This window comes from Gavia stellata, chromosome 16, assembly GCF_030936135.1.
Source record: "Gavia stellata isolate bGavSte3 chromosome 16, bGavSte3.hap2, whole genome shotgun sequence".
In the NCBI taxonomy this organism is placed as follows: domain Eukaryota; kingdom Metazoa; phylum Chordata; class Aves; order Gaviiformes; family Gaviidae; genus Gavia; species Gavia stellata.
The window spans coordinates 273833-334873 of record NC_082609.1 but is presented as its reverse complement, the minus strand read 5'-3'; the positions used below and the strand labels follow the sequence as shown (position 1 = coordinate 334873).

At 41.6% G+C, this 61041-nt stretch overlaps 1 protein-coding gene across 2 annotated transcripts; it reads right to left on the bottom strand.

Moving 5' to 3' along the window:
• Nucleotides 1-300: 300 nt before the first annotated feature.
• Nucleotides 301-30412, bottom strand: JAKMIP2 (janus kinase and microtubule interacting protein 2). Of its 2 annotated transcripts, XM_059825639.1 has the most exons (20): nt 30284-30412; nt 25124-25621; nt 22977-23186; nt 21985-22083; nt 19913-20059; nt 17982-18122; nt 17005-17061; nt 15029-15148; nt 14437-14565; nt 13924-14007; nt 13559-13621; nt 11848-11946; nt 9183-9281; nt 8794-8847; nt 7868-7933; nt 6941-7009; nt 5801-5878; nt 4714-4917; nt 1956-2021; nt 301-351 (listed from the first exon to the last, which is right to left on the bottom strand). In XM_059825639.1, exons 1-20 carry the CDS (start codon nt 30410-30412, stop codon nt 301-303), a joined length of 2463 nt encoding a protein of 820 aa, XP_059681622.1. The 2 variants fall into 2 exon arrangements, with proteins under 2 accessions (XP_059681622.1, XP_059681623.1); XM_059825640.1 differs by lacking the exon at nt 13559-13621.
• Between the last annotated feature and the right edge of the window lie 30629 nt (nt 30413-61041).

Sequence of the window (61041 nt, the reverse complement as noted above, 5' to 3'; positions counted from 1 at the left end):
TTTTTACAATTTTTACAATTATTTTTACAATTCTGAACAGCATAGTATTACCAGCAAGCTTTGGCAATTCACTTACAAGTATGTTGGATGGTGTTGGTCTGCCTGCAACTCCCTGTGGCAACTCAGCAGTGTGACGACCCTCCATTGTGAACTATTAGAAATTGACAACGACCTGCTGAATTCTCTGACTCCAGACATACACAAGAACACACAAGGATGCGATCCTCAGCTCTGTGCAAGAAGTGCTAGCTTTGAGGAAATAAATAAAATAGTCTTACCTTTCCAAGAGGCACATTGACATCAAGGCCAAAGGATAAAGGCAAGAGAGAAGAACAAGAATAGAAAAAGAAACTGTAGAAGAAAAAGAAGATTGCGTAAAAACTAAAGGTCACGGCATTGTAAGCATAAGGATTATTTTTGCACTCTGTAGGACAATTAGAATAACTATGCATTCAGAAAACACTGTATTTCCCTAGTTACTTCTGTACCACTTCCCAGGCTTAGAAAACAGATCCCATTAATTTTGGTGATGAATTCCAACTGGTGCTGTATTGAAAGCCTGAGGTATAACTGTCACTATGAACCACCATGGGTTGACTGAAGTCACAAAGCTGGATATAAAAAATAGCGTGGGTAATATTTTTAACAGCATTAAAAAACAGTGCCTGCAATCCATGCTGGAAATAGTCTGGGAAAAAAAAAAAAAATGTGTATATATACAGATACACACACACACACATAATATCAAACCCTAACCATTAAATGTTTAATAATCAATTTTTGGATGTCTCATTTTAATCATGAATCCGTTGTCTTCTGAGATGTCAATTTTTGTGAGTCGAAAGCTCTTTTGAAAATTTACACTAAAAAGTCTCCTATTCAAGGTCTCCATTTGACCATGGCATAAGTTTTGCTTTGTTTTTTTATTTTCATCACAGATTATCATCTGTTATTTTTCCAAGTTATATATATTAGAAAGAAAGACACTGAGTCCTTGTATCACAAGAGTATTGGCAGAAAAGCAGAAGGAATTATGGAAAGACAAAACAAGAATCAAGTTTTGCATTATGCCCACTTGTTTCACTTTAGGAACACACATATAAACTGAAAGGGCTCATTAGCACTACTGTCATTGTACTAATATAGCCATTATTTCATATTATAGTTCACACATGGACATTGATATTTACTAATATAAGTACATTGGCAAGGCTACTACTGGAGATGCATCTTACATCAGTCTGGCATTTCTAGAAAAGACATTATTGGTAGCAGTACGCTGTGCCCATGCTATGATCTTTTTTCAACAATCCTATCTAACCTACCTACAAGTAGCAAAACAGAATGTGACAGAGTTGGGCTTATTCACCAAAAAAATGCAGTGCATATTTTTAGAGAGACACAGAGAGAGAGAGAGAGAGTGTGTGTGTCTATATATAGAGACAGTATATATAAAGAATGTGCATATATAGTTCTTTGACAGTTCAGCTTAAGGGCAAGATTCTGGTACCATATTTATACTGGATAGTCAATTACAAGCTTCAATAAAGAGGGCAGCATCGGAACCTGAGTTCCCTAGTCCCATGAGATAAGGATAATCTTCAAATCTTCACTCAGTTTCATTCAGTCCTTCCTGCTTGCTAGCCTCACCTTGCCTTTAATGGAAGTATTGCCTGTCTACCAACACAGCATTTAACAGCCAAGTAAAGGCTTCATTATTTGGTATGGCATCATTCACTGTAATTAAAAGTGTTCATTATTTCCTAAAATTAAATGTTGCAGAGGAGATTGAAGTCTGTATATACTGAAATACAAATTGAAAACAAAACATAGTAGAACACCACCAACAGGTCCAGCTGATTCAGCTAAACAAAAAGGTCATGTAGTTCAAGAGAACTAGGTCATTACTTTCAAAAAAGTTGATCAGTGTGCTTCAGAAACATAACAGAACCAACCTTTTCCTCCAGATCCTTAATTTGTCTCTTTTGGATGTCAGTTTTATCTTCTAAATCTCGTATCCTCTGTAAATCAGAAAATAAAGCATCTAGACTAAATTTTCAGTAAATTTGCTCCACTGAACAAGTAACTTAATGTTCCAAGTTCCAAAAGCCTAGAAATTAACAAATCTCTTTCTTTGGCAGGGATAATCTTGTGTAGTACCATGACTCCATCCACTAACCCTGCCTAACCACAACTTTATCATGTCTACAACTGCTCAAAATACGCTACTGCATATATGTGACTGTATCCTCAAATGCTGTAAATTAATATCAATAGCGGATCTGTTTCATATTATCTATTTTATGTTAATCCTGTGTTAAATAGATGGAAAGTGTAAGATCATGGTTATACTCTTTAGAATTATATCATGATTCATTACGATTTCTCACAGTTTGATGTACTGAAAGAGGATTAAAGTGTTACTATTAGATCTGAAATGATACATGTATACAATACTATAAAAAGATTGATTCTGTGGTGAGCAGGATACACGTAACTTGTAGACAAGGTGTATTTTTTTAGCAGAGCCTAGGTACTTTTAGAAAAATTATGTAACATGAGTTAAACTTTTGGCCCCTTGGGAAGAGAGATCCCACAGAACAGTTAACAGAACTGCTAAGTATGAAAAATGAGGCCTTGAATCTCAGTAGCTTTTCTATATTTAGTCAGGGCATAAGACAGCTGGCCAGCAAACAGCAGAGATCCAAAGAGGCAAACCAGGAGACACCTGGAGGCCCTCGCACCTGGAGAGCAGATGGCACCCCTGTGATCATCTTCCTAATTGGAGATGAGACAACTAGCTTATGGCAGCTTTCAACACCGCACTCATGGCTTACACAGGTGCCCTCTTCACTGGGTAAAAAACTGGCTGGATGGCTGAGCCCAGGGAGTTGTGGTGAACGGAGTTAAATCCAGATGGCGGCCGGTCACAAGTGGAGTCCCCCAGGGCTCAGTTTTGGGGCCGGTCTTGTTTAATATATTTATCAATGATCTGGATTGAGTGCACCTTCAGCAAGTTTGCAGACAACACCAAGTTGGGCGGGAGTGTTGATCTGCTGGAGGGCAGGAAGGCTCCTCACAGGGATCTGGACAGGCTGGATCGATGGGCCGAGGCCAATTGGATGAGGTTCAACAAGGCCAAGTGCCGAATCCTACACTTGGGTCACAACAACCCCATGCAATGCTACGGGCTTGGGGACGAGTGGCTGGAAAGCTGTTGGTGGAAAAGGACCTGGGGGTGTTGGTCGACAGCGGCTGAATATGAGCCAGCAGTGTGCCCAGGTGGCCAAGAAGGCCAATGGCATCCTGGCCTGTATCAGAAATGGTGTGGCCAGCAGGAGTAGGGAAGTGCCCCTGTACTCAGCGCTGGTGAGACTGCACCTCGAATCCTGTATTCAGTTTTGGGCCCCTCACGACAAGAAGGACACTGAGGTGCTGGAGCGTGTCCAGAGAAGGGCGATGAAGCTGGTGAGGGGTCTGGAGCACAAGTCTGATGAGGAGTGGCTGAGGGAGCTGGAGTTATTCAGTCTGGAGAAGAGGAGGCTGAGGGGAGACCTCATCACTCTCTACAACTACCTGAAAGGGGGTTGCGGTGAGGTGGATGTTGGTCTTTTCTCCCAAGTGACAAGTGGTAGGACAAGAAGAAATGGCCTCAAATTGTGCCAGGGGAGGTTCAGGCTGGATATTGGGAAAAATGTCTTTCCTGAGAGAGTGGTGAAGCACTGGAAGAGGCTGCCCAGGGAGGCGGTGGAGTCACCATCCCTGGAGGTGTTCGAGGAACGTGTGGACGTGGCCCTGCAGGACATGGTTTAGTGGGCATGGTGGTGTTGGGTTGGTGGTTGGACTTCATGATCTTACAGGTCTTTTCCAACCTTAGTGATTCTGTGAACGCTCCCTTTCCCTTTCCTTGGCCTCTCAGCCTTTCCTAACCCCATCTGCAACTCAGGCTGGCTAAGAGTTGTTCAAAGAAGCCAGAACTGCTGTGACAGTGTTAATCAGGGCAGCGGTCACGGCTGAAATCAAGAAGCTCCTCACACTGCAAAGGTCTGGTGGACCCAGTCTCAAGTCTCCCACTCAGGATCAGGCAGGACTGTGAAAACTAAGTCTTCCTGTGAGCCAGAAACCCTAACCACTGGGCATATGCTTTCTCTCTTATTCCCATAAACATTTCAGTAAGTTTTGTTTCATTGTGCAGCTGTCACATTAATCAGCATGCTGTGACTCTTTGCCATTTTACTCTAGGACCTCACAGCTTGCAGAGCTTTGAATGTTCTTTGAACATGAAATGTAGTACTGTATCTCAGCAGTGAAACGTAACACCTGCCCACTTTGCGAGGGACAAAGCATAAGTGTCTGGAAAAACAGACAGCTCTCCTGTGTAACACGAGCCAGAAGCATCCATACTGCTCCTCTTGTGCCCAATCCAATAACTAGGGATGAACATTTTTATTACAAAGCTAGACTCATGCAGACAGAATTCTGCAGGAAAACTTTGGTTTGGAATTTTAAGACTCAAAATATGTCAAAACAATCTTCCACAAGCTAGTATCACATGTGTTTGTGTACCCAGTAAAGACACAAAGTATGAAACAACCCAAAAAACTAGATGCCAGGCTTCCTCATGGCCTGGAGCTTGCCTAAATTTGACCTCAGCTTATGTTCTTATACAGCAAAGCTGAGTAGATATGCATATGCGTGGTTCCTTTTTCTTACCTGATGAGCCTGCTGGAGCAGCTCCATCCTCTCCTGAAGAATCTGGCAATCATATTCTCTGCTTTTCCTCAGCATCTGACGTCTTAGCTTTTCTACTGCTGTCCTCAGCTCTTCCTGCTGTTTTTCAGTGAGTAGTTCCCCAAACTTTATCACCGTTTCTTGCTGCAAAGCATTGTACAAGGTGGCTTCAAGCTCCTGGATCCTCTGGTTGATGCAATACCAAAAGCCAATTAGAGATGAAACATTGTTTAAAACACAGTGGGAACTGGGGAGTTGGTGGCAGATTCAGGCGCCTGCATGAGAAGTAGTCCCTGTGCTCAAGTGTGCCAAAATGTGAAAACCAGAACTCATAAAATGGTTCAGTGTTTTGACTAAAGGATACGAACTTTTATTTTTAAAATATTTTAATATTAATTTTCACTGAAATCCCTCACTTTGACTTTTTTTAAGCTGTAACAGAGATGATTAGGAGTTGGGTAGAATTTTCACACCTATTTTATAAGTGTAAAGATGAATATTTGACCCATTCTAAAATTTTGACCCATTGTGCTAAAAAACAAAAGAGGAAGGATTGAAGGTCACTGTCAGACTACTTTGCTCTTAATCCTGCTAATCAATGAGCATTCTCATTAATTTGACAAACCAAGCATGATGAACTTGCACAGCCAGTTATCAGACCTATGTATCAGAATTTGATATAGCAGTGTTTATAGCAGGAACTCTTGCTTTTTGTGGCATATCGTCTTCTTGGTATGACATGTGCAAAACAGCCAAGATTCCAGATCTGAGTTCCAGCTGGTTGCACTGACTCCAGTTGGACAAGCCAACATTAATGAGCAATATCTGCCTCCAACTGACAAAGAGTTTCAGACTTCAGGATATCTGCCTTTTTGTGACATGAAAAAGCTCGGTGTTGTGTTGAAGCTGTGCAGATTGCATGGTAGTGCATCAGAAGAATGGGAAAAATCAAATAAATAAAAAAAAGATACTAAGAAAGAAGCAAAAATCTCTCTTCCTGATCCAACAGGAGTCTGTGTCCTGTCACAGTGCTGGCCATTATGTGCTGTAGAATTTCCTTTGTACATACCATGTATGCTTGGTCGAGAGCTTGCTTCCTGTAGTCTAATTCTTCTTCCAAATAACCTTTTATTTTGCAAAATTGCTCCTAAATGAAGGATCATTTGGACAGAAAAATGAATTAGTTACTCAAAATACTTTAGTAAGTTTTATTAAATAAACTACAGATATCTGACTCAGGCAGGACTAGGAGACTGGTCTTCAACTGACACTCTGCAGAGTTATTCATTTGTGACTCAGCTAGAAAAGAAGGAAGGGAAAGTAGCTGTGGATTGCTTTTGGATGATATTACATATGATCTACATGGAACTAAATCCATCATCTCTTTGTTGACTTCAGTGATATTGCTTGGCATTTCAGTAGTGTAATTTAGGGGTTTCTGTGTGATACCTCCCCTGGCATCATGGACAACTCCCTTTGTGCTTTCTCTTATTTTGGAAGAAGTGTGAAAGTGCAATAAACTAAACAGGAACTAAACAGGCATATTCATGTTCACATTATTTGGGGGAAGCTGCTGTGCTTTAAATTCTCAGCCTACCTTAAGCTGAATTGACTCAAGTACAGACATACCATAGGAACAGAATGTGAACCAGTACAGCTATCCTGTTGTAATTATGCTTGGTCATCTTGTAGGCTACTTCCATTAACTAGAATAAGAATAGGGTAAGATACTAACTTCACTGGTGCTATAGCAACTTCAGTTCAGCTGTGAAAGTTTTGCCTTTAGGATGGTATGGGCTTAAAATGTAATGAAAGAAAACACCGTGATAATTCATTAGTTTCCCACATACTAAAATATGATATAACAGCTGATGTTTAGACTGTGAATCTTACGAGACAAAGAGTGCGGTCATTTACATCTCTGAAAAATCACTAAGCAACCTTTGAGCCCTCTGTACTTATTAATAAATAGTCATCCTCACTGAAAAAGAGAGGAAGTTTTCAGACCTTCACTATTTCTGTTTCTATGTTATTTTGCTGTTGCATGTGAACCAGACTAGTTACAATTTTATGGATTCACCAATAATCAGAGAAAGCCTGCATACTTAATTTGCCAGAAGACCTTTTTAGTTATCTTTTGGCATACTAAGTAAATGTGACACACTCAATGTCTTGCCCCTAAAATGTGTATTAAGGAAAGTTTGCTTACCATATCACTTTCCAGTTCCATCATCTTCTGATGCAGAGCAGCTTCAGCTCCCTCAATCTGCTGGATCCACTGGACGGAAGACAATGAGAGCTGTAACCTGCTGTGTTTTCTAGGCACATGGGCAGTGGCAAGCTGGACATCTACAACATCTTTTTAGTCTATTTTTAGTAAGCTATTGCTAATTCTGGGCCCATCTTGAGGCTGTTTTCCTGTGACAGGGGCAGCCACAATGTCTGTAGGTAGCACTTGACAGAAGAAGCAAGAGGATCACCATTACCAGATCACTGGAAGATGGAAAAGCACACTTTCTTGGATGGACAGGGAACCCATTTCATCCCATGGATAAGGGCCCATGATGGAGCTCTAGCATCTCAGAAATAGCTTAGCTGGGTAGATGGCAATTATTTTTGCAGAGGAGGAATTGTTGAGTAGAATCCCTGGAAGCTGTCATGTTGACAAAATTGTGTGCTGCATTTGTGTCTGCATGCCACAGAAAGGAATTTTAACCAACCCTCACTTTCTTTTTGATTTCCGAAACAAGGAACTTAAGACACATATTTTCAGTGCAAATTTTGCACACAGATCCCTTCAGAAGCTTTGGAAATCTCAGAACTAGAAATCCCACGCTATAACTAATTATGGCTTGAATGTCTGATGGTTTCTCATTCAGTTTACAGATGCAAGTTTCATTTGACATTCTTTTTGTATCTGCAGTTGTTTTAACTTCACAGCTTGGGCCAGCTGAGTTTGATATTTTTGCTGCTTTAGCAAGGTGTTTGGGACTGTGCTGGCACAGTTCACTTTATAAGGGGAATCACTTCCTACACTAGAAAGTTTGACAATATTGACAACAACAACAGAGCAGAAAATTTCCAGCATTAGATGAGGCCTTAGATAACACATGAGAAAAGCAAGCACACAATTTACCTTTTCTGCCAAGGACAATACAGTGGAAGCCTGAATTATGGCCACTTGTTCTTCATTTCTTAAATTCTGTGAAGAGAAAGAGAGGTAAGAAGAAAATTTGCAGCTGTTTCCTGCATGAATAAAGATAATCCAGGCTATAGACTAGGTCTACAGCTTTCAGGGGATCCCTGTAGTACTGGGTATCCTATTCCCATCAAAACATTCAGACTCTGTTAACATATTAAAAAGAACACTGCTTTTGCTTTTCTGCATGATATGGACTAACTATATGTTTTTATTCCATTGCATCTTATGAGAAATGTAAACTAAATTTACAGCCATTTGTCTGTCTTCATGCTAGTTTTACAAAGCTGAATTTCCATTAAAGCTTTTGTAAAAATAATGCTGATTTATACTAGCACATGAATAGACAATCATTGTCCTTCGTTTTTAGTTCTTATACACTTTCTGAAAATGTTGGCCAGAGATACAGAATGATCTCTTTTACATGGATGAGTAAAGTGGGCAGCAATGCCCACTTACAAAGCCACAGGGGATTTGATAATTCTTGCCTATTTATGAAACTATTTTCAGAGGAATCCTAGTCACGATGAAGATGTGGTTGGCTCGGACTGCCAAACTAATTCATGTGCTTTCCTGAATGACTGGAGTGCAGTCAGGCCCAGTTCTAAATATCAGTGGCCTTTGACATTCTTCCCTAGTCTGCTAAACTAGATGTTAAAGCTGCTACTTCGGTACTAGTTCTCTGACTACTGGAATCTCACAAATCCTTAACTTATGGAAATAAACATTCCTTAAATTAATTGTTCTCATACTACATAATTTAACAAGTATCTTAGAAAATAGTAATGATGATTATAGATTTCACTTACTCTACTGCACAGAATGCAGCTTGTAAAGGGAAAATACCTCCCACTTTAACTTACCCCATTATCACCTAGGATGTCTAACTGCTTTATGAGGTCTGGGATGCTGACATCCTGCAAAGAGAGAATAAAGTAAAGACATGGCATGCACATTTTATCACAGCTGCAATATCCATCCCTCCTACGAACCATGTTGAAATCAACCATTTTGTTTTATCCCACGGAATGCATCACACACTGATTTCAGTTGCCTTTGAGCCAGTTTTTATCATTATGGTGAAAATTATGAGTCCAATTCAATTGTGTCAGTCATCACACACTTTTACATTAGACTGAGTTTAAATGCTTAAAATTTAGTGGAGTTATTAGCAGAGATGAATTTAATGGGTTATATGGGCAGTATCCACCACACCTGTAGTTACAAGTGCTGCCTTATAAAACTGACCTACCTTAACCCCTTCCTTCATGCAGTAGATCTGTAGAGCACTCACACCATCTGCGAATGGGTGAATCTGGAGATTAAATGGTGGGGACCGTCTCTCTCTTTCCTGAAAATAAATTGAAAAGACACCAAAGCACATATTAGAATGAAGGAGATGCACACAGAACTCATTAAATGCCATAGCTACTGTTTATATCATGCTTCGCAAAGCCAAGCTCTTCATTTTACAAGTCAAAGAAAGAAATATTTAGACCTAGTCTGAAAAACAGTGTGCCAAGTGTGATAGGATCCTAAAACCCAAGCTAATTATTTTACAGGAGATTATTTATTTGATGTATTATGTCAATTTGCAAATTGTCTGTGGAAAGGTTGTCACCTGGCTAAGACTCAAGTGATTTGCTTAGTGAAAAGTTGAACAACTATATATTGTTGTAAATACTCCCTTTAGAAACAGGTATTTGATTTAAGACATTTGCTCATCCTGGTATGTTGTATGTTCTAATATCTGTGGAAAATAGTAAGTTCAAAAAAGTTGAACAACTTAGCTATTTATACATCTTCATTGCATAAAATCTACAAATATTTGTCCAGTTTTAAAGGACCAAAGACAAAAATAAAAATTTGAAGATGTTATTTCTCATCTCTTTCAGGTATTCAGGCAAGCACAGAAGCGAAGATCAAATTTCACTTTCAAATACACTTTTTGTTTATGAACATGTAATTCACTTGATCAGTCCAGTTCCATGTCATATGGAAACACAGCTGTCAGGTAAAACTGTGGGAAAGTTTTATAAATAAGGGACAAATCTGTCACAGCACTGATTCATGAGAGCCAGGAAAGGCTCTGTTACGTACAAGCTCTGAATGGCTAGTATATAAGGCCTTGGACAGCAACTGAAATGAACAACTGAGAAATAAATCAGCTTATACTGGAGAAAAGACCAGGTGGAAGTTTTTGTCGGTTGGCGCTCATAGCAAGAATCTGTAACTAGGGGCAGTCTGGGAAGCGGGAGATCAAGGTCTGACCCAGTCCTCTGGCCACCTGCAGAGGCTTCTGGAGCTCCTCCATCAATCTCCAGTGTCACCTGAGGGACCTTTCTTACCTAACGCAGGTAATGAGGAGAGCTGCTCAACGGGGAATGTGTCCAGTGCCTGCAAAAATGACAGTGCTTGCAAGTGGGCAGAGAGGCTGTTGCTATTCATTGTGCTAGGGCCTGCAGCCTCCAGACACAAATTAGGACAACTCCAGGCCAAGCACTATACGCACATAGGCAGGCACTGTTGGCTTTTCATACATGTCAGCATCGGCAAGAATGAGGATAAAGGCTGTAGGAGCAATATAAAATGTCTCTTATCCCCACCACAGTGGCAGGACACTGAGGTACAGAGAGATTAAATCTAAATGTGCCTCAGGAATCAATAGCATGGAAGCCATTGCAAACCCTGTGCTCCTTGGGCACCCTGGCTCTGTACCCCAGCTGTCCTCAGGTGCTCACAGCAGGGTGGCAGCACTGGCACTGCCAGCCCCGAGCACAGCACAGCCCACACCAGCACTCCCGGGGATCCGCAGACGTCCCCCAGCAGAGCTGGAGTGCCCTGAGGGATGTCGCGGGCCTGGCTGCAGCTCCCCCCACCGCAGGAGCCGATGTGCACGTTTCTCCTCTGCAATGAAGAGTGCTCTAATTGCCCAGTACAGATTGGTTTGGGTAGGACAGCCCCCCACTCCTCTCACAGCCAAGTCCCCACAGAAAAAAGAATTCAAGATTCTCTGGGTCAGAGGGGACAAGGTACAACCCTTTTACCCCCATAGGTATGGTACTGGAAGACAACAGCCCTGGGTCTGATACTTTCTCTTACAACTAACTGCTTACGCAATTTCATCAATCATGCTGAATTAAACTTCAGACAGTTCCAGTCCTTCAAGCACAGGGCTAGAGAGGTGCACTTCTCCTCACAGCAGCACTCTCACTGAAACTTGAACTCTTGTCTCATCACCCTTGCTTAAAGAGGGGAAAAGAACAAAGCCAGTATAATTTATAGATCAGCAGTAAGATTTTCATAGGGGGAAATAGGGCTTTGAAGACCCTGAAGAGAGAACTGTACCTGTGTCTCTGACTTCTTAGAGGAACACTTGACTCTTCAGCTATTAGAGATAAAAGTACCCTCAACTTTTCTTTCTCCTCCAAGACCTGCTCAGGTTCATGATGTCTACTCTCAGGATAGATCTTAGCTGTAAACCAGGATGCAGCCCTGAGCAAGGTACATGAAGATGGGATTTAAGCCTTGCTTATTTGGTTAATTTAAATGTAATTAATTTCTGTTGATTTTAGTAGACTTCAGGCCAGCAATAAGAACACAGCATGTTGACAACAGGCTGCTCCATATTTGCAGGTGTGGTAACTAAGAGCCAGGCTGACATTACTCGGCTAAGCTTATCTATGCACACTGGGAACCTAGCTCAGAGAGAGGTGAACCAGTCAAGTATGGAGCATACTATTTCCAGGTTATTACAGCTGACATACTTCAGCTCACAATTAAAAATACTGGACCTGATTTGTTACTCTGTTATATCACTACAGTGCTTGTGTAAACATTTGATTAAAGTTGGTGTCCAGTGCAAGTGCGCTAGTTTAATTTGCTACCAGCTCTACTGTAATGAGCTCATCCATCACCTCCAGCTCAAGGTTGCGGAACTCCAGCAGCTCATTCTGGTCTCGAGCATCTTGCAGCTCCTGTTGCAGACGGTTGTTTTCTGCTTCCAGTTTCTCTATCTAACAGAAATATGTAAATTCAGGATCTGTGTGACTGTTACAAGAAACATTGAATATCTGGTGGGTAGTAGTTGAGGTAGCACAGGCAATGCAAAATCCAAACTCGAGAGATGATTCAGTACTTGCTGTTTTAACTCAGTGAGTCTTTAGTTTACTGGTGAACTTCTGCTCATCAACTTCCTAAACATCATAAAATGCTTAGGTTGGACGTTTTCCCAAGAGAATCCAATCCTAGTGAAGATCAGCAGGGAAGTTAACTCTGCAGAGGTGTCAGGTTAGCTTTTTAATTAGTCTGCATTAGCTATTAAACACACTGCTCTCATGGTAAAGCACTGGAATAGATTGTCTGGGGGAGGGACGTGGAGACATTATTGTTGGAGGATTCTAGGAACAGGTTGGATAAACATCTATCAGGAATGACACAGAAACAGCTGCACATGCCTTGGAGAAGAGCTTGGGCTAGATCAGAGATTCCCAGTGGGTAGTACATGAAGGACAGATGGCATGCAGGGAGAGCTGTCTTTGTGGAGGCAGTTACCTGAGCAGCCATCCCACCCCATGCAAGCACTTGTGTGAACTGCATAGCCAGCATCTCCACACAAGTAGTTCTGTCAATTAGCAGACAGACTGACATACCACCCATTGGCCAGTTGTCTATAGATTGCTTGTTGTGGACAACTCCACCACTAGCTCCTCAGCCTGCTCTCTTCTGCAAGTCTCCAGCCAGTGCCAGGACATGTATTTTGCAGTCAGGTTGTCTGAGTAGACCCCAGACAAGGACAGCTAGGGAGCATGGTAAGACTGAGGTCAAATGAGCCCCCATGGGTTGGTTTGTCTGGATGGGGAAGGATGGCACAGGGCTGGAGACTTACTAGGTGTGTTTATGGAAGGGGAGAAACACAGGCTAAGAAACCTCATCTGGGAGGTGAAAGATGGCAGGAGACCCGGTACTGGGAGTTATGGCCTCTTGCTGATGGCAGTTATATGTATGGCCACTGCTGTTACAGTTGGTGATATGCAAGCAATGTTGAGGTTCCCTCGTACCCTTATATTCCATGATTAAAAATATATACATACTTATAAATATATATACACACACAAACAGGTGATATTCCTAAATGTACCAAGGGATTGAGCAGTACAAGTTCCACTGGACCTAGGGATGACTTTAAGCCCTTAAAAATATACAGAATGCACAGGGACTAGGAGTATGAAAGGATCCTGGTGTTAGAGGGTGACTGCATTTCTACTGTGCTTTCACACCCAGAAGCTAAGCTCAAAACATCCTGCCAGTGCAGCAGCAGCAGCAGCCTCTTCAGTGCAATGCTACTGGAACACAAAGGTCGTTCTGGCTCGGAGGCACTGATGAGTAGAGCTTCCAGCTCTCAGGCTGGAGCTTACCAGCAGAGCTGGTGCATCAGCAACTGCCAGCAACAACAGTACCTAAGCAGAGCTAGAGAGGGCTTCTCTTTCCATACGTTATCCTGCCCATATCAATCTATGGTGTTCTATCCTTATACTACACCTATAAGCACCAGACTGCATGTCCAAAAAGTGTATTGCAAGATCCAGATCACCCTTCAGAGTGAGCATGCAAAACTTGGGAACATACCTTGTCTAAAAGCTCTTGGTTCCTCTTAATGAAAAGCTGTTTGTCTTCCACCCAGTGCGAGTCCTGTTGGATGAAGCAGTACTATTACAGAATAATCAAACTCCATGAGGTTGGGCACGTTTATTGAAAATCGGAGCCACAATATTCAGGCTTTAAAATCCTACAGAAACAAACTGTCGTTTACAGAGTAACAACATATTGGTCTACCAAGCTATAGCAAGGCTTCTGAACTCGCTAGACCTGCCTGTTTACTGAACAGCGACATTAAATCTCATGGAAGTCTATACTGAAATTGTGCTAGGTAATTTGTAAGCAGAGCAGGTACGATCCAAAACAGGAAAAGAAAATACACAAGAAGTGCCTACCTGCCCTTTCTGTGCCAAAGTTTTCTCCAGATCTTCTATTTTGGCTTTGTATCTCTGGACTTCAGCTTGGAGCTGCTCCTGAGCCTGTTGAAATCAGGCACAGCATTAAACAGTAACAGAAACATTTAGGTGAATATTTCTAAAGTTGGTGCAATGCGTGCCTTTGTGAAAACCCACAGGCCTCCTTTTACCTTTAAAACCCAACCCCTTCACACCTGGGCAAAAGATGAGAAAACCCTTGTGATTCCGTGCCAAACTGCAGAATTACCTGCTTTGGCATGCCTGCCTAACTGCAGGGTTTTCAGGTTCAGGTGGAGGACAGCCCCTTGTAAACTGAGTGATTGTGTCCATTCTTAATTGTCACTCTCTTTAAATGTACTCAGCAAATGAATGAAACAGACATCTCTCAGTTATATGGACATTGTACATAACTCCATTCCCTTGTATGTCACTTTGAGGGGTTTGTATGTCCTGATAGCAATGAAATGCTTTTACCCTCAAACAAATACTGACCTTGGCTTCTCTTTCAGCATCTATGATGCCTCCTGTTTGCTCCTGCAGTAGTGCATACGCTCTCTGCAGAGCCTGGTACTCCTTTGTCAGCTGTCGAAACCGCAGCTCTGATTCTTCTGCTGCTAAACCCTGAAGGATGAGAAAGGACCTGTCTAAGCACCAGACAGTAGAGCACTGCCAAAGCAAAGAATGCAAGTGTGATTTGTTAAGCACAATAGTTGGTTTACAGGTCTTGATTCAAATAGCTTTTTTGGTGAGCTTGCTGTGATATGAAGAATGTGAAATTTATACAGCGTTTATATGTCTTTAAGCTAAAAGAAATGTGATAGGTTTATTTTCTTGAAGGGGAGAGGAAAAAAATCATCTCAGATTGCAATGAAGTCACAGCTGTAGACTCTATGAACCAGATTTGGAAAGAACCTCTCAGCATTTCAGTGTATCAGTAAGCAAAATTGAAACCAAACTTAATGAAGAACTTAGCACTCAATATGCACTGTAAAAACCTAAGTGTTTTTGAGACCCTGGCCACTTGTTTTGGAAGTTAAAGTCTCTTGAAAACCTGTCCTTGCCTATGGAAAGAGTCAGATCTTACCTCATCCAGATCATCATCTGGGGTTGCTGGTGTTCTGTCTGTTCTGTATGAGGCCACGGAGGATGTTTCAGAGTCCATGGAATCATCATCATATCCAAAAACCGTATCCACCACATGTCTCTAAAGAAGGGAAAACATGATTTCTGAATCTCCTTGGAAACAGGTAGCATGAGTTTCTGATGGGGGGAAAGGTTAGTTCAAAATCACATTGCTAGTTACTTAAAAAAGGCAAGACATGAAAAAAGAGCAATGGGCTACCCCTGCAATTACCATCTCCAAACAAACACAAAGGGAACCATATTGAAGATTAGGTCTTGTGCTGGTGGAGAATGAGTTTGCCTATTAAATTTTCTGAGCTGAGGATCTGGCTCAGTCTAAAACTTGGAAAACATAATGGGAGCAGCAACATGCTAAAGGAAAAGTCTCTGCCCTTGCAGGGAGGCAGGAGAATTGTTTGTTAACTCCAAAGCTGTTCAGAAGACATCTATCAACATGCAGACTGGTATGCAAAGATAACACCATAAAGAGCTGGAAATGTGTGCAGAATAGAGAACCCTCCTTCTATCACAGACACTGCTGATATTTTTATTATCTCAGTGCTTCTCTCACTGATATTGCTGTTGGAGTAAGTGAGTGAAAACTATGCTAATACAAAACTAGCACGAAGGAACTTTTATCTTGCACATCTTTCCAGTACTACAGTAACTGCCACATGTTGTAAGAGATTGCTCACACTACACAGTTTGGTTGTATGTCTGACACCTCACTATCTCCAATCTCAGTAACTGAATTAAATAAAATGAAAGCTGTGAGTCATGTCCTATGAAAGTATAGATGCTTTATCCTGCAGGCTTGGTTTCGGGGTACAGATCTGAGCATTTAAATACTTGGCTTATGAATAATTCTGCAGACAAACTGATTAACAAGCACTTAAGATGCACTTCTGCTTTGCAACATTTTTCAGTTTTGCTGACAGGTTACAACGTTCTAAACCTGGAATTTGAATCACACAAAAAACGTGTACCAAAGATGCAAATAAACTTTTGCATATATTATCTTTTTTTGTTCATGATTTTTCCAAGCGAAGACAATAGCCATATTCTCCCATGCTACAATCTCTGGCTTAGAAATAAAGTTGACTGATGAAAATACTTCTTAGTCCTTGTCTCCCAGGTATGTCTGCTGTGTGTTGCTTCAAAACCCATACAGAAACAATGTGATGACACATCTAGGATTTACTGGTCTGAAATTCTCTCTGTGTGTAGGAGACTGTTGCATTACTTTCACAGGACATGGCTGAAGTACTACAGGATGTCCTTGGAGGACAAAGAGCAACCAAGCTCTGTTTCCTCTACAGTATTTCCGCTTTCTGGAGGTGGGACGTGGCTGTTGCAAAGTCATTCTTCACATCTAGCTGATAAAGGAGCTACTTGAACCACTACCGACTACTCAGCTCTAAAATTGTTCTAAATCGTATCAGCTTTGGACTCAACCCAATTCAGGGTGATACAAGGGGTAGCCAAAGGCCTAATGGAACTGAGCAGGAGAAAATGACACTGAATTTTTCAGGCAGAAACTTTCACTTGAAGAATAAAGATGCACAAGGATTATTTTAGCCCATATGTGCTGTGAAAAAAAGATAGCAGAAGATAGACGGGAAGGTCTCTGGAAACATAAATATATCTCAGAATAATAGACCTTCCGACTAATATTTATAGAAACCAGATAGAATGAAGATTATTTCAGAGAGGGGGGAAAAAGCCCCATTTTGCTGAAAATAAAACAGATATGCAAACTTAACTGAATTTCAAAGTGGGCTTGAAAAGCTCTCCCAAAGTAACTAGGGTGTTTATAAACCCGATCACTAAAGCAGATTGTTATAATCCACAAAGCTCTCTTTAATCAGATTGCTAAGGTGTGTTTTCCTACAGAGCCTACTAGTATTTTTATAAGCTGAAAACAATTTTTCCTCTTACCTTAATTGGCTTTGAGCTCCTTTTATGCTTTCTGCGACGAATGAGTTTCTCCCTGTCCTGGAAAATAAGATTAAAAAGTTACTCGCTCTTCTCTTGTTTGCAGCTATAAAAGGCCAAATCTACAGAGGAAATAAATCACTGGGCTTCCACCGACTCTCGGTTCATACATTCAAACAGGAATCTGATCCGAGGTGGAAGGGAGGATTCATATTCAAATCTGTACATGTGCCACCTGAAAACCACTTGAAGAAGGGAAGATGGGATATCTGAAAAAACCCGTTGTTGTGCAGTTGCCTTGACAGGCTGTCAAATGACAGGCGCTGATGGATTTCCTGTTAAAATCACTGGGAGGCCTGTTGCCTTCAGCCTGTCTGCCTTCCCTGCAGAGGACATGCTGCCTCTGTCTCAAAGTCATTAAATGATGGTAGTGTTGATCTCACCGCTCCTAGCAATGATGTCTTAGAAGAGGCAACAGCCTGTTTTGGAGTTCCTTTCTCATTTCCCTCAATATCATAATGCAAAGTCAGCTGAAAAAAGGACTGTCAGTATTAAATGACTGAAGAACTAGTGAACCATTGTCTAGCAGCACATGCTTTTCCAACGCATGATATTGCACCATGTGCTTGCCTCTTGTTAAGGAAATTTTTTAATGGTAGCTTATTATAACAGTAAAACAGCTTGGCACAGCCCTGCCTTGTGAACATGTAGGTATCTTCCCAAGCTCTACAATCCTTGGTCTGCGTTTCATTTCTAGAGCTCAATTCACACGCAAGAGTTATACTTTTGAGTTGCAGGGGCTGATGCTCCACTAGAAATTCAGTTAAACTGCACCCACGCACACCTACATCTAAAAATTTGCAGGTGTTAAAAGTAAGATAAGATATTAACCCTCAGACCTCTAGTTAATAAGAAAAAATACTATCAATGGTGAACTGTACACAGGAATTATTCCTAATTTCCTGGTGCTCTGGACATACCCTTGTTAACTCATCAATTATGTTCTGTTGTTCTATGACCTGAAGCTTTAAGAATTCAGTTTCTTGCTCCTCATTAGCCTGATCCAGGTCATTCAGAGATCTTAATTTCTTTAGAGGAGGATGCGATGTCATTTTTTCTCTCTGGGGTAAGAAGAAGAAACAGATAAAATAAGATCCAGCAATAAAAAGACAAAAAGACCACCTTTCATTTAAAAATTAGACATTATCTTTCATTTAAGCTGTACAGCCCTTTAAATATGCTTCAGCTACACCATTTTTATAACTTTATTAATACCCGTCAGCACTTCTTAACAGTAAAGCAGCACAGCAAGGCTGAGTTCTTCAACCAGAACAACAAAGCTTTATCTATTTACTTATTGCGTGGCAATATAGTCTCTACAGCAGCCCTTAAATGTCTAATACCATAGCTCTTCCTTTGCCATGCATCAAGATGCCCCAACATGTGGCAACTGTAGTTGAATCCCCTACCTGTCCAGTGGGTATGCAAATAGTATTTACTCCCATGACACCATCCATACCTTACTGATACCCATCATATGGCCATATACAGTGAGAAAATGCATATTCTTTAGTCATGTGAAAGACGTGCATCCAGTCAGAAGAGGAGGAAAGGCAAAAAATATGGTACCAGATCTATTTTAACTAGAAGTCCACATCCTGCCTGCTCCTGAGCATATGTGGGAGAAGAGATGGCTACAGCCCATGAGAATTATTCTAGCCACCCACAGCTTGCTAACTTCCATAATTTGGGCATCTATATTGTAAAGAGCAGATGTCAGGGAGCTAAGTTAGAACATATGTGCTGTGTGCACATATATGCACCGACAGTGCTGCCCACTGATGTCTAATGTATGCAGATTCCCAAGTCCCTTCTCTTTGCTGTGGGAGAGCCCAAGGGGCTGTGATCTGTACTACCACAGCTGTGGAGGAAGAATTCTGACTCATGACACCTGCAATAAGTTTGTGTCTTCTGGGCATGGGTGAATTGCAAAGTCTTAAAGTAGATTAACCTTGTAAGACTAAAGCCTTTTTTCTATAAGACAAGAAAGTGAATCTCATCGTCTCATCCTAATCAGCAGTAAAGCTGCATCTATGGCAGAACAGTCAGCCTGCTCAAGATGAGGACAGTGGCTATTACAAGCCAGAGACAAGACACACAAACACACTTAGCAGAGGAAGTCATCTCAGCCTGCCAGCTTACATCTGGCAACCCAGAACTTCCACCTCCTTTTTTTATTAATGCCAAAGTAGTATCGGTGCATGTGTAGGACTGGATTCTGACTGATAGTCAGGGAAATTCCATTTGAAGGATTTTTTTTACAGCTATAACTGCTTTGACCCCACTTCATATAGCCCAGATATGTGACATTTATAACCCTAGCCACCACACCACCATTGTCCATTTCCCATATCCATCTACCATGCGTATGTTTCATGGAAAGATTGAATGTGCTCAGTTGCAGACCAGAACTTTACTTTGCCATCATCAGCTCCAACAAGAACATGTACATTCAAAGATGAACATCATGCTGTCTGAGAACATTGCTCTTAACAGCCTCCTTTTTGAGTTCCAGATGCAAAATAGCACAGTGGGATATGACTCAATGATACAGCTATTTTTTTTCTTCTTTTAAAACAATTGAAACTCAAAATTCTAATTTTTTTGATAGTATTAAAGACTGTGATTATGCTTTCACTTTAATATATTGCACATGTATGCATAATACACAATGTTCTAGTATGTAAGTCTATTACATACAGGCCTAAGCATGGCTATATCTTATCAATAGTATTACATACTATATACAACACATTTTCTCTATGTATATACATGCATACAGTATGCAGATGTGGCCAACATAGCAGACATAGATCATACAGTAACCCTCATTTTGCTCTTCAGTACCAACCATTTCTATATTTTCTTTAGTGACTGCTTTGAGTTTGTCTTCCATGCGCTGCAAAGACTGCATAAGTTCATCATTTCTCTTCGTGAGGCACTTGTTCTTTTCCAGAAGAGGTTTACATTGTTTCTCAGCTTCTCGGACACGCTTCAGCTGGATTGATAATAGCAATTAATAATTGTAAATAATACAAATAAAAGATTTTTTTTTCTCCTTCCTTTGTTAGAAGTATTTTTGTTACTTCCCTGTTGGACTACTGTCCCAGTAAAATGCCAAACAAAGTGATCTAATGGAACTGATGCTTACAGCTTCCATAACTTCCATGACTATTTATCTATAAATCTCAAAGCATAATTCTGCATATCTGTTTCCGAAAGATGGTTTTATCTATGCAAAAACTCAGACATAGAGATGAAGCAACCCAACACACAGTCAGGCAACTGGAAAGCTGCTACAGAAGTCTGAAATGACCTGTACTTTATCTGCAAGAAACCCATTGTTTTTCTCATTGAAAAACAGATTTGCATAGGTACCTATTCAGTCTGGATCACAGCAATAACATAGTTTTGTTTTTAATGCCACACAGTGAAATACTTGTGCACATGCACAAGTTTGTTTTAATCAACAAATCACATAACATTTAAACAACAAATCCCATAAGATAGGAAGGTATCTTATGGCATGCTTAGAATTTCCAGTATTGGTACAACTAGAGTTTTAACCAAGATCTCTTCCTCTGAAAAATTAGTTCCATCCAGTAATACTGAGTGTTTTATAGAAATAATTTCTTTTTCTAAAGGAGGACAAAGAAGATGGTGTGTCACTGTGGAAAGACATCATCTTTGTGCCCAGACAATCTACCTAACAAAGGCACTGTCCCAGTTCTGGAAAACTGTTCGTCACCAGGAGGTTCCTGACCCTTGCAGTTCTGCTGGGGAAAGGACTGCAAGTTTTCTGTAGGTATTAAGGACAGTTAACCACATCTGCTTACATCATCACATCATCTTACTAGGCTATTTAAACTAACCCAGTGATTTTGTCTGAAGCAGGTTAGCAAGTACCTGAAGATCCCTTCTGCTAACAGGAAAGAGGGGAGCAGCTAGGAAGTGGTTACATCTTTGATCAGCACAGTTGTGGGCAAAACAACCATTTGTCCTACCCTAAGAACAAAGTTAGTTGTTGCTGTTCCAAATCTATATTAAAGTGTATAGTATTTTCAGCAGTACTCCTGGTCACATTTAACCAACTGTGTTCATTGTAGTCACATCGTGCAAGATACAGCTTAGAAGCCTTCTAAAATTATTTAATGACATGCAACAGCTAATCAAGCTGACTCATCAGACTCCAAGCTATTCAGTATCACAGAAATTTGGGGGTTGAGAGCTTTTTGTAAGTGAAGAGAGACACATGAACATATTTGTAATTTGCAATCTTGATAAGACATTATTTTGTAAATATTACATTGTGAACATTGAGGAGAGCCAAGACAGCTAAATTGATATGAAAGAAGTGCATTAGGACTCCTAGCTGAGGAATAAAAAAAAATTAAAAAAAAAAAAAAAAATCAAGAGTTTAATTTCACCACCCCCATCCTTAATCACAGAAGTAGAAATACATAGAGGTTAAAAAGCCAGGGTGCTGACTTCAACACACAGGTACCACCACTGAGGAGTAAATCGGATAAAGGGATCAATTCACTGTTGTCCATTCTCCCTAGATCCAATACTTAACTATTCTCAACCTGGTCAAATACTGGACTACAGACATTACTTCATTTACAAGATAAGTCTCACCATACATTGCTGTATACTCAGAAAGTCAAGGAGGGAACATAAACATTCATATAGAAACCTATAAGCCTCTCTGCCTCAACTTTCGTTGTGATTTTGTACTCGTATAACTTCAATGAAATTACTGTTTAATTCTACGGTAAAAAAATCATCCTCAGCCTCCCGAGTGACTAGCCTGGTGGATGGAAAAGGCATATTCATCACTGGCTATCATCCTTGGATCCTCCTCTCTTTGCCTTTCCCTATGGCTCCTGACCTCCTCTGTCTGATAGTGCAAAGCTCACACACCAGTTCGTTTCGTTCGTCAACGAGCAACGTGTTCCTGTCTTCCAGCTTCCGGATTGTGGCATTCAGTTCTGCTATCCTCTTCTGGTTTCTGCGCAAGTCCTGTTTGTTGGCGACAACGTAATACAGTTACTGATTCTTTTCAAAATACATGCTTGGGAAAAGAATCCTCAAAAACCGCACACCAGTCAACTTAAGCTGTCATCGTCAACAAATTATATTTATGGATTTTTACAGTACCGAACATGCTGGCAGAAATATATATATTTTTGGAAGAAAGTATCTAGTTTGGGGGATACTTTAAGATTGAAATTTTTCCGTCGCTTAAAAAAATACAAAAAAACCCATCCAAACAGATGTTGATATTTTTTTTATGAGGGGGAAGAAAAAGCAAAAAGTGAAAAGATCATAATTTTTATTGCCTTTTCCTATACATTGCTTCTATTTGCTGACGCACTGTGTCAGGTGAGAAAGTAAGGACATTCCTTTCCGTTTCAACTGCATTTACTTACTTATTCCTTATTTGCATATGTGTAAATATGTGTATATATACACATTTGTTGTATAAACATCATATATTTCAACACACAACCAGTGAGTTGCATGCTTTGTGAATGACAGCAAGAGCTATGTGGAGAATAAGACAGAGAAAGAGGAAGATCTCCTAAGAGTCTCCCAGATTTACCCCCCCAGCCTTCTCCCTGCCCATCTTCCCAATTCTATCTGGCTTTGAGGATGCAGGCTATCCAGGTAGTTATGTTCATGGAATGATTCTTTCAAAGGTGCACTAATTATTTAAGATGTTTTATATTTGTAAATAGAGTAACTGAGGAAAAAGCCTTACAAAGCTTTGTCTCACTAGCATTCTCTCTGAAGAATCTATGCACATAACTTCTCTGTAGTGAGTAAGAGTGGGAATGTTTTCCCAGGGCCTGAGGAAATATCTAAGCAAGAGAAACACAGCCATGTTTTCTGTTTCAGTAAAACCTGCGTACAGGGCTGCTGCAGTGCTCCGAACCATCTCCAGCCCTTCCTGGGATCTCTCTTTTGGGACTGCTCATGTTACACTCTGCCTCCTTCACCAAGAACAGCTGTTCATCCAGAGCTTCCTTCTGCAGCTGCAGCTTCTGCACATAGCCTGTCTGTGTCTCCAGCTCTTTCTCCAAGGAAAATATAATCCTGTCTTTAGCCTTGATCTCGTCCATCTGAATGAGAGAAACATCAGAACAACAATATTACTGTGTAAAGGCAACAGCATTGCAGCCTTCTCCAATCTAGTAGTATATGATTTTCTTAATAGTGGTGTTCAACGCTTAAATCTGCTATTTCATACTTCACTAGGCTTGTAAAACAATACACTTTGAGGTTTCAGCCATAACCGTACACACTTCACACCAGGAACAGGTGTGATATGCTAACAGATAATTGCATGAAGAGTTCAGGCTTTCACATTGCATTTTGGTCAGTTATTTATACTAGTGAAAAATAAGTATAAACTCTGACAAAACCAAAAAAATTTAGACTAGCTCCTGCTCATTTAAATGGAGCTACATTAGCTGAGACAGTAGAGGTTATAGTACGATTCTCACAAACAGAAGGTCTGAGCAGGCCCAGTATTTCTTAAAGCTAATTGCCATGTTATTAATCTTCTGCTGAGTGCAAACTCAAAGCTATTAGTTTTATTGTTACTTCATTCCTGCCTAATATCCCAGGACTATCCAAGACAAAAAGAAGTGCCTCTTATTTCACCTCACAGCAACTTTAAGAATGATGGCTGAAAGGAAAATTTTAGATTAAAGCTTAGAATAAGATCAGCCCATACAAGCCTTGCAACCATGAAAATTCGCACAGAGCTGCTAACATCACTAAGCTCAAGAAAATTTGGTGAACCAGAATTTGCAAATCACTCCAGCCCATAAAAGTACCATTATCTGAGAATTATGTGAATCATTCCCTGAAAACAAAAATCATATCTATGCTAATTTTTGCTTAAAGCTGCCAAAGATACTTTCTGATCTTGCAGCTTTCTAGGCTTGCTGAAATCCTCCCCAAAGTATTTTTTCAGATGAGTAAGGCTGGATTCTGATCTCCATTAACCAGATGTCACTCTGATGTAACTTCCTCCACACTGATAGCAATACAATGGAATTGGAAACCGCTTGTGTAAATCAGATAAAAATAATTCTGGACTTGTTCAAGGTTCTTCTGCAAGTAAATAGCCTTCAAAAAAAGCCTTTCATTGGTTGCTAAAGATAAAATCATACAATGCCTATGTGGAACCTGAGTTGATCTTAATGATACTAAATGTCTCAGTTTTATCCTGAATTTCTAGTTCCTTTTTATATTAAAACCCTGAAAATAGATCCTCAATTGCAGATGAGACAAAAAGTAGTTTGTCCTCATGGCTACACAGAACTGCAATAGGGATCAAAGTAACAAGAAGGGTCAAAATTCAGAAGGCAGATATGAAGCATCCACCACTACTAGTCTGTACTACATTATTGAGCATTTTGGCAACACAAGAATATACCTCCAGAACACAAAAAAAATAATAATCACTCTTGATAGTTTAAATTACCATTTCTTTTACTTAACTGTCAAATCTTGAATTCCAGTTTTCAAGCCAAACTTTCCACCGTTGCAAGCAGGTCCAGCTCCCCGGTTGACAGGGAAGCACGGCAACTTGCACCATTGCTGATGTGGGCCTCATTTTGTTCATTTTCTACAGCAATTGCTGAAGGCTATGCCAAGATCAAACCAAAAGGTATCTCCCCTCCTGCCATGGTTTAATGTGTTTAGAATACCATCACAAGGACTAGAAAAAACTAATAAACTGCAAGTGCAGATGCAAACACTCTTTTTCTAACACTTTGCATTGCACATGTATTAGCATCTCAGCAAGCCAAATCCTTACAGACTAGGCCAATCACTCTCTTACTTGAAGGTGTTAGCTGCCATCACAGCGGTTGCTCTAGCCGACTCACCATGATCTATTTACTGCTGAGAAATGACAATGAAGTTTTTAATACTTTTACAAACTGAGGCACATTGCAGAGTTCTGTTATTAACAAAAAGCTAAGAGGCACAAGAGGCAAACTCACTACAGCGTAAGAGAACACACGAACTGGTTTTGGTTACTGACCAGGCGGCGAATATCCCTTTCACTCTCCCATTTGATCTTGGAAATGGCTTCCTGGTGGGACTGATGCTCACTCCGAAGATCCCCCGCCTTGATCTTATCAGCTTGGATCATATTGTTAAGCGCCTCATCTACCTGCTTTTTGGCAGACTTCAGTTCAGTAATTTCCTGCAGAAGCTTAAGGCGCTCAGAGTCGAACTGTTTTCTGGCCTCTTCACGAGCCTCAATAGTCAGCGCTGTCCTTACTTTATCACTGCTCCCATCCCGCAGCGCACACAGCGCTGACTTGAGGCGCTGGATTTCGCTATCTCGGACTTTCACCATCCGCGTCATCTCCTGCTCATGCTGTTTGATGAGGTTCTCCCTCACGGCCTGCAGCTCCTTCATTTTCTCCTCATGGAGTTTGGCTTTTAGCTCTGTGATCTGCACGGTCTGCTTGCGCTGCTCCACCTCACGGATACGCTTAGTTTCTTGAGTCTTTTCTCTTTCAAGTTTAGCAACCTACATTGAGATAAAATGAAAGTCACCTGCTACCAACATAATGTTATCAAAACAAGCCCACCCAGACACACAGCTGTATCAAATTGAGGAAGACCTTGCTGCAGAACCTAGATGATCCTCAACCCTCCTACAACAAAATATGGGCCAACTCCTGGGGCATTCACATAGATTTTACATTGTCTTTACTCAAGTCAAAACAACCCTCTCTTCTCCAGGTGTCTTGCCTCATGCAGTGACACTACATGTACTTTCAATATTTCCCTAGGAAATAAGACTCCATGTATATGTGTACATTTGTCTAATAACTTTTTAATCCATCAGTCAATGTCAGTCAAATTCACCAGAAAATTAGAGGGCTCAGAAATGGCCAAGTTCCTACAACTTTCATGACCAGGGGCAGTCAATCAGACAAGAGAGAAGTGCTTGTCTCTATATGATCCCAACTGAGGTAAGTGCAAGTCTGAAATTCCAGGAAACTTTTCATCTTTTACAGATGTTCTTACTCATACAAAGAGCTTTAACAGGCATTTGTAGTCACTTCTTAGACACATATCTACAGAAAAGCATGCTTCACTGGTTATTATGCTTATGGAATAGCTAGCTTTACTTAAAATATGTCCTTTGCTACTATTCATTAACAACAGTTTTTAAAAAGTTCTTTGTCCGTAGCTTTGAAATCAAAGTTATAGAGCGACCCACCAGTCCTCAGTACACTTACACTGATATATCTCTAGGTGCAACTTCATACCCCTGAGCAATTCCACAATAGAAACCTGAGTGAACCTACACCAAAGGAAAGCAACGGATAAGGAATGGTTTCAGTTCAAAGCAAACTTGGTAGATTTGTTGCAAACTTTGTAGGTTTTTACAGTGAAAAAAATGTGTTTTCAAAGATTGTAAGAACTTCTTTGTTAATTCCTTTTTAAGTAAAGACCACAAAGAATGAGGAAGAGTGAGCAAACCTTTCAGAAAGAAAAAACAGGGGAAAAACAGTCAATATGAATAAACATAGTAGTAGGTCATCTGAAAGCCCTCCGAGAGACACTGATGGTCTAGCCTGCAGGCCTAATTGATTAGTTGGAGAAGATTTAGTGAAGGTAGGAAGTGCTATCAGCTATATGCAGAGCTGACTGACTTTTTTTTTTCCTCCCATGCTACCCCCATCTTATTTCAGATATACCTTTCCCTAAATAAGCCATTAGAAGAGTTTGAAAGCGTACTTTTACTTTGGTTTCAATCATCAAAGTCATTCTGACAAGCAACAGACTTTAAAATTGAGAGGCATCTTCCTCAGAAGGCTCCATGGAAAACAAATCTGAAAGATTCTCCTAGAACTCCCTCCACAGGGCTCTAGGATGCACAAAAACTTTTCAAAGCAAAGTATTCAATACACATGTTTTTTAAAGGTGGTCTGCACTTGCAACTGCCACTGACTTCTCTGGAGGGCTTCAGAGGCTAGTGATGCAGTAACTATGTGTGATAATATATGCCATACGCAACAAGAAGCTTTTGCAGCCAGGGACTAAAAAGCAGTCTCTTTTATTCACATCTGTACTGTTCATGTGAGAAGTTAAAGTGCCTTTACTACATAGATCACTTCTGAAGAGAAAGCCACGCGTAACCTTAGGCCCCCAACCCCCAAGTCTTTAGGACAGGTTTTTGGTTTGCCTTCACTCCTTGTTCATCCTTGATTTTGAATACTTGTGACTAAAAATGAGCCTAATTCCCTCTTTCTTTCTTGTAACACATCTCTTCCTGTTTGTTAAAAAGGGTATTGAATGTACTGCAAAACAAGGTGCAATTATTGTAAGTGATCCATTCTGGCATGATGTAGAAAGATACATCTAAACTTTCAACACAGTAGTTTGGGTATCCACAATGACCCAGACAGGGCCCGAGTACAACCCCAGCTAAGCTTTGGGATGCCTGGTTTAATGGCTATTAGTTTCCAGGTTGCCTAGTTTATTAAAGTGAAATGCCGTCAGATGTTATGCTGACTTGTAAATGTACCATTCTGATGGGAAGAAAGGGAAAGTGAGTGAGGGCCTTGTGGGAAAAAGATTATTACATTTGAAGTAATGGAAAAGAGACCTGTTCAATAAAAGACCACAATGGTCCAGAGGCTTCTACCCTCTTTGGATTCATTGGTAGAGTGAACTTATGGCTAGCAGAGACAGGAAAAGTCCAAAGACCCTATTTGTTTGACCCCTTTGTGGGATGAACACTTTCTTAAAGCTCCTTCTGATGTAGTGGGTGACTGCCCAGTTTGGCATCCTATTTCTAACCTGATTTTACAGATGAAGTTGTACCAAGATGTCCAATCTGAACCCGGAGGAGGAAAGAGCTAAAATCTGAATTCCAGATTAAAGTAAAATTTGCAGTGATGTCTGCTCCTCTCAATCCAAACTACAGAACAATTCAGAAGTGTGATCTACTTCCCGAGACTGTAGTTTTTAACCCCCACTACTCCATGATGACAATTCCTTTAATACCCTGAGCGCTCAGTCTGATTTAGTCACAGGAATGGACAAGAGCACCTATGGGTGGGCATCCCGAGAGGTACTGAAGCGTGCAAGCAATTTCATTATTTTGTTCTGCTCATCTTCTCTCCAGTGTTTCTCAAGCACATTTAAATATATTTCAGATAAGCTAGTAACAAAAATCTGCACTGGCAACTTCCATATTGGAATTCCACAGCTGCAGTGATAACAAAAGCAGTAAGACTCAGAATATACTGGAAAGCATTACAGAAGCTCCCTGAGCCATCAGTTTTCTGGCAGCCAGTCTGTGGCTCCTTAAGAGAATAACTAAACCTTGCCTGTGTGCAACACGTGAATGCCAAAGCTTGCAGAGAAAACAAGAGAATCAAAAAACGTTTTTGCTTTCCAAGACTGTCATTGACTATCTGTGAAAGAAAAGGATGCAGAATGAGTTTGAAACAGTGATGATGTCCACTTTGTTGCCGCTTGCAAATCTTGTCTAATTTAAAAGGTTGCAAATAAATCTCACTGGCAGGTGAAGGGAGAATGCCCCCAGAGATTCTCAGAATATCAGATAACACTGAACTGGCTATTCTTGCTTTCATTTAGCTTCTCCTAAGTTATACAAACCAACTTCCACTATACTGGCTAACAGTTGTCTGAGATCACTAGTATAATTAACCTTGATATATTGGCATGAACATCTGTCCCTAAAAGAAAGAAATTATGAAAAAGACCTCTTAGAGGCTAAAAGATTTGTGGTTATTCAGGTTTGGAAACTAGAGACAAGTCATTCTGGGTTTATTTGCCCAGGATATATGCTTATCTGCAAAGGAATCAGAGCCAGGTTGATGGACTTCAATTATATTCCATTTGGAAAAACAATATATCACTAAGCATCATCCTTTGAAAATGTGGCTGCCAGCAGACTGCAGATGGGGGATGCCTGGCTGCAGTTAGCACTGCCTCCAGACCACTTCGTAAGAATTCACCAGGAGCTATTAAACAGGTATTTGTTATCTTCACTGCTCATAAAGAGCACACTGCTAAACCTGAAGACTGCCTTAATCTCACTCATGTTCAGGGAACTTTAGCACTTACCATGTAAGGGTTTATTGTACAAAAGCGGTACTCTGACTATAAAACACAGATGTATTGCGCTTGCTGCTAGAAGCATCTCTAAATGAAGAGGGAGCAAAACTGTGGAAAGCAAAAAGTACACTTCTTTGCAAAGCCACTTCAGCATCACCTGTGAGAAAATTGATGCTGCTTGCAAGGATTTTAATAGAATTCTGGCAGGGTATGTGCAGAGTAGGTGTAAAACAACAGCCAGTTTTTTATACTTGGATAACACCCAGCCCATTACCTTTTTACAGGTTACAAAAGCTGTCGTAGTGTGAAGAGGTATTATGTATTTTGCAAGGGCTGCCCTAGCATAGACAATGCAGGAAAAGAGAGTGAAAAATTCAGCAGAAGATGTAGGCAAGAGCTGAAGCTGCAGTGCACAGCCCTGAGGTTGTACCAAAGGCTTCTAAAGTACATGGGAGGCACCTCAAACCTTCACAGGTATGTCTATACTATAGGGCCATAGCTATACCCTGCATGCATAATACTCAGCTGCCTCTAGACTAACTTTACATATCTGAGACTGTAACTCTGGCAGACCATTGGTACCTGAACAAGCTTCAAACAATGCATCCATACCCTAGTGTAAACAATACAGTTCAGCTGTACTGCAGATGGATTACAAGGGTTCACATGGACTGTCATGCTATACACTTAAGCAATGTTGTTGGCGACAACACTTCACTCAACTTTGAAATGAGGGCATATCTTGCTGAAATACCGGCCATTCAAAAAACAGCAACACTATGCAGTTTCTAAACACTGAGTGGACAGGATGAAACCCACTAACTGGAATATCGCCAAAGATGTTACAAAAGACATATTGCTCCATTGAAGGGCCACAGGCTTCTTAAACTTGTAGCTCAGTAAAAAGGAGTCTTTTCCACCAAAGCAACAGGACATCCACAGTAAGAAAATGTTGTACGTGGGGAAAGAATCAGACCACTGTTCTAGGAAAGAGTTGTGTTGCATCTGTTGATTTCTGTGATACTATTTTTTCCATGTGTTTCTCTCCTTCAGCACAGACACTGTTATTTAAAACCAAACCCTGACTCACCTTAGATTTCTCCTGATGCAGTTCGATTTGAATGTCTGTTAGCTTGGTCCTGAGTTCCTCATTGGCAGCCTGTAGGGCAACAATCAGTGCCTCAGGCTTTTCGCCCTTGCTACGTCCTTTTTTTGACATGGTTTCTTATCAGCGAGAGTCCACGTGTTTAATTATTTCAAATACGGACTGCCATCTTTTTCTCTTCCTTTCAGTGCCAGTTAGTTCAGCACCTACTGCGTGACATTCCTTAAGGTCCTGGACTCAGCTGCTTTGGAAGCCCTGTGAGAAATAAGACATACTATTATTTGTCAGTGGACACTGCAGCATGACAGCTCACATGGTTACAGAACACAAGAGACAGCTCACTTCTCCAAACACTGCAATCTTTGTCTGAGAACCTACAAGGGAGATCCCAGCACAATCAGGCTTCTGTATGCAAGTCTGGCGTACTAGTGGAGATTCCGTATATGCCCTTCTCCTGTTCTCAGAAAGGGGCACCATGCAATGAAGGTAGGAGTTTGTTTACTGTAAGGATTAGTGCTGTTGAGAGTACAGGACTAGAAAGGACACGTCATTTAATCCACGCCTTGTAGTCTGAGGTAACCACAAAGCAGGCACTTTAGTCTAAGGATCTACCAACAGTATCTTCCTCCTACCCTTCCCAACCCTTGATGCCCCCAAGATCCTGTGCCAAACTCAAAGACTTTCCACAACACACCTACGATCTGCCACAGGAAGAGAGAGGAAGTTGCTGAAGTCCTCAACAGCATTCTCAGTCTCTATAGAAGCAGAGAACTAATGACATGCAAAAGCCTGTATCAGACTAGAAATTGTCCCCTTTGCAAAAAAAATAATCCACCAATGGTTTCCATCAGCTGAATTCTTGGTGGAAAATTCTGTTCTAAGCCAAAGTGATGCAGTAAGCTTAAACCCAAGCACATCAGCAAGATATGCAGATCAGGAAGCCAAGGGGGTTTTCTCTACCATTAAGAACATGAGTGTCCATCTGTCCCATAAACATTTTTTTTAATTTTTTTTTTCATTTGTCTTGGTTATTGGCATTGACTGACAGCCTCGGATAAAGAGGTATTCTGTCTACTTAATAAGCTCCCTAGAAATTTCTGTGTCCATATGTCTCAGCACTGAACTGGGATTGAGATTGTGCCATGTTCGTGTTCACACAGTCACTCTGACATTCCTACCACATCCACGAAACCTGTGGAAATGGCACACATCCTTTGAGACGATAGCAGAATCCTCAGTAAAGAATGTCATTGTAAACTGAAAAAAGCAGATTAATTTCTTGCCATGCTGATCCCGCTATCCTGAAAACGCTGTCCTATCTCACCCAGGGCTTCCTGTGCTGTTCCCAGTTACAATACCTCTGAAATCTTGGCATTGCATTGTATACATACAGCTACAAATGAGAGCAGGATCTGATCCATATTTCCCACAGTGCCTCATATTCAATACTGGTAACAAAGGATCTAATCATGCTAGTTACATGAAGACTTTTTACCAGGAGGGCTGCAACAGTACAACATCAGAGCTGAGCCTGCTGTAGGTGCAGATGACTGAGAAAGAAAATGGGCTCTGGAAAGCAGTTAATAAAAAATGGCTTGTTCTTGTCATGTATCATGTGACACAGGACATACAGATCTGATTTAGTGCTGGCTTGGAAAAAAAATCAGGCCAGATGGGCCAGAAATTGTCAAGAAAGCAGAAATCTTTGGCTGTCAACGCCAAATGAATACTAATACATGAAGACTTGTTGGGTTTGAGCAAAGGATGACACTTTCACCAGATTAATCCATGCAAAGGATGGCTTTTGAGAAAGAAAATAGTACATAAGCAAAGCAGTAAGGACAATAGATTAAAAAAAATCACAGGAGATTATGTCCTGCATAGGGGAAATGCTGCTTTGCTGTGTGATTTAAGATCCTTAACCACCCTGAAAGCAGAATGCACTTTCAGAGATTCTGCTGGCCCAGAGGCCTCTTCAGCAGAGAGCGTGAGAGGCTTTGAGCACACGTGGCAGCTCTCGCTGGCTGAGGCTGCCCTCACAACCAGCACTCTTCAATAACCACTGCAGCTGGCACACAGCACCAAGGACAGCCCTACAGTCATGGACACCGCATCACGTCATGCAAGGTCAGCCTCCCAGAGGCTAGCGGCAGTTCATGAAAGATTAATGTTTTCATTCAGGAATGAGATAGCTTGGACGTTTAGGCTTGAAAGAATAAACACAGATAATTACAGATACCATCACCCTGCAGATGGAACGCTGCGGTGCTACCCAAACAGCCACTGCATACGGAAAGCGCAAACTGGAACAGCAGCAAAAAAGCTCACATCAAATGTCAGCAGAGCATGCACACTTGAGTTAGGAAAAGAACACAGTAAATGGAAAATCCAAAATGAGGTGCAAAAACCACATTCTCAGTCTTCTACAAAAGGGTAATTTACTCCCTAACAGCTAATCAAACAAGCATTTACATTTTTTTCTCTGCAGATGTAAAACAAAGGTTTAGCATTTGTGTACAAAGCCATTCTAGAGGCAGTGATTATAGGCTGTAGTGCTGACATAATAGAAAATTCTACTAATGCACCAGGGCCATAGAGCCCAAATGTGACTTGGATGCTATTTACTGTGGAGTTCTTGTGATTACTTTTGCTGCCTCTTTCCAGACATGGAGTCAGCAGTCAGCCACAGCTCTAGTGTTGCCAGGCTTCTCCAGTTTTCCCTGAGAGAAATTTAGAAAGGTAATCAAGTAGGAATGGATTAGGGAAAAAATATCCATTGAAAAAAGAAAAAGGAACTGAGGCAAAATTTCTGTTACCTGCAAGATGGGCTCCAGGAAACATTCCTGACAGTGGAAAATGCTTTCACAGAAACCGAAAAGTGTTGCCAAGCCTAGGAAAGGCACAGAACCACAGAGGAAAAAGAAGTGAGAGGGGCCTAATTGGTCACGTCCATCTTTTAGGGCTATTCTTCTTTGATTATAAAAATAAAGTAACTACCTCCCAGAATGCCAGGGCGATGATGCTAGGCCTAGAATACATTAATAGAGCTGATGTTACAGCAGATGCAACATGTGTATGAAGACACACACACACACATAAATATGCATATACTCCATTGAGCAGAAAGAGCAGGCTGCTTCATTTTTATCTCCTCTTCCAGAATAACCCCCAGAAGATGTTACCCTGCAATTAATTGGAAGAAAACACTATTTGCAGAGCTCTACTCTGCCAGCAATGAATGTGGGGGCTATAGCCTCCAACATTGACCAAAACATATCTATAAAACTCAAAATGCTGTCAGTCACTTCATCTTAATTTTTGCTTCCTTGTCTGCATTTCCTTTCTAAAAAGCACTTTGCACTTCTCTGTTGAATTCCCTCACTTCTCCAGCTTTCACCTCTCCCAAGACCTTTTTGAAGATCAGTGTCCTACAGGTCTCTTCCTAGCATGGGGCCAAGGTCCCCTCACAGTAAGGGTGTAGCCCTGCTCTCATTTGAGCCCCTGGATATTCTGTCACTTACAAAGCCTACACATCAATATTATGCACACTGTGGGCAAACAGAGGACCACACAGTACCTCTAGGATTGCCTTATTGTCACTGGAGTCTCCATGCTTATCTAACAGCCATCCCTGCCTTTCTCTGCACACATACCAAAGGGGACCAGCTGATAAAGCCACACACACAGAGCTGGAAGCCTCAAGGATAGAAAACAAAGATTCGTTACAGGAAGTATGGGTCACATCCAAAAAAGACAAGGGTATTTAGGAAAGAAAGTGGGTATATTTGCTATTTTAAAAATGTAGGGACAGTTGAACAACAACAAAATGCCCTGTGACTTCTCCCCACTGGAATAATATCCTGAAGTTGTGAATGTTGGTCAAGTTTTTAAAATCAGAAGCTGGGGGATAAACCCACAAGTATGAAGCGGAGAGCATTCCATAAACCTACCATTACAGTGCACCACGTTCTGAATTAAAAATAGACTTATTGCTGCATAAACTGTAACAAGTATCCTTCTTATTTGTAATTCAAGAACCTTATGGCCAAACATGAGGGTTTAGATAGTCCTTGCCTTTGTTCTCACTGCTCTCTGCTCTCCCCCTCCTCAGCTCTCTCTGGATCCCCGTGCCCATCCCACTCCCTTCTTTTCCAAACCTTTTAGAGTCTTCCAGGCAATCCCTAAGACCACTGAGTGTGGGACCCCAGGACTGACAACAATCAGAGCACTGCTGAGCTGCTGATCATGAGCTGAGCAGACAAGGCTTCAAGGAAAGTAGGAAAGGGCAAACAGACACAGCAGAACATTTTCTACTCCTGTGAAAGGAAAAGTGGGATATAAAGCATGAAATATTCTCATTCTCCTGTGACAAAACACCAGCAACTCAATGGGGTAGAAACTGAAGGTGTTTTTTGCTTATGAGTCCCCTTCCTTCCTTACTGCAAGCCTACATGGTTCATTGCTTCCACTAGCGTTGTCAGGTTTAATATTATCCTGCAGGCTCTTCCAGCGAAGTCCAGCTCTCATAGACATGCTGCTAACAGTAAATAAATAACAACTTTGGGAGTTCTGTTATTTTGCATGCAGTTTGCCCTTTGGTACAACAGGTGTTGAGTCAAAACATGAAGGTTTGCTCTGGAAAGTAAAAGGCATTATTTAGTAACTAAAGCCTGCATGATAATCTTTTGACATGCACAACAGTGAGAACCAGGAAGCACCAGAACCACATAAAAGTGAATGACAAGCGCAGGTACACACTCTGTCTACCTGGCTTGTAAAGAATGAATGTGATAGAGCTGGGAATAATGTCACCAGGAGTTCAGTGTTGTGTGCAACTTTCCTGGTGAATGAAAAGAAAATCTGTACGGCATAAGGATGAAGCAGATGTCAAGGATGGCAGAATGATTGATGAAACGTACAACTGCTCTTCAGCAGTCAGTGTAAACAGCGCATCCTAAAGGGCCACAATCTTAATCCTGCTGAAATCACTGCAGACTGCTATCTGCCTTTTCTGAACCGTCTCTGAGAATCAGACACAGAAAATCTTTAAATTTGCTCAAATTAAATGGAGCTTGGAAACAGGAATAAGCCCAGGAGCAGTGCTGTCCTCCTCAATCTTCTTAAATTGAAACCAGATGCAGATAACTCCCTGAGTCTTGATGCAACAGCAGGGAGGCCCTAAACACCTCTGGAGCTCCTGCACACCTTGGAAGATAGCAGGTAGCAAGTCCTTCAGTTAGAGCACACCCACCACCCCATATCAGTTTACCTAATGGAGGAGAATTTGAGCTGGGTTACCAGAGCTGAATGAAGCACTTCAGGTACTAATGGCAATTAATTACAAGAAGTCCCAGCTCACGGGACTGGCTACAGTTCTGTTCAGGAATTATCTAGTAATGGGAATGACTTCACAAGAAGTGTAACAGCCACAGGTCACATTATCACTTCCCCACCTTAGCTTCCATTGAAAGGAAACTTGTACAGTTTGGAAGAGAACCACAGCATATTCCTACTGTGTCTCTTGATCTGGACATCAGGCTGGAGAACCAGACTTCACAGCAAGCTATGGGGCACATTTGCTCTGCAGTCTGAATGTGATTTTCAGAGCCCAATACCAGAGCTTTAAGCTTTTTTCCCAATTTTTGCTTTAATAAAACTATTTGGCAGCTGTCTCAAAATGTCTCTGATAATGCCAAGATGATTTGCACTGGTGTAGCTACAGAATAATTGCCCCGAAGTCATGGGAGAGATGCCAGTTATACCGTAGAAATTAGAGGAAAAAAAAATTACCTCCTGTTTCAAAACCTTGTAGTCTATTTGGCAATGCAACTATTTAGAGATTGCAAGAAGCATCTGTCAGATGTATGTAAGCAAAAAGACCAGCAGAATTATTTACGATGAATGACTACCAAGTACAATAGCAGCTGGAGCGTCTCCTATCACCTTTGCCCTCTACCAACACATGTCAGTATAATCTGTAGGAATTACTGTTGGAGCCCTTGGAGCCATGAAAACCTCTGGTTAAGCAAAACAGAGCTTCAAAAAAAATGTTAAAAATCCTATGTGCAGATTTCCATCCAAGATGGCAGGATTAAACCCATTCCAAAAGCATAATAAATTCAGTCTGGAGCTCATAAGGAAAGATTCCATTTTGCCCCTCTCCCCAGAAAATCCATCCAGTAAATTCTGAAGTAATAGCTGCACACATTTCTTTTGAGATGCATCTTGAATGAAAATCTAAATTAATTCACTGAAGAATTTGCCACACTTTTTGTGAGAAGTAGTAACACATTGCTATAGGCTATGTAGTATTTATCAGCAAGAGATCATGGCTACACTTGAACTTAATTAGAACTGCTAGTATATGAAAAGGCACATTTGAATCTCAAGGTTTGTTTGTTGGTTGTTTTGGGTTGTTTTTTTTTAAGATCAATTCAAGCTTAGCTGCATGTTATAAGCAGGTAGAAGTAGTTTATTTATATTCACACTCCCAGAGGTTTGCAGCAAATATTAGTCTCATAGTATGACAAGCATTGAGTGTGTGGATAATGGTCTGCTGCTTCCTGTGGCAGAACAAGCCATAAAAACCATAAATGTCTTGAGGAAAACACTCTGTAGTCTTTAAGACTGAATGTAAAAAACCAAGTACAACTGGATGAGCAATCTCACTAGAAGCTTCTTCCTACCTAGCCTCTTTAATCTTCTGTTTTCCTTCCTTCCTACAAATTTCACCCATTGCTATTACTTTTCTTTCGGCTTCCATGCTTTCCTTTTTTTTCCTTTATTTGCTGTTTGCTTTAGTTCTTTCTTTTCCACGGCATTCTAGGTTACTTTCCTGTTAATACTTGCATTTGGTAATATGCTAGCAAAAGTATAGAGGAAAACTACACCTACACATGCTCCCAGATAACACTATTATCCTTTATCTGAAGTGGCAAAGGAATCTGCTCTGAAGATTGCTCCCAGTGATAATCTATGGCTAGTCCATTTTTCTCCCTTTCTCCTCTAATCATTGGTTGCTTTGTTTTCTCCAAGCCAATTAACAGTTTATTTACAAAAACAGGCTTTGCACATTATAGAAGTGGAGAGATAACTTTCTCTGTCTTTACAAGAGACACATAGGGATAGAAACACCTGGGAAAGAAGAAACGAGCACTTCGCCACCACAATTTCTACCCTATTGAATCAGTGTTCTGTGCCCTCAGTTAGGTGGAGATATCAAAGCATTAGAAAGTCCTCTGCCTCTGCTTCAGGGATGCTTGGGATCAGTTAATCATTTTCATCAGTAGTTTTCAGGCTTTTATTCTCTGCTAAATTGCCCCTGCACAGTTTTGTCCAGAGCAAAAAAACAGTAAAGGATGTCTAGCACCCTGGCTATGAAGTATATGGGTCTCTATATGGAGACACAAAGTCTCCACACGTTACACCTAAATCCCAGAAGCAAAGACAGTCCAATCCCTCTCCTATCACTCATTTCCCTATTGATTACACCCTAAAACCTAATTTCAGGCTGAAGGTGAAAAAAGCAGGGGAATGCAGCTGGCTTTGAACACTTTTTTTTTTCTCCCTCTTGCAGCATGTGTCCTGCTGCTGAGGCCTCGGGAATGAGTGCTCCATTTCAAGTTTCTTTTTAAGCCAGGCATCCCTTTCCCAGGAAAACCCAGTTAACCACCCTCTGGGTGAGCAATTCCTTAACACAAGACACAGATGTGCCCTGTCAGCACATGGGTAGTCAGTCAGAATTTTTGGCAGATGAAGAGGTGGCTCTGGGATGGCTGCTGAGAGCTGAACCCTGCCGGGTTCGGCCAAGAGAACCCAAATCCGCCTCAGTCAAGCAGCCATGCTCACAGCCACAGTCAGACCCCAGACTTGCCTCTGCTACTGCAAGTCTCAGCAGGACCTGAATACACTGCAGGCTGCTTCCCCCAAGCTCACACTGAAAGGCTAGCATGATCTTGGGCTAAATGGCTGTCAGCCTCTGAGGTGGTGAGGCCAACCAGGACGGATTAGTAGCAGCAGGATTCATCTGGTAACATAGGTTTCCCACCTGGGCTTGTCCCCTGAAGCTGCCCTTGCAGTCAGTTCAGAGACATGCTTGCTTGTTCACATCAGGATAAGGTAAGTCATACCCCTCCTCTAAAAGGAACCAGGAGAAAACAATCCCACTAAAGATACCTTAAAGTTTGGGGCGGGGTGGAGTGTAGCAGCCTGTATGAAAGCCTTTCCACTGTATTTTTCAAGGCTAGAAGTTCATGCAAACTGCACTCAGACACGTTTCGCTGGATACCCTTACTAGCGTAACCACCAGACAGGCTCAGCCCCAAACAGGGGCACTGAATATCCAAGGCAGTCCAGAGGTGAATCTGGGGGAAATGCTCCATGTTTGTACTGTAGTTTCTAGAGTCATGTGGAAGATACTTTCTAAAAATGTATCAGTAGGAAGCCCTATTGCTGCCTTCCCCTGTAAATATGTAAAAATCACTATTATCATACTGAATGTTAATTTGACAAGTTGGGGTCAGGCTATTGCAAAACTCTCTTTAGGGAAGGCCTTTGTCATGAGAGTTGAAGGCTCAAAATTGGCTCCTTTCTCTGTTTTGGTTTGCAATGAACGAGACAAGTGGCAGAAAATGTCTTCCCAGTCTCACTGGAATAACAGCACAAGTGAAACAATACACTCTTTGTGGGGAAGTTCAGCCAAGTATGAAGAGGCACAAGCGCATACCAATCAAATAGCCATAGGCATATATGCTCCAGTTTGCACATGTGACAGGTGAGCCCGTATTTATTGCGGGCTTGTCAGGAAAATAGCTGAAGCCATCGTTCTCTTACAGCGTTGCAACAGTTCCCTGCTTGATTCTACCCATTTGTAGTAAGAATCTCAGCCATTTTATCGTGTTTCACTGTAATAAAGTGCATTAGAGGGAACTATCCAGACCATTTTTGTTTTCTGAACCATGGGTTTGCTTTTTCCATGAATTAGGTACAAGATCCACTTGAAATGGGATGCCCAAATTGTGCGTGCAAAATGAACTTCATGTAGGGGACAAACATACTACACATGGTGGACGTAACTTGGCTGTGGGTGCAAAGAGGGTCACGATCACACACTTAGAAAATAATATGCATGATGTAAATTTTGCTCCTGCCCCAGCAGACACACTATGTTATACACCTTTTATGTGTGGCTAGACATACAGACCTATGTTCAAGTGCATACATCTAATGACATAACTTCAGATTATGCCTTTTCCACACAGTAGTTACTTGGTAGTTTTTCTTTGGCTATAACTTTCAAAACATTGCCAACAGTGCAAACCTACATCAGCTCAAAGAAGCCTTTAAAACAGTAGTCCCAAGCTCCTTCTAGCCCCAGGGAAATAACCCCAGGCACGTTATCATCTGTGGGACTAGGACGTACTTTACTCTCTCTGCTGATCTCAGGTTCTGTCACATCCAGAGGCAACACAGGAGGGTTTCACTGGCAACTTGTGACTCAGAAGAATAGGACCAGCCTAACAAGCCGTTAAAAAAAATAAAATTATGTTGCGCTTTCATCACTCTTGCCTACAGCTGTTCTGAAAAACAATAGAAACAATCTGCAAAACATGATCTCAGAGAAGCCGAAAATCAGAACAATGGAAGAATATAACCAATCACATTTTCAACCTATCAGCACAAAGCTAATTTCCCACTTGTACAGAATGAAACAAAAGAAATGAGATTATAACAAATAAATACTTCTGGGACTTAGAGTTTCCTTCTCATCTCAGTTGAAAAAGACCTGCTGCTATATTTTGAGAATTCCTTGGGATTCCAAGAAAAACCTTTTTTCTTACAGGGAACCAGTTTCAAATAAAAAGTGAAGAGACACCAGGCCCAGCAATCTCTCTGCCCCAGCCACTTCTACACCCTCAGGTGCTTCTCCTCCTCCTCCGTGCCCCAGTGGAGCTGGTTTAGGATGGGGGGAGACATGAAGATAGTTAACTGCTAATCACGTACACCCAGGCATCCAGCCATGAGAACACGGGCTCTGGCATTCAGCGTTTCCAAAACAAGAAAGCTCACACTCAGGAGCCTTCCCACGTGGCCAAAGGAAGGAAGCTACCCTCAAGCCCACACAGACACACCTCTGCACGTCTAGGCCCCTTTGTTTTCTGTCTCTCTCTCAGCTGCTTCCTCTCGGCCATTCACCTCACTATCTTCTTTAATGAGCTCTCCAAAATACTGGGCCTGGAGAGCCTTGCAGTGCCTGATGACCTCTGCAGTTTCTCATGCTGACAGAGCCATACCTTCTGCCATGGAAGCCCAGCTTTCTGCTAAGCATGAGAGACACAGCCAGCCATGGCCGTGCCATAGGCCACAAACAGTGCAGGGCTGCTGCATGCAGTCACAAGAGACTATGGCAATACTTTGAGCACGGGAGTCAGATTCCAAAAATTACTTATTTCCAGGCATCCTTCCTGTATCAGAAATAGATGGTTCTCAAAATAACATGTGATTTTGTCGAAAACTTTTGTCACCTCTTAAGGTAAGCATGCTGGAACATGAATGTTCACAGGCAGCTGCCTTACTGTGGCACAGCAGGTTACACACCACCAGCTGAGCTGAGGCAAGTTGGTTTCTTGCATCTGTGTGCACTTCGTAGGTCATCTCCACACAGCACAGCCAGAGGAGAAATAAGGCTTCAGCATACTTGGAAAAATGCAGAAAACTGGAATTGATCTGGGTGATATGGGAACAACAGTTGAAGACTGAAGCGTGTTCCTCAGGCCCACTTTAGCGCTCGAAGCCATGTCTTCATTTTGGTCACTCTGAAGTTTCTGTTTAGATCTAGGGCTGTAGCAGTGAGCTCCCCTGAAACCCAGCTGGAATTCTTACTCGGAGGTCAAAGAGCACAGGTTTTTATGCCCATATTTAGCAAGCAGGTACAAATGCAAGCCTGAACAGTAATTTTTAGAAAAGCAGTAACATGGCAGTTTCCACAGAATTTAGAGAATCAATCAAAATCCCTTTAAAACACATCCTAAAGCTTAACGCCTCCTTACAGCAAAGCAAAATGTCTTATAAGCTAAATTTGACTCACTCCTGAATAAGTGTTGGGCTGTTTGGCCTCCACACACAAAATCCTTAAGCCTCAACACAGGAATAACCTTGACTATGAATGAACAAAAACGCATGCTGCACCTCCTGAGGAACAAGGAAACCTACGTTCATTTAAAGTGGTAGAGATCACAGTGCAGGCATCCAGCAAAGGCAAAACTAAAACCAAACACGTGCTTATAACAGCTTTTTGCAAGGGCAGAGAAATCAGCACATCCCAATGACTCTTTCATCATCTGGCCTTCAAACACACAATAGAAATGGAGCCAAAAATAGACTAAGGATGCCTTCTCCTGCATATTTTGTGCCCAAATATTCAGTGGAATTTGGGTTATAACTCTTTTAGACTTCATGAATCCAGCTGTAATATTTTCCTTTAAACAAATGAAATCATCATCGGTTGAAATTTTTTTTTTTCTCATTAGTGGTGGGAAAATAGAAAACATTTGAATTCCCATCCATCAGAGCACTGCTTGCTCTGACAGGCAGCAATAAAGTATAACCCACTGTTCAGTATATATTTTGTTTTCCCCTCTGTGCGTGATCTACAGAGAACAGAAGTCTCCCAAAGCTACCATCTGTGGGAATGCATGACCAGATTTATAAAGGTAATAGTGTGCCAAAACGTTCACAAGGGGTTCTCAGCAGTGCCTGGGCTCTAACTCCCATGTGAAGTGGGGACACTTACCTCATGTTTTTCAAAAATAGCACCAGTCCTGTCTTCACTTTTAATGGTCTAAGTAGCTTTAAAATAAATACCATAAAATAAAAAAAACCCCAGGTCCTGCATCCCTGGGTTACACTTTAACATCTCAAGTTTCAGAACTAGAAACCTCCAGTTCAGGTCCTAGCAATAACTACGACAGCAGCAACAGATTACTACCACATCCCCTTTTTTGGCAACTTCTTTTTTTCCAGTCCACATCTGAGAGGACTTTTAAGCAGATGATGTCTCAGTAAGAGGCCAGATGCTCAAGTAACAAAAATGCATTGCTTTTGACGATCTAGTCCCATCTATCCTGCCAGATTCTGCACCAGGGACGGAATAACACCTGACACAAGTACAAACTGGGAGAGGAGTGGCTGGAGAGCAGCCCTGCAGAAAGGGATCTGGGGGTGCTGGTTGGCAGCAGGCTCAATAAGAGCCAGCAGCGTGCCCTGGCAGCCAAGAGGGCAAACCGCATCCTGAGGGGCATCAAACACAGCATGGCCAGCCAGTCAAGAGAGGGGATTGTCCCGCTGTATTCAGTGTTGGTGTGGCCTCACCTTGAGTACTGTGTGCAGTTCTGGGCCCCACCGTTTGAGAAGGATGTGAAGGTCCTTGAATGTGTCCAGAGGAGGGCAACAAAGCTGGTGACAGGGCTGGAAGGCATGTCCTCTGAGGAGTGGCTGAGGACCCTCGGTTTGTCTAGTTTGCATAGGAGGAGGCTGAGGAGCAACCTCATTGCTCTCTGCAGCTTCCTGAGGAGGAGACGTGGAGAGGGAGGTGCTGATCTCTTCTCCCTGGGATCCAGGGACAGGATGCCTGGGAACAGCTCAAAGCTGTGCCAGGGGAGGTTCAGACTTGACATTAGGAAGCGTTTCTTTACCAAGAGGGTGGTCAAACACTGGAACAGGCTTCCTAGAGAGGTGGTCGATGCCCCTTGCCTGTCAGTGTTTAAGAGGCTTTTGGACAATGCCCTTAACAACATGCTTTAACTTTTGGTCATCCCTGAAGTGTTCAGGCAGTTGGACTAGATGATTGTTGTAGGTTCCTTCCAACTGAACTATTCTATTCTATTTACAATTCCAGAAAGCCTCTAAGGTTATTGAGCTTCCAAATAAACTGTGCTTTCTAGCTGCAGAATAAGGCAAGTACTGGCCACTAAATCTAAGGCACAGGCAATGCAAGATGTTAATCACAAGGATTTATTTTTAGGGTGTAGTATCCTACAATCTGCCACAGGGCGAGAAATGAGTGCCTATGCCTCTAGGAGGATAAGATCCTAGTTTACAAATAATGCAAGGAATGGCAATATCACACTGTAATAGAACCACTGGGGTTTTAACATCTGGTTGTTAAACGTATAAAATAAAATTCTGGACATCACACAAACATCATCAACATCCCTGTATTCACTTCCATTTTATAGCATTATTATTCCCATTTGTGGCTGCTAGCAGAGAGAATGTTTGGAGATCTGGTTTGCAATGTTGGAAAAGATCTGGTTTATCTGTTTGGAGATGGACAGAGTGCTGAAAAATGAAGACTGCAAAGAAGGGGTAGTGCATACTGCAGCGACAGTGGTGAAGCTTTGCAGGAACAACAAACAGTGCTCTCTAGATTCCAGGCAAACTTTCCTGCATTATTGTCAGGCTGCACATTAATTTTCATTTTCTACTTACTTCAAGTACAAAACAAACAGAATCATAATCTCCTGTGCTCAAATAGAAGTAAAGAGACCTCCAAATATAAAAGTCTGTTTACAACAAAAACTTGCATGCATCAGTAGGAGGAATGGAAGGAAAGGAACTTCAGTTCCCTGTGTTTTAACCCAAGAGGGAATTTTGAGGCTGTTTCAGTGAACCTGACCAAACCCTCATTTGAAGGCACAGCATTTCTTGTGGCCCTTTACTCATCCCTGCTCATCTCTAAAGTGCTACAGTGACAGCATCAGGACATTATGACAGCCGCTTAATACTAAGGCTGATAGAGAAAGGTCACTTGCAAACTGTAGACCACATTCCCTGGCATGCTTCAGCTGTGGAGTGCTGTTTGTATAGCCAAGAGCAACCACAGACTTTGTTTAGCCAGAAAATCAAATGCAAGTTTACCATCAATATCACAAAGCGAAGCAGGCAAAATACAGTTACAAATCTTTTTTTTAATGTATGGAGATGGATATGACCTACGGAATTCAAACCTGCATTCAGAACAAAAGGTCCTGTTTCAGCAATAATATTTCAGTTCAAATCCAGAGCAGTGATCTCACACACTAACGAATCCTCAGAATTAAGGCTTCCTCAGTTAGTTATTACATAGCATAGGGATAAGACAAAGGAAAAATTAAGATGTATCTCTGCTCCAATGATCTTACAATTTGTTCAAAAATTCTATTGCAATTACTGTGAACAAAGTACTTTCCAAAAGACAGAAAAACCTACCCCTTTTCTAACCCCAGATGTTGCTGTCCACTTTGACTGTACAGCATGCATCTGTACAACAGTCATCACAGTCACTTAGTCTGTCATTAATGTATCTCCCAGCAGGCCTCATTACAGAATAATATGCATATAGCTGTACATTTATAGCAAGAAGAAAGACTCCGCTAATTATGCAACAGCTGCATAGTATCAGGACCACCAAATACAAGAGGTATCTGAAACAGCAAAACTCAGAAACACACTTGTGTGAAATAACTTTACAGAGAACCTTTCAACCAGTTGAAAAACTGTTGGACTGAGCTCTCCATTTTCCTTCCCTGTAATAAGAAGTTCCAATTGAACAGTTACCCCCTTGTCTACCAAACTGGAGTTGAAATATGAAAAAGTGCCTTCAGCTGAAAACTGCTTTACCAGTACATCTGTACAGTGCTAAAGTAAAAAGGAACTTTGCCATTGACTGCAACAGGAGCAGAAAGTAGAAGACCACTATGTCTTCCAGGGTAAGTCAATTCATAAGATGTACATACAGCTGAGCCAGGGGACTTAGAATCCTGTTTCATTATTTTTTCCTATCTACTCTTAGAATCTTAATCAGCCATACTGCCTTTCATCTTGATGAATGAATAAATTAATGTACTGATGTTTCTTCTTGCTCTTTGAACAATGCCACGCACACACTAGAATGCTGTAGTGATGGGTGGGTAGTGAAAGGCTGAGAATTCATAGCTCTGGTTTGACTAAGAACACTTCAGCAGTGTTAGCCAGCGTTCAGATTATTCATAATAACACATCCTAATTTCCTCTCCCAAGAGAGATCCAGAGAAGCATCATTTAGCCCAGTTAAAATTTAAATATTAAATTAGGTTTAAAGTAAAACATAATTGAACTGTCCCCTTTGCTGTATAGGTATCGTCTGCTCTAGATGTATAGTGAAGATGGGCACAAGTACCCAACTCTCATCTTTGCTGGGTAACCTCTCCAGTGAATACTTGGGCTCTTTTCAGTATCACTCCAACTTTCTTTACCACAGACTTGAATGCTAGAAGACACATATTGTAATCATAGATGTGTCTGGCATACTAGATTGGGATTCAAACGAAAATAACTTGGAACAAAGTAGACAAAACTCTGTGCAGGCAAGCTGGAGAGAAGAATAGAAAATATTCACTAACAGGTGTTGCATTCTTTAAGGGAGATGAGTATATTTATACCACAATTCAAAGCGGTGATTTATCAGTCCCAGCCACAGGAGTCCTAGAACACCTTGGGTTATTGTTAAAATCAAGAACAGACTCAGCAGTCTCCTCCCAAAATAGAAATTTCTTTTTCCAGATAGAAAAAAGGTATCTGAGCTAAAAGATCTATGAAGTATCTTTGGATTCAAAGCAAAAGAAGTGAAACAAATGCTGCCCTTAGGAAGTTAAGTGTAGCTTTGGCTGAATAGCTAGTGTAGGCTATCTGGTGCACAGTGGCTGAACTTTGCTTTTGAGAAATCCTATGTTTCTGTTTGTGTGATACAAGTTTATCAATTATAACCAATTATGATTATAATTTAGATTTAAAAGAAATATTTGTTTTAAATAAAAGCATATACCTACACATAAAATATATAGTGAAGTATTTTCAATAATTGTATCACCCCAGGTTTCTGTTTTATGAGGCACATCAAGCTGCTTTAGGCACATTGTACAGATTTCTGGAGTTAAACACGGTATGTGCAACACTGTTTGCTTTATCAAGAAGCAGCAGGTCAAAACATTGCAGAATAGAATAAATTCTGCTCAGGCATAGTTCCATGTGGTGGAATTTCAAAAACTTAACATGTTTTCTGCCTTTCCAATGCAGGAGGTAAACCAGGCCAATTATTTTACCACTTCTGTAATAAAATAAATTGTTGGGGTTTTTTGTGAAGTGTTAGCCATATTGCCAACTATCATATTTGCTCCCAGTTACTAAAAGGATAAAATAAAGTGTATGCATAATTGTGAGGAATTGTTATTCATGGACTTAGAGCCCCACACAGGGATGTGCCCCATGTCATTTTATCATATCCCACAATGCTAAGATGCAACCGCAGTAATAAGGTGGGAAAGGTATATAGCTTTAAACTGAAAGAGGGTTGGTTTAGATTGGACATAAGGAAGAAATTTTTTTTGCGATGAGCGTGGCGAGACTCTGGAACAGGTTGCCCAGAGAAGTTGTGGATGGCCCATCATTGGAAGGTCAGGTGGGATGGAGCTTTAATTAGACCAGGTTGCTTAAAGGTGTCCCTGCCCATGGCAGGGAGGTTGGAACTAGATGATCTTAAAGGTCCTCTTCAACCCAAACCATTCTATGATTCCATGACCTAAAGACAGTGGCTTTTTTCTGGCTAGATGTTAAAAGATTCCCTGAAGTTTTCACATGTCCTAGAACATTCTTCCGTAGCACTGCATTTTTTACCGGTAGTCTGAATTTGCAGACTTCTAATTTGGGCAATAGTTTGGCACTTCCCATATATATCCCTAACAAATTTTTCTGGCATAGCAAAGGTCTGTGTAAAGATTTGAAGTTCTTTTTAGTGATCAAAATCTTCACTAATGAATATAAAACTACACTTCATGGAGGAAATTTTCATTATTAGCCATCTAGGAGATTTATTGGACATCTCATATGTACTGTTTATACACTTGTAAAATAGATAGATGGCCTCCATTTGCGAGTAAACATTCTCTTCAGGCATCCATTTTTAAAAACCCAAAGGAAAATATATTGCCCTTTTGGCAGGCTGTGTCCTCCAGGAGGTCTAAGTGCATATGATGTTTTTAAAAACACATCTACCTGTATAGAAATCAAAAATAAGTAGCTTCAGCAGCCACTGACTGTGCTTCCTGGACACCTCGCAATGGTTAATGTATCTCAAACATGAGCATAACACAAATGACGTGATGGCAAATGCCCTTCTCCCAGTACTTCTCAGAGGCCCATGTGTCCATGGGAGGTAGAAATATATTCCCGATTGACAAGAAAGTGCACCCAGCTACCATGAGGGCAAAAGAGGATTAGACATTTGTGTACCTTTGTACATGTCAAAAAATTGAGCAGATAGGAGGTATTCTTAATGACTTTTGGAAGCAATAGTTTAGATATGGGCAATGGCATAGGTACAATAAACAAAGAGACAAGTCATGTCATGCTAAGCATAGATTAGGCTAGAATTAGGAACACAAAATGTTGACCAAGAGACAAGCAGGTATTTATGCATTCAAAAGCCACATGGAAGTCCACTGTCATAAGAACGTTTACTAACATGCAGCAGAAAAAGTATCATATTTTGTGATTTCACTAAAAGTAATGAGAAACATTAGGCTTGTATTTGTTTCCAAATCTAACAGCGCTATGCTTTATTTTCTTGGTCAACATTATTTACTTCTTTGTCCCTCCCAAAGACCCCAACGTCATCAATAAAGAAAATACAATTATCTGCATAACACATCAAGATCTTCACAGAGCCCTGTAAGTTCATAATATAACCCTATTAACCAGAGGGCTGCATCTGTCTCTAAAACTGTACTGACCCTATTGAGTCTGAAGGCATGAAATTCTAGACCAGATCATGTTTAATACTGTAAGACAAATCCGCTCTGTGCAATTTCTAAATATCTTCCCTTCTCAGCATTAAAAAAATTAGAAAGTCCTGCAGGATGGGGGGAGGGAAGAAAAAGGGTCAAATCTAAGTAGATTTCAATACAGTCTCAAAATCTAGAGCTGGTTTGAAAAAAAATCATAATTTACGTAGTGTGGAAAATCCTGAAAATTAAGAATGTCCCTGCCTAACAGAAAAGAAACGGAAACTTTGATATTTCACTTTTGGAAATATTGAAACTGTCTTACTAAATTGCCCTGCTATTGTGAAATAAATGCATCATTGTTGAGAATGTGATATATACTATGTCACACTTAAACAGCTGTGACAAAACCAAGCAACTCCATCAAACTAAGCACTAATTAAATGTTGTTGAAAACTGTAGCAAAAGGGTTGCTTCAGTTCACAACACCTGTGAGTTTTGTGACGATTTATTTACCAGATCTGACATCAGCTAGTTGTTTGGCAGAACAGCTTTTACAGCATAAAGAAAAAAAATCTTAACAGATAGCAGCCACTCCTCCCCTACTTCCATTCTCAAGCTGATCAACAGAAAGACTTGCTTCCTTCACGGATAAGGAAAGCAGACTGAAGAAGTGGCAAACCCTTGTCAGGTTGGATTCTAATGTGCAGTATCACCAAACATACATTTCATAACCAAATCCTCATTGCATGCTAACTCTGGAAAGAACTCTGCCTCCATAAGTTATTGTCAGGCCAGTCCCTTGCCAAGTTTGGATTTTGTGGTCTCACTGAACCTAGGCTGCACTTCAGAACCCCAGTGGCAATTCTGTAAGTGCTGATGTTCCCCTTGTAGCAACAGAGTAAAGTGCTTAATGCAAATCCGTTCACTATTCATACTAGTATACTTGATTCCGTGAGGCTTATCAAAAAGGGAAAAGTATCAATGGACTCAGGATTTCCAGAGCAGGGGTGGGTGGCAGTTTCCACTCCTCTGTACACAAAGGGACAAAGAAGCACAAGCAACCACTGTGCAGTTCAGCACAACTGACAATCACTACTCAACAGTATTTAAAAGTTAATAGCTCAATGAACTGTTAATATCAACCTGTTCCATCAACAATGAGAAACAGGGCACATGCAATGAAGTACGCTTACTTACTCCCAGTATTTCGGAGTGGTACTCACCTTTCTCAGAAGTCCCTACCACAAAGGAAAAAATCCTTCAGAAAGGATGTTGGTACATCATCTCTTCTGTCTGTTTCAAGGGATCAGCTGATCACCTGTAACAGGGCAGATGAATCCACTTTCCATTCTCTGACTGAATCCACCAAAATCTGCAAAATCCCAGGAGGAAGTTTCTGGAGATAATGTAGCACCTAAAATACTAGGGAGGCACTATCAGGAATTCTAGAACTGCCTCCTTTGTGTAATCATCTATGTTCTATTAAAGAAGAACTTTCACATGGGCAAGTCATTTTATCACCACTGAACAAGTTGCTTATATCTGAAATTGCAATTAAAAGAAAGAGGCTTTTATTTTTCTTGCCCATAGGAAAGGTCTCACCCCATCTGAGCTCGTTCTAAGGGTCATATTTCAATTTCAGTTATACTTCAATTTTCTGCTTTCTGAGGGCAAGAGCAGATAGGGACCACAAGTCATACATGCGCTCCTCCTGAAGCCCTGCTATCAGACACTTGGCTCTGCTCAAGGAGTGGGTGACATTTGTTCCACTGTGAAGTGGATTTAGCTATGTGAACTAGCAGAAACTCTAATTCTAAGCTTGTTTTATTCAGGGCCCAGAGCCAGCATTTCAACTCTTGCCAAGATAATTATTAACATGCTAATTCAGAACTTCACTGACCCAACTCTCCACCAGACAAGGCTGCTGGGATTCAGGTCAGGTAACCCTAACATCAGGGTTTTTTCCAAATCAAGACTGCTGATCCAAGCACCCTGGCTCTAGATCCCAATGCTGGCTCTATAACCAGAACTTCAGAACATGGCAAGTCAAAAACCCAAATCAAGCTGTTATGCCCTTCCATCATTAGAGAGGTTTGATGGGTGTTCAGGGATACAAACTGATATCCACCCCTGTGTCAGACAAAAGGACAACTTCTGCAAGCTTTAGTCAGACAAAACTCTGTGGCCTTTAGTAGTTCTTCCCTGGATTTGCAGGTTCTTAATGTAAATTATGAAAACTAATGCAAGTACCACTGTGAAGGGTTTTCATCCACAGCAAATCCTTGTGGCCTTTGTTTACTTCACCATCTCTGCCAGCAATCTGCAACAATTTTGAGAGACATTTTCTACTCCCACAAAATGGTGAAACTCCCTTGGAACTAGAGAAGTAGTTCCAGTGCTTACCTGCTGGAAATTTCATCCCAGCAGCTTGGTCGGATTCATGCTTGTTTGTTGATCTGGTCTTAAGCAATATTTTTAGGAAACAACATTTCCGCATAAGCCGATTCCCATCACTGCAACAATTCTGTTAGCTACAAGGGGAAAACTGGCCATACACATTTCCCTATTTCTCCAAAGCCTGTCTCATTTTGCTACTGGGATTTGAATAAATCCAAAATTAAGTCTTTGCTTTGGCTTTTATTTACCAGGTTTCACCTATGCTTTGCATTGTTTCAGAATAAAATTCAAGCCCTAATTATTGCATTCCATGCTCTGTGTGTTATGTCACATAAAAGAATACATGATTAATGAAAACTGTTATTAAAGGTATGATTTATATTATTTTAGTATGAAATCATAATTCAGCATCCCAAGATCAACCCAAAAACTCAGGTCAGACGTGCTGCAAATATTTGCAGTGTTTATACAATTCTGTTCTGTATTTCTTTTTATAGTCTGAACATGGCAAATTTCACATGCTAGTAGTTTACATGCGTTTTATTCCACCAAATGGTGATAAACAGCTCTTCAGAACAAATCCTAACCACCCCCTGCTTTTGACTGTACAAAAATCATAGAATTGTAGATAGATTTTTAATCAATACCATAATAATTTTCAGGAATATTAAAATACCTTCAGAACAGAACTCACAATATCCCTCGGATGTGGGGTTTTGCACACGGAATACATGATGAATCTGGTGCTGCTAGGCCGCTCATGCTAAAATTACCATTGGCCCTTGCTCTAAAACATGAACCAAAAAACGCTATCCAAGTTGCTGGCAGCTCCATGGAAACAGTCAAAAGGAGACAGAAGCATTATTGTTATCCCCAGCAAAGCTGAGGAGATTTGTTAAACCAATATTCCAGTGTTCTGTGACTAAAATACCATCTGCCTCTTTTTCATAATTATTTCCCTAGAAGTTGCCATAACATGATGCACACTGAGAAGGACACTACCAGTGAAAATATGAAATCCTGCCCTATCCTGAAAGGAAACGGAAATTTTCCAGACCAATATTTTTCAGAATTAGATATACACGGACATAGATTAGACACGCTATTTAAGAATGGCAGGATTGTCAGGAAAAGGATGAACGCTTATCAACCTGCCCAGCTCATTCCAAGATGGGGGTCTAAGAAAACATTTCAGTGGTTTTGTACTTTGAGCATTATTCAAGGTCCATTCTTAGTTTACTAAAAAAATGTTTTTGTGAATGTATTTTATGCAAGTAGGGTCACACTCAGCCACTGCTAGAGACAATATGTACAGTCTGAAAGAGAAACATTGCAGTTCCCAGAGTTTATAGTATCAGGCTCTCCTTTCTTCAATTTTGATTTTAACAAGCCAGCAAAACCACCCTTTATTTAATTGAAATGCATATAAACAAGAAAACAACAAACGGTGAGGAAAAGTTCATGCCCCATATCTTTCTCCTGGAAACCCTTCCTTTTCTTTCTTGCTAAGGCCATAACTGCGATTATCTATTGTCTTACAGGTATCAGAGGAGGATATTTTACGTTCACTACTAAAGATTGTCAGATATTTAAGTAATTTTTCTGTTTAAAGAGGGTTAACTTGTGAAAGTTTCTGCCATTTTTAGCTCAGCTCATGCTACAGCCAATAAAGGTAGATATTGATGTCAGAATAAGTAAAAGAAAAATCTGCATTCTGGCCTCATGCGTTCACTTTTGACAATATAGACCTCTACGATGAATCGTTTTCTTTTCTGGACATCTTACTTCCAACCAGATTACTACCTTTTTGCAGTTTCTTATCAGCTTGCAGTTCAATATAACTCCAAAAAATGTATTTTCTTCTCCTACCATATCACTATCAATGCCTTGCAGAACCTCATGTACACATTGCTCTAATTTCCCATGTCCTATATCCCTCTTGCCTTTTCCTTCCGTTTTCTGGGAAAAGAATCTGAATGTTGCCATTATCAGGGAAGCTCGTCAAAAACTAAGCCAACATGAATTACAGTTTGTTTCTTCATATTAGCTTGTCAGCAGAAAAGTAACCATGTATGTGAATACCCCATTAGCCATGTCTATCCATCTTTAAGAGTCAAAATACCTTTAAAAATAAAAACATTACAAGCAACAGTCACTAGAGGCACTCAAGATTATTCACTTATGAATACACTGTGACCAGAGTCGGTCTTTTTCATTTCTGAACTGTTGTGATTCTTACCCTTCTATCAAAGATAGGTTCCTTCAACATGCCCAGAGTCTGCGAACTCTTTAACAATGGTCCAAAACAGGGCTTTCACCAGAGAACATTAGAAATCTTCTTTTCCATTAATGGCATTGATCAGCTGAGGGACAAGGAACTGTCATTCCTTTCCCTCTCAGCAAAACAAAATCAAATTAAAACATACCAAGCAACATCATACATGCCGACTTAAGTAGCTCTACTCGTAATGGGAAGAACAGGACTCAACAAATAGACAACCAGGATAAACTGAAACTCATGTTAAATGTAGAATTTATCCTTACAGTTTACTATTTAAAAACTGTCCCTGAAATTTACAGGATGATTTTTAGCTGAACTGTGCTGCTTTAAAAATGGAAGCATCAGCTAGTATTGATCAGAGGAACAGCATTCTCCTCCCATGTAAGCAGGTGATGGGTTGGATTCTCAGCTGGCAAAGGTGTAAGCATGAAACACCACCCATTAAACCCAGCTGAGATGCTGTTCATACATGATGTGGCAAAGTTCAAAAAAATTAAAAGGTTTCACTTAGAAGACATTCAGGATACTGTCTTGAACACACAGATTTCCATTATGGCTGCATCTGAAACCAGAAAAATACCTTATGATAATTTCAGAGAGATTTTAATAGGCATTAAGCTATTGTATATCATTTCAAATCAATTTCCAAGGACAATGCTTACATCTTCATTGAGTTTACCTAACACAGGCTGCCTACCACACAGATCACCAACACTGACTCCATATTCCAGGAAAACGGCAACATGTAGGTCATGCTGTGACCTATAAAAATATGTGATGCAATTCAAAAGGGATTTGCTAACACAGAACCTTGCAAACATGGGCTGAATACCACTAGGTCAGTAATACTTACCACTGGATATGCATGAACGTTTATTAGCTATTAGTTGTGTCTCTGAAACACTTACTGGACACACTCTAAACTTACAGGTTCATTTTTAAAAGCATTTCCAAATTAATTAATGCAACCTTTTGCTTAGTTATAAGCTACCAAATAGTAACCAACACAATTGTTCTTTCAACTGTAAATTACTCTATGTTCTTCAAGTGCAACAGTCCCCATATACTCTTTGTTTGTGTAAGACTGATTATAACTGATTAGAATTTCCCAGAGAAGGGTGATGAGAAGGGGATATTACTAAGGGTTGTATAAAATTAAAGCAGATTCTCCTGGCTGATTCTCTAAAAATGACTGCATCTCGTTTTGTTCCTCACCAATGCACAGAGACAGAATATAGCAGCTTGCAGAACGTTAAATATTAAGTACAAATAAATACAGCATACAAAATCCCAATGACTTATCTACGAATAACAGAACTTCAAGAACAAAAATAACATTCATGTTCATTAAAATATAAGTGTATATTATATATTAATACAATTTTAAGTCTTTTTAAAATTCATCACTAAAATATTTGTACACCAAGCCTACCCGTAATACATGCAAAACAGTACAGTATTGATTCTAATTAATTTCTATTACATGTAACATTAGGAGTTCTTAGGATTTTGCATGCACCATAGAAATGAATAATGAAAAGTATTTCTGCATCCATTTTCAAAGAAAATCAACTTAGTGAATTTTAGCAAACCAGGGCACATGCAGAAAAAAAAAATAAAATCCGGAAGCCCTGACTCCACCATTTCTCCCAAATTTATTTGCTCACTCATTGTTGATTACTCTAAACCACCTGGGACCTCAATGCAATTTTCAACAGCTGTTTCTTCTTCTTTTCAGTTTTAATTTCCGTGTTACTTTGACCTTTTGTTTAGAGTCCATGCAATGTAAGGTTTAACAAGTTTTTCCCCAAATGCTTAAAAGAATATTATAATAAACAATTTCAACAAAATTCATTAAATAGCTTGACAAATGGAGTACAGGTGTTAAACAGTAACTGTGCGATATACCTCCTAGGTGTAGATGTGAGGAATGCACAAAATGAAAATGGGAGACAACATGCATTTTAGCATCAGCTGTTCTCAATTAATTCAAAACATTCCTTTTGTTATTTTTGATAAAATGATCCGAGATAATGTTTATGGTGGGTTGTCCCTGGCTGGATGCGAGGTGCCCACCAAAGCTGCTCTATCACTCCCCTTCCTCAGCTGGACAGGGGAGAGAAAAATATAACAAAAGGCTTGTGGGTCGAGATAAGGACAGGGAGATCACTCACCAATTACTGTCAGGGGGAAAACAGAGTCAACTTGGGGAAATTAGTTTAAATTACTACCAATCAAATCAGGGTAGGATAATGAGAAATAAAACCAAATCTTAAAAAACACCTTCCCCCCCACCCCCCCCTTCTTCCTGGACTCAACTTCACTCGCGAATTCTCTACCTCCTCCCCCTGAGTGAGGCAGGGGGACGGGGAATGGGGGTTGCGGTCCATTCATCACACATTGTTTCTGCTGCTCCTTCCTCCTCTCAGTCTTCCCCTGCTTCAGTGTGGGGTCCCTCCCATGGGAGACAGTTCTCCACGAACTTCTCCAGTGTGGGTCCTTCCCACAGGCTGCAGTTCTTCACGAACTGCTCCAGCGCGTGTTTCCCACAGGGTCACAGCCTCCTTCAGGCATCCACCTGCGCTGGTGTGGGGTCCTCCACGGACTGCAGGTGGATATCTGCTCCACCGTGGACCTCCACGGGCTGCAGGGGGACAGCCTGCCTCACCATGGTCTTCACCAGGGGCTGCTGGAGAATCTCTGCTCCGGCACCTGGAGCACCCCATCCCCCTCCTTCTTCACTGACCTTGGTGTCTGCAGAGTTGTTTCTCTCTCATATTCTCACGCCGCTCTTCTCCGGCTGCCATTGCACAGTTGTTTTTCCCCTTTCTTAAATATGTTGTCCCAGAGGCACTACCACCGTCGCTGATGGGCTCGGCCTTGGCCAGCGGTGGGTCCATCTTGGAGCTGGCTGGCATTGGCTCTATTGAGCATAGGGAAAGCTTCTAGCAGCTTCTCACAGAAGCCACCCCTGTAGCCCCCCCGCTACCAAAACCTTGCCATGCAAACCCAATACAATGTTATACTTTGCATTATCATTTTTAACATAAAAGAAGACCTGGCATACTATAGCAGCTGTTCTGTCTAAACAATTTTCTCAGGTACATCAGTTTGTGTTATTATTCATCACATTTCATCTAAAGCTAGAAATGGAATTGTGGTCTATCCAGTCTTCAATTGTATTCCTTATTTGTTGGTGTTTGTTAAACCGTCAACTAAGAGGATTTCATTATGCAGCTGTGTACTAAAATGTTTGCTGCTTTCATTTGCCTCTTTCTTGTTTACCTATGCTATGTGGATGGTCACATATATCAGTTCACTTTGCTTCTCTTCTGACAATAGCTTATTCAGACTATTTAACATAGGGGACTGACTGTGATGTCCAGGTGTGATCTTCCAGATAAAACATAGGTCCTAAAGTTTCCAGGATGTATGACAGTTTCTCAGCTACCCACCAGTGATCCAAACGCAGGGCAAGCAAATCATACAGCACCATAAATTTTAGCGCGATGAACTGAAAGCCTGCATTCCTGAAAGTGCTTGCATGTCATTATTTTTCCTTTAAAGTTCACTGAATGTTTTAGAATCCAAACTGCAGACTGTGATCCACATGGTTAATTTGAAACTTACAGAGAAGCTGTATTTACGCTCATTTAACTTGAAAGCGTTTGGTGTGGCTAGACCATAGAGCTTTTACATGACTCTTCCAACATGCTGCTGAATTTTCTATTTAGAGCCCCACCTCCTGGAGCAAAGATTTCTAGTCCTCATATTTTAAAGGAGAAATTCAAGTGGACCTTAAAGATACAGAAACTAGAAGTACTACAAAAATTACATTTTTCTACATTTGTGGATTCTAGATCTTGAGCACTGATGACACAGAGAATTGCACAGATGCTTTGCACAGATGTAGGTGATTACTAAAGAGAAGGTAGCAGAGAATCCATCTCTGAAGATGGGAAGATAAATTTGTTATAATCTGGTAAAGACCAGATCTTCAAGCAATACAGATTTATAGAGGAACTTTGAAGAGGTTACCTGCTGCAAATTTGAGAAAGCTATTGATTTAGAAACACATAATGCAAACATGCCATTGTAAATTCAAGTAAAATAATTATTTTTTAAAACAAAAACATTTGTTTTGCAGTTTTGTAACCCAAACATTGCATTGCCATGCACAAAGATTAAAGAGAAATCTGGCAGAACCCAGAAGATACAAAGAATGACTGACTAGAAAGTGATTCAAAATTCAGGAATCTGGTAAGGACTATTTTGCTGCCTCACAACTTCACAGAGCTAATAGAAAGCACAAACATTGACCACAATGAAAAATGACCATGACTCAGTAGTGAAAGCCAAGTTGTAAGCATCTTCAGTCTCCCCTAGTTTGGTTAAAAAGAAGAGGAAAAAAAAGAAGTTATCATTAACGAACTACTTGGATTTCAACTACTCAAGTTACACCTGAGTTACACCAGCCTTATGACAGTAGAATCCATCACCATACTTTTTTTACAGTTGGAGGGCTATTTTTATACACTCTTTAAACCATAATATCAACTGTCTATCAAATAGATAAATAGAAACCAAAATTGAAAATTATTCTGAGCATTCTGGCATTTTGCCAGTTATGTTTCACAGCACTTTCCTGACTTGAATACCCTAAGGTCACTTATCCTTTGTAATGACAGAGAAATTATGCAGCATCTTTCCAGCTACATTAAGGTCTTGATAATAAAAGGTATAGCAGAACCCAGCATACATTTATAAATTACAATAGCCAACCACCTCCTTAACACACAACCATGTTTTAGCTGTAGCTTATGTTCAATTCCTAATAAGTAGGATAAAGAAGCTCTTATTCAGAAGTTTATTTAGCTGGGAATGGCCTCTGGAAGCAGTGTGATTATCAGAAGCCACTGAAAGGTGACAGGGACAAGGTTATCAGAAGGGACGCTGAGGCAATGCATTAGCATTTGCAATATCACAGAGCCTGAAGTTAGGCTTGGGGTGGACACTGTGGAAATACCTGGCTCAAATTAATCTCCAAGGTGAGGACTATGTTTCTCTACCTTAGGCACTAACAGAACAGCCAGTCCAAGATCAGCAAGTCGGAAACGTTGTAGCATCTGTCACTGGGATCCTGGTCCTTTCAGCTAGAAGCTCTGCTGACAACCAGAGAATCCCAGCAGTCCACCACATTGCCACAGTTCTGGGAAAGGGACAAGGCCAAAGGGGCAATCACACCAACAGCTCCTGGCAGCCACCTCCACCAGGCAACTCCTATGGAAATCCCAACAGAAACTTTCCAGCCTTTCCTCCCTCAGGGTCCTCCTCGGGATTTTGCTCACTGTGGAAGCAAGGGTGGAACTGGCTGCAACCCCATTAACTTGATTAGAATCACAGAATATCTTGAGTTGGAAGGGACCCATAAGGATCATCAAGCCCATCTCCCTGCTCCTCACAGGGCTACCTAACAATAAACCATATGACTAAGAGTGTCATCCAGATGCTCATCAAACTCTGACAGGCTTGGCGCCATGACCACTTCCCTGGGGAGCCTGTTCCAGTGACCAACCACCCTTCCAGTGAAGAACCTCTTCCTAATGTCCAGTCCGGTGCAGCTCCATTCCATTCCCTTGTGTCCTGTCGCTGCTTACCGCAGAGAGGAGATCAACACCTCCCCTTCCACTGCCCCCCTTAAGTTGTAGACTGCGATGAGGTCACCCCTCAGCCTTCTCTTCTTCAAGCTGAACAAACCAAGTGATCTCAGCCGCTCCTCATAAGTCTTGTCCTTGAGACCCTTCACTATCTTGGTCGCCCTCCTCTGGACACACCCTAATAATTTGACGTCCTTCTTGTATTGAGGCACCCATGGTGTCTTTTGACTGCTACAGAACTACTTATAGAGCACTTGTGTCTTACACCCTGTTCAACAATTACCAGCCAACCAGTCTCAGACTTCACCAATATCATAATCATTCCCAGAGAACCTCTTAGAATCACCAGATATTTACCTCACCCAAGCACCAATCTGAACCTGATCAAGTGCCAGCAAAGCTAGCATTTGAAGCACAGCAGGCCTGGATTTGGAATTCATGTGTAGAGCAGCAGGCCAGATCAATAGAAACAAAACCTGAGTCAGAGCAGAAGCAATAAACCTCAAGTTATTGCCTGAAAAGGGACAAAACATTCTTCTGATGGGCCACCCAGACTGCTAGATCAGATATGATAGGTGCACCAGTGCAGAATTTGACCCAGCAAATAAGAGACATTGAGAATGGGACTCCAATGTGTCACCTCACAGTGATGCATAGGACAGTATCAGAATGCAAATGTTTTTAAAAATACATCTCATTCATTTTTTCCTTACAAGAGTTCAAATTAAACTTTTAAAATATTTACTTCTCTATGTTCCCAGCCTATAAGGTATACTCAGGATCTTTTATATATTTGTATTCAAAGCAAAAAACAGAAACAAACTACAAATGAGCATTGAGTGCCAATAGCCCAAATGCATGATCTAGATCTGTCCTAAGCAGCCATAATGAAATCGAGGGACGGCAATCCAGTAATTTAAGAATAAACTGCACATCAGCCCAAGTGGCATGTTTCATCTGTTAATGGCTGTGAAAAAAAGGCACGCGTTGCACATACAAAGAGACGCATCTTGCGGGGTCTGTGTTTGCAAGAGAGAACGTCTTCACACACATGTCCACCAGCAGACCAACCCTGACACCCTAAGGCATATGCAGGTGCATTTCTAAAAAGACATGCTCGGCAAGAAACCTTGTGCAATGCTGGGTGTATCATGGAACAGGCAAAGGTGCACCGCGAGTAAAAATAAATCAGGGGAGTGCCTTTACAGCTGCTCTCCGCTCAGCTGTGCTGACTACCCAGCCCCAGATGCCATCTCACTGAGGCCCAGCCCCGGCTCTGCCGGCCGCAGCCTCCGCACATCACGTTCAGCCCTGGAAAAATCCCTTCCTTTGTAACCAGCAATCACACCCAGCGCACCGCACTCGGCACGGGGAAGGCGAGACAATGACCAACCTGGAAGACAACAGTGCGGGACCGGAGAGAGGCTGAGGTGGCTGCCGGCACGGCGCTGCGGGCTGCGTCCTGCCACACCTCTCCCTCCATCTCCTCTCCATCAGCAGCTCCAGCTCCTCTCCCCTCCTCTCCATCACCTCCATCGCCAGCTCACCTCCATCGCTCCCTCTCCCCTGCCACGCCGCCCCGGCCCCTCGCCCCGCGCCGCCGCCCTCGCCCCGGCCCCCCGCAGCCGGCCGAAGTCATTGTTCCGCCGCTGCGGGGACCGGGCCACCCTCCCCGCCGCCGCCGCTCACCGTGCCGCGGCCAGGAGAGGATGCCGAGCGGCGAGGGACGAGCACTGCACATCCATCTTCCCGCCGCCCCAGCGGATCCAGCGCCCAGCACCGGCCCTGCCAGCCGCCTGCGCGCCGACGCTGAGGGCGGGCGCCCGCCCCGCCGCCTCCCCGCGGCGGAGGCCTGCGCTGCCGGGCCGGGGTCTGCGGCAGGCCCCGCCCCGCCCCGCCGCCGCAGCGCCGCGCGCCCGGCCGCCATGGCAACGCCGCGGCGGAGCGGCGGCGGCGAGGGGAGCCGCAGGGCGACCCTGGCCGGGGGGAGGCGGCGGCAGCGCCCGCGGAGGGGCTCCCGCGGCACCCCGAGGCGCCCTGCGGCCACCCGCGGGGCGCGGCACCCCGCGGGAGCTGACTCCGCCGCCAGCGGGGCCGGGGGGACTGTCAGGACGTCGTGCGCGCCCTGCCCCGGCGGGGCGGTGTGAGACCCGCTCGGGGTGGGCCTGGCGATGCCGACCGGACGCTCGCTGAGGGTGACGGGCCTTCGCCCTCAGAGCGGAGCTCGGGCGACACGAAGCGTCCGCAGCCCATGGGCCCGCTGTGCTTGGGATCTCAGCCTTAGAGAACTTGTGTAGGCCGGGAGTGAGAGAGGGCCTAACGTCTCCGCACCTGCAATAGCACCTCAGGCCGAAAAAACGCCTTCCCCGAGGAATGAGTCACAACAAGATGGGTGGCGGACTGGTGTTCCACGAGGCCATGAACCTCAACGGAAAGGCATCCCATAACGTTCTGGGGAACAAGCTCCAGCCCAGACTGAGTGAATCAAAACTGTTTATATATCTGAATAAACGGCAAAAGCAGGCACACTTCTGCATAGCCCAAACATCAGTGAGGCAGTCATGCAAACAATGACCACAGAAGCCCCTGCTCTTCAGGTTCTTCCAAAGC

What these genes read in the sequence shown, in the direction of transcription:
- JAKMIP2 (XM_059825639.1), bottom strand. Translation starts at nt 30,412, where the DNA reads ATGTCAAAAAAAGGACGTAGCAAGGGCGAAAAGCCTGAGGCACTGATT. An exon ending in ATGCTGAAAGAGAAGCCAAG is followed by an intron (nt 14,008 to 14,436) that starts GTCAGTATTTGT and finishes TGATTTCAACAG; the next exon opens with GCTCAGGAGCAGCTCCAAGC. An exon ending in TCCGCAACCTTGAGCTGGAG is followed by an intron (nt 9,282 to 11,847) that starts GTGATGGATGAG and finishes ATTTATTTTCAG; the next exon opens with GAAAGAGAGAGACGGTCCCC.